Below are 70,403 nucleotides of genomic sequence, written 5' to 3'. Positions count from 1 at the left end.
ATGTATTGGATTTCATAATTTCATGACCCTTGACCTTTAATGTGTTATTAGCTCCCACTATTTTTATCATGTATAGAAATCTTACCAAGTAAACTTATTTACTTGCCTTTGGAGCGTTATATACATAACTTTTATGTGTACTTACATATCATAAGTCGTTCATCATTGGTTATGTGATGAAATCCTCTCAACGATAAGTTCATGTGATTAATTGGGTTTGGAATGCTTTGTGATTCATCTCTTACGAATTCAATATGATAATCAATTGTTATTTAGTTCTAAGCAATCTTAATTTAGATATTTTATCTCCATAAGAATGCTCATGAACTAAATGTGTTCATAATCTTATTATGAATTCACTGAATTATGACTCAATTTTATCTAAGTCATCTCATTAATTTCTTTTTTGATTCATAATCAAAAGAAAATAATCTCACAATAATCTTATCATTATGACTTAGTATTGATTATCATATACAAAAGGTACTTAAGGATAAATAATTTAGAACAATTCTAAAATAAAACGAGATGTAATGTAAATATATAAATATATATAAGCTAAGCATCTCATACTAGCAAAATATAAATCTATATTTCCTAAACATAAAATAAAATATTCGACTATAGGCCCAAAACCAAAACATCTCATCTTCGCAATCATGCCATGAAACATTTAATGTTCTAAAAATTATTTATTGTTCCACAATCTAATCTAGGTCGACAAGTTTAATCACCATCAATTGAGGTTGTCACCTTTATTGTCCTATTCTTTATTGCTCCTTATCATTAGTTCCTACAATATGTCATACATATTAAAACCATTAATAAAGAGTAAGATATCATATACCAAGTAATGAAAAATAAATATTCATATGACTCATACCTAATGTGGAAACTTCCTTTTGTTTCTTTCTTTTAATGGATTCAATATAATCCTTGCAATTACGCCTCTAATGCCCTAGTTTGCTGCAAAAATGGCATTTGTCATTGTCTTTGTTCTTTTTATCCTCTAATAGGCTTTATACCTTTTGAAGTTAATGCCTTTTAACCCTTGTTTTTCTTAGAAATATTCTTTTTTTATTTTCATTTTTCTTAGAAGAAACAAGATGAACTGAACACTTTCCCTTCGCAATGCTATTCTTAGCCTATGTAAGCATATTTAATAAGCTTGATAAGGTTACCTCAATCTTCTTCATATTGAAATTCAACACAAACTAATAAGGTTACTCTATTTGGTAGCAAAGAGAGTACAAGGTCTATGTTCAAATAATGATCCATAATCCAACCCAACTGCTCAAATCGAGTGACATATCCTATCATCTTAAGCACATGAGGCCTTACTTGGCTTTCTTCAAACATCTTACATCGGAACAATTCTCTTGAAATGTTGAATCTCTCCATGCGACTTTCCTTATCGAGCATTTCTCTAAGGTCTAGGATAATATCTAGGGCATTCATAGCTTCATGTTGTTTTTGAAGGTCTGAAGTCATACTAACCAACAACACACATATGACTTGATCGAGATCATCCATATAAACTTTATATACCTTATTTTCCTCATTTGTAGCATTTGGTCTCCTCTAGACCTATAAAAGTGAAATCAAAGTATATTATTCCCCATACAAGATGACTTGGTGTTTTAAGTCCGAGGACTAGTTGCACGACTATCACATGAGAACATATTCTATAGATAATTTAGTGAAATACCAAATAGAGTTCTCATAGCATGTCATGTTTAGTGAACTTGTTTTTTAACAAGCACCCACATGTTATCTTTAAGTATCTCCTATACTTCAATCTATAAGATTGATTGTTTCCTAAGTAAATAGGCTTAACATGTAGCAGTCTTTGAGCATTGTCAATGCCCTGTCTTGATAGTACAATGACCAAGAACAATTTTAGGAGCATGGCTTTGATGCATAGTAATCTCATAATTATAACAACTTTACAATTCTCTTACAAAGCCTATATATTCCATGAGCTTCTTTCAATTAGTACTTAGTAACTTTTTATTATTGCACTAACATAAAGAAAGACCTCTATCACATATAGTTATGTGATTAAATATGCATTAAACAACAATATATATTCTTTGACCAATCCAATTGGGTCAAGGGCATTTACCAACAGTTGCACATTCCATTAAATATTGTGATGCTTTCAAACATCAGTGCAAATATTAATAGAGTCAAAGTGGTTTGATTTTATGAAAAAGATGTTTAGACGATAGAAGAACTAGCTTTAGTAAGAGTTTTTTCTTTTCAATAGAGCTTTTTGAAAAATAAGATTTTAGGACGTTGAATGTTTAATCATGACAACCTTTAATTTCTTTTGAATTTTGTACATATTCTAAAAAGATAATCTTATGTTTTGTGAACAATTATGCATCTTAAGTTTAAATGATAACACTTTAAAAGTTAAAAAGTGTCATCATGTGTTAAATTGAGCCTACAAAATTGAATGATTGAATTATACTTTGAAAACATCTTTCAATCCTTGTCTCTTTTGTGATAAAAGTTTCTAAATATATTCATTTATATATGTTGCATTTAAATGTGATGCGTCCACATGACATGCAATTTTAGCAATTTTACTAATTATTTGTGAATAATTAACAAATATTAATTAATTATTATTGACTATTGTTCTGATATTTCTTAATTGAATAATTGAAAAATGTTTGAGATATGATATAAATTTAAATTTAATTTGTTTAAATTTAAATTTATCATGTTTGGGATATGATATATATTTAAATTTAATTTGTTTAAATTTAAATTTATCATGTTTGGGATATGATATATATTTAAATTTAATTTATTTAAATTTAAATAAAGATTATCTATGTAATAATCCATTATATTTAAAATTAATTTGTTTAAATTTAAATAAAAATTAATTTTATTTAAATTTAATTTGTTTAAATTTAAATAAAAATTAATTTTATTTAAATTTAATTTGTTAAAATTTTAAAAAAATATTTATCTCTATATCCTTAACACATTTATAAATAGAAAACAGGCATATTGGTTTTTTCACACAATTAAGAGTGAATGTAAGTTGATCTGTGAGTAAAAAAAAAAACCAAAAACTTTTTTTTCTCTTTTTCTCTTCATTCTTGAGGCATCATCAAAGCTAGAGGGTTTTGAAACGTGTAATTTCTTATGAAGGACTCTGGTAGCTGTTTTATAACAATGAGAGCAAAGAGATCATTGTCTGCATGAAAGAGGATTCATAAGGCTTCTTCGACCATATAGGGAGTGGAATATTCATTTGAAAAGGTAGGCTCACCCCCTAACAGTGGTATCAGAGCAGGTTTTGACTTACTTTCATCTTTTTAAATTGTGTATATTTTAAAAGCATGCTTTAATCATAATTTTGTTTAATTTAAATTACCAATATATGATTTATTATGCATAAATCTATAATAGATATGTTTTTTTTAATTAGCTTTCTAACAATATATTATATGTATTTTTATATATATCATAAAAAAATAATATTGCAAATTTATTTTGCTAAAATTGATATGAGGAAGGGGTAGGCTTTAATCTAGTACAAACAGATGCATTGGTCTAAGGTCATGTGGCGCCTTATGGATGGCAACAAAAAAAATTGGAAAAGAAAATGCAACTAGCAAGATTCAAACCTATATTATATGTATTTTTATATTTATAATAAAAAAGTAATATTACAAATTTGTTTTGCTAAAACTGATATGAAGAACGAGTAGGTTTTAATCCAATATAAACAAATGCATTGGTCTAGGATCATATGGCTCTTTATGAATGACAGAAAAAAAATGAAAAAGAAAATGTAATTGGTAAGATTCGAACCTGCACTAACAAAGTTATTAAGACTTTTAAAAAACATCTTTCAACCATTACACCAAAGAAACATTCTTGAAATAAAAGTGTAGATAGTAAAAACCAAAATGGTCTAAACATAACCATATGTGGCAACCACATCACGTCAATGAATATATTTTCAAAATTATATTTTTACCCCACAAGTTTCTATTTTTACAAAATGACTTTAAAATTTTTTGGTATTTGACAACAAATTTAGAATATTATTTATGATTTTGGCATGTTAATATTTTATTAAATTCACATACATTATAAATATAGTAAATTAATATGTTAATTAACCACATTTTTTTACGTATATGTTATATAATAGAAATTATTTTTCTTCTAAAACATATATATGGTTTAAGTGAATTTAACAAATGTTTGTTAAATTAATTATTTTACATATATGTAAAATGCTATATGCCATATGAGTATATTTTGTATGATTGCAATATTTTACTTATTTGTTAAGTAAAATTTATAAAATGCATGGTGTAATTATTTTACTTATTTGTTAAGTAAAATTGTATGCAAAAAGACTGTACGATGATTATATGTCTCGATAATTTTATCAAAGGAGACTGAGTTTTAAAAAAGACCATTTGTGACTTGTCCATCCTTTCTTGGAAATTACTACGACAGAAAGATGCTTTGTCGAAAAGACTATTGTAGTCTTTCCTGGAAGCATTTGAAAATTGTGATCTATTTAGTGTTATTTTTGTGTGCATAATATTTATATGAAAGATTTTGATCATCTAAAATAATAAATATGTACAAGTAAGCGTGACATCCCTATTTTTGTAGATTAAAGTAATAGGTTCCTTATAATGTAATTTATTGTAGATTTGTATTAATTATTTATTGAGGCCATGTAAAGGGATGTAATTTCATACTTACTTTACGCATAATATTATTTTGGATATGGGCACCTATAAATATCAATAGGGTTTCATATTTAAGGATAGTGGGAGTTGTTTCCAAAATCCAAGGTTAAATTAGATTAGATATTTTAATTGATACTTATGCTATTGTTGATTATTACTAGCATGCATGCAAAATTTTTGAATTAGTAATATAGGTAAAAATTAAATATGTCTAATTTTAGTTGATTAAAAATTATATATGTGCCTAATTAAATCTTATGCAATGATGTAGTGATATGGCTTCAAAACAAATTATTGTTGATTTGACCAAAGGTGCCAAACTTGATGGCAAAAATTATGATATCTGGCATAAAAAGGTTTAGTATGTTCTCAATGAGCAAGAGTTGCTCGATCATCTAACCAAAGAGATGAACTCACTTGAAGTTGGAAACACTACTCAACATCGCTGTGACCATGAGGCTTATGACACTCAGTATAAGAGAGATCATAGTGTTCTCTTTACCATGTTAAATTGCATGCATTATGATCTCATTTGGGAGTTTGAGAACTTCTTAACTGCCAAACAATTGTGGGAACAACTTAAATTCAAGTATGGGTGGAACCATAGCTACGAGGTTTCATGCCTTGACACTTACATTCAATCAATATATGATTGACTCTAAGCACATTATGGCTGAGCACCTAAGGGCTATGTCAGCCATGATAAGAGAGAAGAAAGCAGCTAGCTATGATCTCACAGATGAGCAGCAGGTCTTAGCTATCATCAGGTCATTCCTTGAGTCTTCATAGGGACATGTTAAGCTTGTATTAAAACACAATAAAGGGATAAAGACTTTTGATGACATTTCTCGCCATCTCGAGCTTAAGGCAAAGCGTAAAGAAGCAATCCACACCACTGTCTTGATAACTCAAGCTAGAAATCACAAAAAGGTATGTTCCCCAATGAAAAAGACAACAAAAAAGGGAAAAACTAGAAATCTAAGACCCAAAAATGATAGAGTCACCAAGTGCCAAAGAGGCAAATGTGGTGGGAAAAAAGATAAGTCTAAGTTAAAATGCTTTAATTGTGGTAAGAAATGACATTTTGCTCAAGAGTGCATTGAGCCTAAGAAGGTTTGCCCTCTAAACTGATTTAGAACTTATGTATGTTCTCATGTGTTTATAGCTCATCATTTCCTTGGTTGGATTGTAGATACAAAAGCAACTAAGCACATAACCTGTAACCGTACAAGATATGTAGATTACCATCGTACAACAGGTAGACACTTTGTCATGAAGGGAAACAGAGCATAGGAAGAACTCTTAGAAGTAGGAACTTACCAACTCACATTGCACAATGGGCCAAAATGGCTCCTACATGATGTGCTTCATACTCCGTCTATACGATGTAATCTACTTCAATTTTAGCATTGATGGATTTAAGATTTAATTTTACTTTCGAGAATTATAGTTTGTCTATTTTTCTTAGAGACATGTTTTTTGGTCATGATTATATTAAAGACGATTTGATTATGTTAGATTTGGATTCTAATAATGATGTTGCTTTTGTTTCAAATTTTTCTTCTAATGTTATAAATGATTCTGTGAAATGGCATGCCAAATTAGAACATATTGGGCAAAATAAAATGTCCAAATTGGTTAGAAAAGGGCTATTGGGCTCATTTGCCAAAGTTAAACTACCTACATATGAATCATGCCTTGTTGATAAGTCTAGAAGAAAGCTTTTTGGGAAGGCTAAAAAGGCCACCCATCTTCTAGAACTTGTCCATTCAAACATTTGTAGACCTATGAATGTAAAAGCACGCAATGGTACATTTTATTTCATTACATTCATAGATGATTACTCATAATATGGATTGATATTTCTGTTGTCTTAGTGTTCTAAAACTTTGAATTGTTTCAAACGCTTTATGGTCGAGGTTGAGAATAAAAAAGAAAGGAAATTTAAGGTTTTTCACACTGATAGAGGTCATGAATACCTATCTGATCTGTTCAAAGAATTATATGAGGAAAAAGGAATACGTCCACAGTTAACGATACCTAAAACTCTACAACAAAATAGTGTTGCAAAGAAAAGGAATCGTACCTTGTTAGAAATGGTTAAGTTGATAATGGCACAAGCCAACCTTCCAATAAGTTTTTGGGGGGATGCCCTTTTGACCACAACATGTATCCTTAATCGTGTGCCCTCAAAATTTGTTCCCATAACTCTATATAAGTTATGGAATGAGAATAAGCCGAATTTAGAGAGTTTACTTCCTTAAAGATTAGCAAGGTACGTACATCACTCATCTCATAAGTAAGGGAAACTTGGTCCTAAAGCTAATAAATGTGTATTTATTAGATACTCAAAACATTCTAAGGGCTACTTGATGTATGGGGAACACCTTGATTAAGGCCTAACTGAGATGAAATCTCATGATGTTGACTTTTATGAAAATGACTTCTCAAGCATAGGTGAAGTTAAAAAAAGCCTTGACCTTTATGAGATAGAGGAGCCTCAAGAAAGTGTATCCCAACATAAGAAAATGGATGTGGAAACACATCCTATTCAAGAGACTATTAAGGCTAGTGGGAGTACACCACTTAATCTCCACCAAGATTCATAGTTGCGAAAAAGTGAATGTGGGCAAATACCCTGTAAACAATTCGAGATAGAAGGTCAATCTTTCTTAGGTATTTCTGTGGATGTTGATGAACCATCTTTCTACGAGGAAGCTTTAAACCCACCATCATCAGATAAATGGTTTGCTACTATGGAAGAAGAAATGAAATCCATGACTAAAACCAAGTATGGGAGTTAATTGACATTCCACCTAGGCGTAAGGCCATTGGAAACAAATGGGTTCTAAAGGTAAAATGCAAAACGAATGGATTAATTAACAAATATAAGGCTCGTTTAGTAGTAAAAGGCTATACCTAAAAAAAAAGTGTGATTATGAAGAGACGTTTTCTCTTGTGGTAAGATTTATGTCAATTCGCCTTACCATGGTTATAGTGGCACATCTAGATTTGGAATTGTTCTAAATAGATGTGAAAACTACACTTCTCAATGGAGAAATCAATGAAGAGATTTACATAAATCAATCAACAAGCCAAAGGAAAAGAACACGAGGTGTGTCACTTGAAACGTTTTATCTATGGCTTGAAACAATCATCCTAACAATGGTATCTTTGTTTTCATCAAGCCATCATTTCCATAGGCATTATGATGATTGAAGAGGATCATTGTGTATATGTAAAGATATTACGGAATAAGTTCTTTATTTTTTCATTATATGTGGATGATATCCTATTAGCCGAGAATAATAAGGAGTTAATTATCACTACTCAAAAGTGGTTGTCTTTCACTTTTGAGATGAAGAACATGGGATAAGGCGAATACATCCTTAGGGTTAAGATCTTGAGAAATTGTTCTAAGAAGTTCTTGAGTTTTCTTAAGAAAATTATATTCAATGGGTCTTAGAATAATTTCGTATGTAGAATTCAAGCCAAAGGAAAATAACACGAGGTGTGTTGCTTGAAACGTTCTATCTATGGCTTGAACAATAATCCCGACAATGGTATCTTTGTTTTCATCAAACCATTATTTTCGTAGATGATTGAAGAGGATCATTGTGTATATGTAAAGATATTACGAAATAAGTTCTTTATTCTTTCATTATATGTGGATGATATCCTATTAGCCGAGAATGACATGGAGTTAATTGTCACTACTTAAAAATGGTTGTCTTTCACTTTTGAGATGAAGGACATGGGAGAAGCTGAATACATCATTGGGGTTAAAATCTCAAGAAATCGTTCTAAGAAGTTTTTTAGTTTTTCTCAAGAAAATTACATTCAAAGGGTCTTAGAACGATTTCGCATGTAGAACTCCAAGCCTATTAACATTCCAATGGAGAAAGGCCTATATCTTAGCATAGAATAATGTCTTAAAACTAAAAGAAACAAATGACAAATGTACCATCGCAAGTGCTGTTGAAAGTTTGATGTACGCTATGATGTGTACTCGACTAGACCTATGCTTTGTGGTTGGTATGGTCAATAGATACTAAAGCAATCTTTGGATTGCCCATTAAGCTACAGTTAAAAGAATACTAAGGTATTTAAGAGGAACCACTAATTTGGCTTTGTGCTATCAAGGTGGAAATCTAAAATTGGTCGGATATAGTGATGCTAATCATGTCGATGATAAAGATGATCGAAAGTCTACTTCAAGATATGTTTTTATACTTAGAGGCAGAGTTATCTCTTAGAGTAGCAAGAAGCAGTTTTGTACTGCTCTATATTCTATGGAAGCAAAGTATGTAGCATGTTGAGTTGTATAATAGGAGATGGTTTGGTTAAAGAGATTCTTGCAAAGCGTGAACATTACAAGGCATCTTAGTAAAGTTGTTGTACTTTATTGCGACAACACAACTGCCATAACTTATGCAAAGGATCCTAAATACAATGGAAAATTCCAACATATTGATACTCGCAATCACTACATTCATGACATCATTACACAAAATCTTGTTGTGTTGAAGTACATTTCCATAACTAATATGTTAGCAGACCCATTTACTAAACTTGTTGCTAAAAATGCTTTTCAAAAGCATATTAAGGTTTTAAGGTTATTACGCATATAATATTCATGTACTATTATTTTTGAACGATTAATAAATTAAGTCTATGTTGACTTATTTGATCAAATGTTGTTAATTAATTAAGGCGCCTATCAGAGATGATTCCTCTTACGCTAGATAATCACTTCAATGCTGCAATAGCATATGGGATGAGACTTAAACAATCATAAGGTACCAAGCGTTTTGTGATTTCTTTGTCACGTGATTTGTGAGCAAGGATTCTAGTAATGTCACCTTGACTTAGAATCAAGATGAGGCTCGTAAGAGTCGAACATGGAGATTATCCACACTCCATGGAACCAGTGATAGTTGGATTTGAATCTTAGGTTATTCAAGTCAATCCCTTTTGTAGGGATTGGACCAAGACCCGTATGGTGGTTTTGACGTGACAAACCTTAAATGGAAAATCCACCATAACATACATTTCATACTATATGTGCTATCAATCGATCGATGAAAGGGAGTGATTAAATAGATCTTTGCTACATCATTGTGTGAGCCCTAAGGACTTATGTAGTCTAAATCTTATACCCATTGGGACTTTGATATATAATATGAAGTTGAGATTTGGTGTTGCTACTTTAGCATGATTTTTAAGGGTAAAAAATGATATGATCTAGCAAAACATGACTAGAAAAACAGTTAGATCCTAATGGATTAGCATGAGTATCTAAAGAAGAGTCATTATCCATCTCACATACATGGTCTATAACTTATTGTTTGGGCGGTTGTAAAACATTAGTTGTTAGATATAACCATGAGCTTAGACACATAAAGAGATAATGCATAGCTCTTACATGCAAGAGGTATTGGAGATGCAAAATCTTGTGTGATTAAAATGATTTGAGATATGATGAGAATTTGAGCGACGTTATGTTAGTAAGATGGTAACTTAATATCTCACTGCTTACAGTACCTTTAATTTCTTATTGGTTGCACGTTCTATTTTCCTTTTATGACAATGAATGGAGAATAACTTAAATTGAGAATGGTATAAGTTGATGCCAATGTGTACGAGTGGGAGATGTTGCATTTAAATGTGATGCGTCCATATGGCATGCAACTTTGTTAATTATTTGTGAATAATTAATAAATATTTAATTAATTAATGTTTGATATTGTTTTGATATTTTTTAATTGAATAATTAAAAAGTGTTTGGGATAGGATATAAATTTAAATTTAAATAAAGATTATCTATGTAATAATCTAATATATTAATTTAATTTGTTTAAATTTAAATAAATATTAATAACATTTAAATTTAATTTGCTTAAATTTGAAAGAAATAGCATATCTTTATATGTCTAACACGTCTATATCTAGTGAACAAGCATACTAGTTTTTTCACATAACCAAGAGTGAACATGAGTTATTCTATAAATTAGAAAAAACCAAAAACTCTTTTCTCTCTTTTTCTCTTCATTCTTGAGGCATCATCAAGGCCAGAGGGTTTTGGAATGTGTAATTTCTTGTGGAAAACTATAGTAACCGTTCCATAACAACGAGAACGAAGAGATCATTGTGTGCATAAAGGAGGATTCGTAAGGCAAGCTTCTTCAATCAGATAAGGAGTGAAATATTCATCTGAAAAGGTAGGCCCACCTCCCAATAATTTAATTAATCCTCAATTCTATGTAATTCATCAACGAATTCACTTACCCATACATTCTTTCATTTCACGACCTTCCATCCATTTGTGCATGACAAATGCTCTATCAATTTTAATGATGGAGAAGTTAATATTGTTATTAATAATTATTTATCTCTAGAGGTACATAATTCTCCCTAACCCCTTCAAGAGAGTATCATGATCATCGATTCGGATGATCTTTGGTAAAGCTCAAGTTGTTCTTCGAATGAATTTTTTTCACTTTCTTTTTAAGCTAATGTGAATAGTGAAAAAATAAAAAAAACATGTGGCTCATGTGGACAAAATGAAACGAGCATAAAGAGAAATAAATGATTAGATATCCAAATTGATGGATATAATAATGAGCTTGAGTAAAGAGGAAGGAGTTATAAATAGACTTGCCACACAAAACGACAACCAATTCCAAAACGATGATACCTAGGTCCCACCACTTTATTCTATTAAATCATTCTATGAGGCATCAACATTTTTAAGATCAATTGATGCAATCTTAAAGAGAGAGTCATCTAAACTTGATCATTGTCTCAAATTGTGCTAAATCAAAAGAACTAATAAAGGTGGAGAAATGTTAGTTAAACTTGAAAGAAAATTCAAGTATTTAGTAAAAATATGAACTCATAAGAGAAAAGATTTGAGCTATTAAAGATATGGACAATTGTCATGTTCAATTCTTAGTAGGACGTTGATTGGGGTGTCTCATCCCACATTAGGCAAGTAAAGGGATTTTGAGACACTAATAAATGTGAGTACTATACATTTTGTCAAGTTAACCATTTAAAAAGAGAATAATGATCTTATGATAAGATAGTATTAAAGTAGAGCTAACTCATGCCAAGTACTTCTTGAGAAAAGCAGGAAAGGTTGCTAATAACTACAAATTGAGTGAGTATCATGCCAAGTTCTTCACACGGACCATCTAGTGCAATATGTGAGTTTATTTGGCATGCTTTCTTGGAGCCTATTTGGGTTAGCCTTTTTTTAGTTTAAAAGCTATTATGAAGCTCTTATGAAAAATAATAGTTTTTAAAATTAAGTTAAAGCTATTTAGAAAAATAAATTATATAAGTTCTAATTGTAGTTAAAATTACTATAAATGGTATTCATATCATCTTCAATCACTTAATATATTAAAATGGAACAAATATGTTTCAAGTTTATATACGATTTCATATGTTAAATCAAACAAATTTATAAAGAAGCAGAACAACTCTCAAACTTATATAGTAGTAATAGTCTTAGATTTTTGATGATATAACAAGCAATCGAACCATGATACTTTAATTCTCCATAAAAAAGAGAAAGAGAAAACGATGTAATTAACATCAAAATCCTTTGGTGAAGAAGAGAGAAAACCTTTAAACAGTATATGAATGTAACTCTAAATTTTGAGTTTTTTTTCCCCTTAATCTTTGTAAGAATAAAAAAATCTTAGGTTTTGCTTGTTGGGTTTTTTCTTTTTCTTTTTTGAGACAATTTTTTTAACCCTTAAAGATAGAGTATTTTAAAAAATAACCTTCATTTTAATTTCAACTATTTTTAGCCTAAAGAAAAGATTTTTTGACAAAATTACTCTTAATGAACCTCTTCATGTTTGAGTGCTCCTAAGTTTTCTCTCCCACCATTCGTCTGCTTTGCTCCCTATTTTGCTGTGCTCTTTATTTTTCTTTCTCGTCATTCAATTTTCTCTAATTTTACCACCATCACTATCTCTCTATCTATCTCTCGTCATCTTGTCATATGATCAAAAAGCATAACATGGAAGGTAACAACATATTCTTGGGTTTATTGGTTTATATTCACAAAACCCTATCTCTGTTTATCTCTCGCCATCTCATTGTCGATCTACATACCAAAAAGCATGACATGGTAAGTAACAACAAGCTCTTGGGTCTATGGGTGTTAAGTTTTTTTAGTGATTCAAGTTTGGTAGAACATGCCTTAGCATATAACAAAGTGATTCATGTTTTGGCATGTGACACTAGTAAGAAGAAGGAAGCTTTGCTGTGCAATATATGGTGTTGAAGCTTTGACCTTAGCATGTAACACCTAGTATTGAAGCTTTGACTTTGACATGCAACATCTAATGCTAAATTTTTTTTATGATTATAGGAAATGTAACAAATAAAATAACCTAAAAGCTAATTATTCAAATTTGAGGATGCTGGAGAGTATCTTTTCGTCCAAATTTATTTCATCCCAACCATTTCACCCCAGTAGTAATGTTGACGCTGAATAATTTTTCAATACATCTTCATTTCCATGTCAAATTCTTTTTTGATTTAAACTTTATCTCTATCGTGAAGGTGTTTAACTCCAAGAATTTATATCATATTGAAATACAAAAGTAAAGACCAAATTACATTTAAAAAGTGTTATTATACGTCAAGTTCAAAAAAATGTTGTTATAATTGAAAAAAAAATTTGTTACATGTTTTAACTCCAAGAGTTTATATTATAGTGAAATACAAAAAAGTTACATGTTTAAAACATGTTATTGTTAAACGTCATGTTCAAAAAAATTAAGCAACACCAAAACTTCAACACCAAATTTACATGCCAAGTCCAAAGTTTCAGCATCAAATGTTACATGCCAAGGTCAAAGCTTCACCACCAGATATTACACGCCAAAGCTTCTTTTTTTTTTACTAATGTTATATGCTAGGGCATAAATCATTTTATTACATGCTAAGGCATATTCTACTAGACTTGAATTACTAAAAAAAACTTAACACCCATAAACTGAAGAACTCGTTTTTACTCATCATGTCATGCTTTTTGATCTATAGATCGACAATGAAATAGCGAGAGATAAACACAAATAGGGTTTTGTGAATGTAAACCAATAAACCCAATAATATGTTGTTACCTTCCATGTTATGCTCTTTGATCATATGACGAGATGACGAGAGATAGATAGAGAGATAGTGATGGTGGTAAAATTAGAGAAAGTTGGATAACAAGAGAGTAAAATGGAGAGCACAGCAGAATGGGGAACAAAGCAAACGAATTGCAGAAGAGAAAATTTGGGAACATTTAATTTGTTTGAAATGGTTTTAAGGGTATTTTTGTCATCTTATGGATAAAATTGGTTAAAAATAATTAACTTTATATTGAAGGCTATTTTTGAAATGGGCTTATGACTAAGGTTGTTTCTTATAATTTTTTTTTTCTAGTAGTCTTTGTAGACAAAGGTAAAGGAGAGAGAGATCACAATTTGCATTAGAGAAAGGTGATTTGCAAAAGGAGTGAGAGAAGAGGGAGGTTGATTGAGAGAGGGGATATTTTTTGAAAAGTTGATGTATTTTTAAAAGAAGAAAAAAGAAAGCTCTTATCTAGAGTTTTTTTTAATCTCTTGTTTTTTAAAATTTTGTTCTTTAAAAAAAGTTACTTTTTTTAAGAGATTCTCAAAAGTTCTGTTTGTCTAAACTTCTATTTTTAAGAAATAAATAAATTGAAAAAAAAAACCAAACCAAACATGCACTTAGTTTCATACTTTTTACTTTCTAATCTCTATTTTCTTTTTTTTTGGTGTTATTTTGCCATTTTCTTCATGCTCATCCACCCAATTATTTATTTTCAATTACTGATTCAATTCTTCATCGTTCAAAGTGTGTGTTTTGTATAATTTAAAACTTTGGATCTTTATTTGGTTCTCATAGACAACACTCGGATAAGTTATTTGCCCATATTTTGTATTAAATAAAAAAAACTATATATAGATTTGATAACCAATCCTAGCATTATAGAGTGGGTGTTTTTCTAGTACGAGTGAATTTTCATATTTTTAAACCATGAAAATCTAATTAATTTAATAAAAAGTAAAATGGTGAAGATAAAAAAATTAAATGAAAACTCTCAAAATCATGTTATCCATTATACTTTTAAATTTCAACTCTTTTCTTTACTTTTTCATATCTTATATAAGTTATAACTTATTAGTTATACAAAAGAAGAAATTGTTTCATTTTTTATTTTTTTTCTTTTAAAAACTACTACTAACCTTTGATATTTCTCGATATTAAAATTATCTGAAAAAAAAAAAAAAAAACCTTCTAAATTCGAATGGCGGTACCAGTCTAGAAGAGCTAACATCGCGGAGACAGCCGCCCAGTATCTATTACCCCAGGAGACCCATGCTCTCCCTCTCAAAGCGACTCCACACTCTAACCCAATGCCTCCGTTCCACCACCCACCAACTCCGCTTCGCTAGAACCGACGGCGCTTCCTCCAAGCGGCGGTCCAAGGCCCCAGGATTCGCGTTCAAGAAAACGGAAGATAAATCCGAGTGGTGGATCGTGGACGGCGAGATGCACGAGATTGGTGATCACGTTCCCCCGCGTGAGCGCTTCGTCATCCCCAGAGATAACATTCCAAACAAGCGTCGAAAGCAGCTCAGGGAACAGTTCATGCGCCGCACTCGCCTCGTTATTAAGGAATCGGTTAGCTCTAATAAAAACAATTCTTATTATGCATAATAAACTGCAAAAATGCAGCAAATAATATTTATTTTCTTGGTTTTACTGAAGGAGCATGAGCCATGGTGCAAAAGGTACATGGAATTGTATAATGAACTTAGAGAGAACTGGGAGAGGTTGTATTGGGATGAGGGTTACTCAAAAAAAATTGCTAAAGATCATGCCAATTACGACTCTGCCGAGGATGATGATCAAGATTTTAATCCTTACAGGTTTCTCCTTGCTGGTTTCTTCATCATGCTGTGTTTATTAATCGTGAAAAAGAAGATCCTTAGACAAATCATTAGAGTGTTTCATTGGCATTGTAAATGTAGGATTTCTTGGTTAAGGATTATTCGTTTGGTGTCACAAGTTATGACCAAAATGAACACCAATAAAGAGCCTCACCAAATCTTGAAAGTTTTATGTTTAGTAATTCTTTTTTGTTTTCTTTCATCGCCTGTTCAGCATTATTTTGTCTGACTAAAGATGCCAATTAGAAATGGCTAAGCATACACCCTTTTGCTTTGTTTTATAGGAGCAGGCGACCCCGTGCTGATCTGATGAAGGTATCACTTTTTTCATATCTTAATAGAATGACTTGTTGGTGGCATAATTTATGAAATAAAACTCAATCTCAAGAAATCTTGGCCATCCCATGTTACGTTTTGGAAATTTCTCTTTTTATTTCTTTTTTGTAATATCTTCCTGATTGATATGACTGTGCGCTATGTAATCTGACTGCAGGACCAAGGCCTTGGGAGGAATAGGCAAGGTGATACCTTGGAGAAGGTTAATCAAATTCGGGATAAGTTTGAATATGACAGAGAGAAAAGAATGAGAGAGAAAGGTATGTTTGACTCTTTCAAGCTAATTTCCATTGTATACAAAAAAAAAAATTCTATTTTCTGCTCTTGCTTCTATTGGATAGATCTAGAGGTGGCAAGAGCTGAATTGACCCAATCAACATACCCAATCTATGTGAATGAACCTGAATTTAATAGGGAAGGGAATTACCTGAAAATCTGGCCCCGACCTGAAACTTGAAATGGTTTGAACCCCAATCAGATGATTGTATGCTGTAGAGTAAAATGCAGCAAAAATTGATCCAAACTCAGAAGACCTATCTTACCATCTACAAGCGAACTTGAATTTACTTAAAAAGCTAGCAACCAAAACCTGACCCTGACCAGAAACAACTTGCCCAATTACTACCTCTAAATAGATCCCTTGGTCTCAATTTTCAGAAAGGCGTCCATGTTGGTTGAAGAAAGCAACTAAAAATATATTCAATAGTTGTTTGAGCTATTTTGTATCTTGGCTTGTTAATGAGGTGGCTAAAGCTTAGCCCAAGTTCTTAACTAGCTAAATGAACTAAGCTTGAGTATCTCATAACTTAGCTCTGGTAGGCTTGTAAATGTATTTGATTTCATTTCACTTAAAAACAAGTTTAATTATGGGTCCTTGACTTCGTTGGCATGTTAAAGAAATTATCATACTAAAGAGGTTTTTGGGAATTGTTCATTTGTTAAATGTGAATTTGTGTTGCCAATATGCTGATATACAGCTGATAAGCTTTAGGTTTTTAGATTTTGAAATTTTAACTGATCAAAAGTCAATTCCTTTTTTCCCCTAAAACTACTTGCCAGTTCTGAGTCTCTTTAGCAAATGTTTGAAGAGATTGGTTGAAGCATTGTACTCAGCTGAGCTGAGCTGAGTATTAACTCTTCCTATAATGATGCCAACATTGAATGGTCAAATGGTCAACCTATTTTAAACTGATATAATTCTAGGTTTTTGCAATCTACGGTTTTATGGTTTTCTCAATTCAATTTTAAATGTCAATCTGATATTTGAAATTTTTACTTCATTAAATTTACCACACTCTGCAAATTTTTACCCCTTTCCTGCTCTATAAGCTTTGGGAGATAAGGTCTTTTACAGGAGTTTTTAGTCCTGTCAAGGTCAAGGTTTGGACTGCTGTGACTCTTAACTGATAAAAATGCATTAAACTCTTTGCCAATTGTTTGATATAGAGTGATATGCTAAAGCTAATTTTCTTGCTATGACTGCACATTACTGATCATGATGATGGAAAGGCCTTTCATCAATGTGCACAATGTGATTTACGAATATTTTCACTCACCGTGTGAAATTATATCTTTAATATGCTGAAATTTTGGATCCTTTCATTGTATTTTCTGCAATGTTAGAATGCTTAGCCATACATTACAAGGTTGTCATAGAAAAGTTGATGTCATTACTGCATAAACTGGTGCCTATAATATCCATGAAATTCACATATTCACTGAAATCATCTGTAACTTTGCAGAAGCTTAACTTTCAGTCAAGGTTAAAGAGAATAATAAATTTTCAAAGCATGTCAATGTAAAATGCTTGAGAATTTAAGTTATGCATGACATGCAAATGTTATTTGAGATGGATTGTTTTCTGCCTACTTTTCTTTTTTTTTAATAGCTTAAAATATGTGAAAGGATCATGTTACCTTTGGTGGAGTCCTGATGTACATGTATTTTGCAGCATTTGCACCAATGAATGGCGGAACATCCTTGAACAGCTATGATACAAACTCCAGGAGCCAGCCATTTGACACTCAGAGATACTTTTCTGATAATGATTAACAGTATTATGAAATAAATAGAAACAGAGGAACTAACACGAGAGCATTTTAAGCATTTTGCAAAGAAAAGAATCTTTTTTATTTCACTATGCCCCATTTACCATTGTTGTCAACAATGTTATGGTGCTTCAAATCCTGGCTATCCTCTGAGCAGTCCTTGCTTGTCAAACGAGGATGCAAAGGGTTTCAAATGCATTTATATAGGAAGGTAAGCAATATGGATGTTAGCTCATAATTTTGTATGAGATTTTCTCCTTGGACAAATTGTACATGTGATGTAGTTCTTTCATTCGATGGGCTGAAATCTCACTTTTATGATGCTGAGATGATCCACCAGAAAGATTGTAAATCGAGTGCCAAATTGAGACTTCGATTTGATTATGTATTGCAATATGTATTTGAAGAGGCTTAATTCCAACAAATGGGCCGGGCCAATATGTCTAGATCTCACTTTCCCCCTGTATTTGTACTCTTATTTGAGCTGTTACTGTTGATTCAACCAGCAAATGTTCATGCCAGGAGGAAGAGAGGTGAAAAGGAAAGGATATGGGAGGCGATAATTGAATTGATTTTACTTTTTATGACTTTGAATTTGTAACCAGCTCATCATGCAATTACAAATAACAGGGCTATGCAAGGGTTTTAGTCACTTGGGGAAAACTGATTTAGTTATCTCATGTACCAAAAAGTGAACATAAAACCAAAAAAAAAAAAAAATCGATGTTGATTAAGTATTTTGGAATTGACCCATTAATCATTTTCAAGACAAATGAGTTTCACATATGATAAAAATACAGCCGGTAGAATATTCATTAATTGGTTTTCCGTATAAGAATTACAGCGGGTAGCATATTCCTTAATTTTGAAATATTCAAATTTGAATTGTATTAAAATGTTAATTATTTATATCTTAATCATGATAACGGGTAAGCTATTCGTTAATCTTAAATCCAAATTTGATTAATATTCAAGTACTCATATTTTATTCAAATTTGTTTTAAAAAAAAAAGCAGTATATAATACTCAAACTTGATCATTAATATTATAAAAAAAATTTTGAAATTTATCAAATTTTATGTATGTTATTAATATAAATAAAATTTAACTCATAAAAAATAAATTACAATTTAAAAACATTTTTAAAACAATTAACAAAATTTGGTATAGATTTTAAATTTTAATATTTAAAACTATTATTTGTAATTGCATTTGGTTTGGATAATGGATATTTTATGATTATTAGTTGGAAATGATGATAGCTAGTAGTGTTACTTCATAATAAAATATTTTAATTTTACTAATTGAATCAAATGATATACATAAGATAAGAGAGTCGAACATAAAGATGCGGTGCAGTTGTGGCCTTGGAGATGGTTTAGGTGAAGTCGAGTCTTAACGACTCAGCAATCATGGCACTCAGAATTCAAGAATAAGTTTGGTTTCACAACGGGAAAGGTAACAAGATAGAGTAAAAGCACAAACAAAGGGTGGGGCTCCCCTCTGGAAAACAAAAGAAATTGGTTACTTATTTGCTACTTCTACTTGTGTTTAGATTAGATATCTCCGCAAACAATACTCACATTTTTCTTCATTTTTATTTATTTATTTCAATCAGGCCGGCGCCCAAAATAAGCCTTCGTCACCTCTCTCTCAATTTTCACATAAAGAGTTCAAACGGAAAGCAAAAGTTTTTGAAATGATGGGAAGGATCTGAGCAACTGAAAATGAGTGGGGCGAGACTCTGCGCATTGCTAGGGGAATTGGGCTACGAAGCTGCAGGGAAATTGGATCCCGATAGCTTTGAGTGGCCTTTCCAGTACGACGACGCACGCTCCATCCTCGATTGGATCTGCTCCTCCCTCCGTCCCTCCAACGTCCTCTCCCTCTCCGAGCTCTCCCAGTCCGTTCCCTCCCTCTCTCTCTCTCTCCATATCTTTTTTGCATAGAAAAATGCGGGGAAAAAAATGTCCAAAGATTAAACCCTCAATTTAGGTTGCCATTGATGGGATCAATTTAAATGTGTGCAGGTATGAGCAATTTGTACAAGAAGGGAAGCTATTGGAGGTAAAATTTTTTCATTATTTTGTGTTCTTCGGCTGCAAATTTTGGGATAGGGCGTTAATGTTAGTGTTTTGTTTGTATAATTAAATAGGGGGAAGACTTGGACTTTGCTTATGATAGCATTTCAGCCTTTTCGTCCAGGAGGGACAACCAGGAGGCAGTTTTCGGAGCTGAAGAAGGATTGAAAGATATTAGGTATTCTTATTGTAACCCAGCATTGTATTTTACATACTTGAAATTGCGTGATATTTGGTGTTTCTTTAACATTTTTCTGCTATTTGAAGATGTTAATCATTTTAAGCTTGATAACATTGAAAATATTTAACTAGGGGACTGTGTTGGATTGATACTTTTAGGTAGCTTGAATGTATTTTTCTTGATAGAACTTCTTCAGAGAGGGTTCTACTATGTGCTTGTGCACTCCCAGATGCTAATATTTTGTTCCCTTTACATTTCTCGGTGTTTATTTCAAAATTCTTTTGACTAGTGATAATGCACCCCAGCTTGATGCTTCCGGTACTGATAGATATCTTTTTGTCTTTATTTAGGGATGCAACCGTAGCATACAAAGCTGAAGCTCTAGAGTTGCAGAAACAACTTAGGCATTTGCAGTCTCAATTTGATATGCTTACAGGCCAGGCTTCAGCTTTGATCCAAGGCAGACGCGCAAGAGTTGCTGCAACATCTACTGTCAATGGACACCTTACAACCATAGATGACAGCCTCTCAGGAAGGAACTTGCAGGTATGTAAATTTAAGCAATCTCTAATTACTTTAATTGCTATAATATTTGAAACATTTTATGTTGAAACTTGATCAAGCTAAGGTGGAATGATAATATATTCTGAGTTGTGTTTATGCTGTACGACATGATTCCGCTGCACAGTATAAATATATCAATGAAACTAGAATTTAATGTTAAAAGCTATTCCTTTCTTTAATTTTTTTAATTGATTCCTTTCTTCTAAGAGAAAGTGTTCATCTGTTTGAACATTGAAGAAGTACTTGGCATTTTTGTTGTGATTTAGATGAATGCAGTTCTTGGAAGGATAGCATCTACAGCACAAGAGCTGGCACATTATCATTCTGGAGATGGTACTGGTTTACTTTCTCATGCTTGTTCCTTTCCGTCAAAGATGTTAAATTCTATAGTGCTATGCTCTTTTGACAATGATGCATTTGTTTAAATCCATTTGTCTGAGAGGGTAATCATGGTTTGGGTTTAACTTAGGCTAATGAAGACTGACCTGACAACCTTAGTATTATCCCCTTCCCTTTCCTTTTTCCTCAATTTAGATGCCTCTCAGTTGACATATTTTATCTGTAGTGTAATTGGCCTGGTGCATTACTTGCTATTTGGCTCTGTAAGTTTTGGTTTGTATGTGGTTATTTTCCTGGTGATACATGAATGTTTCTGCTGGACTTATTGTTGGTTCTCAAAATCCATGTCAAATAACAAATAAATAGAGGAGCTTGAGATAATGCATGCCTAGCATTAGGGGTAAGGAAGAGTGGAAGGAAACTTTTCTTTGTTGCATGCTCCTTTCTGATAAGCTTTAATTCATTTTTTATACATGCAGAGGAGGGCATCTACTTAGCTTACTCTGACTTCCATCCTTACTTGGTTGGAGATTCATCTTGCATAAAGGAGTTAAATCAGTGGTTTGCCAAGCAACTAGACACGGTATGATCTGGAACTGCCCCGTTTGTATCTCATGTCTTTGTGTTGCATAGTCTTCAATAATTCTACATTGACCTTTAAGAGTGTTCTGTTAAGCACCATTTTACACCCAAAAGTGTAAAACGAAAGGAAAGAAAAATTCAATGAAAATGGTTCAGGAGAGATAATGTAAGAGTACGAGGAAGAAAAAAAATCCTCCTAAAGGAGAGGAACAATATCTAGCTGTTTAATCTAAGCAGATGGTATATCATGTAACTACCAGAGTATTTAGATTATATCCAATCATTTTGTGAAACAGTTCACTTTACTATGAGCATACACATGGAAATTATGCCATGTGGATACTGATTATCCATGAGTGTTCTCACGTTCCAAAGGATCATGTTAATTTTATTCCTCTAAAGCATACACATGTACACAACTCTATATAGTGTTTAGTTCAGAAACAGAACACATGCATATACATTACCATCAGTCTCTTACCTCCATAAGGCAATAGAAGTTCTACCTATTTCAGACTGTAGGTTTGCTGGCACCTGAATTTCTTTTCAAACCTTTGGTCATTTCTGTTGTGGGGTTTAAATTTCTTTCAAACTGTTGGTCATGTTCCAGAGTGATATTTATGAAATATCATCGCATTCTTGGTATTTATCATCTGTATCTTTATATGTTTTTTATGTAACAAAGTAGATTTAAATTTTGCATGCTATGTTTAATTTTCCAGCTATTTGGGTTATAAGTGAAAAATGTGGCTAGCCAAGTGTTTTTGTCTTGAACTGTTTCTCCTTTCTTTAATTCATATTAAGACTTCTCTGTTTTTATTCTGTTACCTTTGTTGATTCAATATGTAATTACACTCAGGTTCCTTTTCGATTAGTTGCTGAAGAGGGAAAATCCAAATGTTCATGGGTGAGTCTTGATGATGTCTCAAACATCTTAGTAAGAGGTATTCCACTCTATTCTCTTAGAGTAAAACTCTTTCGTTTCCTTTTAGCAATGCTGTACTTTAATTGCAAGGCATAAATATTTCCTTTGCTTATAGTATGATTCTGTTGGCTTCTATATGACAATTTTTTGATTCGATGAATATTCATTAAAACCTTTTTCCATATAACCTTTCTACTGGAAAGGGGAAAGTCCATCTTTATCCTGTCTTGTTGTGCCTTTTTACTCTCTAAACTTATTTCTTTTTGTCCTTAATCTTCTTGCTTCTTTCATCTTTACCCATCTCAATAAAGGAGCCTTTTTTTTTCCTTAGTATTTATTAGAAATGATGAAAGTATATTATTTTACTATTAGTAAAAATTTAAAATAAATAATGTTTATAATGAGCTTCAACTGCTGCTTTTATAAAGCTTCTTTGAGTGTTAAATGAATAAATGTAGCTCATTATACAAAACAAGAAAAATGCAACGGCTAAACAATAGCAACTGGCTTTGTGCAATGACTTGCTTCTATCCGAAAGAAAGGTGGATTAAATATGTAAAATTGTAAATTAAGGTCCTACCTTCTTAAATGGTGCCTTAAGTTATTTGCCACTTGAAAATCTTTTAACTTTTATTTCTTATCGCAGGATATATGAATTATTGAGTGCAATTATCTCTGTTAATTTCCAATATCTGGTTTGTTTGTCATAAATTATTCTGTATGCCACTCATCTAATGTTATTATTTGGAAATCTTTTTTTCTCATTTTTCTTACTCACGGTTCTTTACAAAAACTAAATGAAAAAGGAAGAATATGATAATCTTCTATTATGTGCTTTGAAAGTCATGCCAATTGCACTAGTTTCTACATTTTTTTATTCTTATATTAGGTTTTGAAGATGTGTCTGTATTGGCTCATCTGCTAATAATGTACTTGCAAAGGTTTGAAGAAAATGATGTGATGCACATTCTATATGCCAAAAATAGCAGCATGCTGACTTAATATAGCTGGATCTTCTGAGCAATCACAGCAAGTGATACTACCACAGCTTTACATTTATCTTGATAGTTTTGCCAGATTACATTTTGTTAGTTTGTAACAGCATATGCACTGGTGATCTTACATTCTTGTGGTGGCAAAAATATTTGCATTTTTCTTTTCTTTTTTAAATGCAGCAGATATAGAAAAGTCCCATCATCAACGTGTATCTGAATTGCAGCGGCTTCGCTCCATGTATGTTCTTTTTTTATATATAACTTTCTAAATATACTTTTTTATTGTGATTTTTAACTAGCTATTGTTCAATTAATTGATTTATCTTTTTATTTTGAAAAGCAATTAATTGATTTATTTGAATGACTTTGGTGCTTGGAGGAAGTTTTGATTTTGTGGGAGATAGGAGAAAAACGGTTTTCTTGGCATATTACATCTTTCCTTATTGCAATAAAAGTAAATGATTATCACTACAATTATTCTCTTTCACTTGCATTAAGTAAAAGTTACACGGGGGTTAAACAAATAAAGAGATAGAAACTAGTTTTGTTGGAACATTCGAGATTAGCTCTACAATAGCATGTTATGTTGCTGTGACAGTGAGGTCTAATTTGGTTCTCTTTATATGGATTATTGTCCATTTTGATTCTTGAAAGCAATATTTTTGCTCCTAGTTGAAATAATCTCAATCTTATATATTGTGACACCATGAGTACTTGTCAGCTTATTATTTATTGTAGACTGTACAGAATGTTGTTTGATACGTCTAGAACTTTGGGAGGGGGGGGGGGGGGGGGGGGGGGGGTGAGGTGTTGCTTTATACTTTTTAAAAAATAAATTTATTGATCATGATTTGACAGATTTGGAACAAGTGAAAGACAATGGGTAGAAGCTCAGGTTGAGAATGCCAAGCAGCAAGCCATTCTCATGGCACTTAAATCTCAAATATCATTAGATGAAGCTCATATCCATCTTGATCTTCATTCCCTGAGGTAAGCTTTTACATTTGTAGAAGTTCAGTGTCTAAATTTTTGCATTCTCAGTTACCATATTTTGCATGATTCATATTACTGAGGTCAGGTGATATGGTTTGAAACTTAATGCAATCATTTCGGTTTTTGCCACTATACTAGCCATTTAAAATTCAAATTTGTCCTATATGCATTCCTTGATTAATGCATTCATCTGGCTGTGTGACTGACCCTGTAAATGCCTTTGTCGTTTTCAACTGGAACTGTCATGTATTGGAACAATGCCTTTGATCTTCTTTAAGGAAATGCAGATGCTGGTCTTATCAATATTTACGATGAAAAACATGGTAAAGAAGAAAAAGTAAATCCATTCAAAAGATTCTAATCTAAAATATCCACCCCACCATAATATTATAATCAAATTAGACTTAATTATGACTTTATTATCATAATACTACGAAATATTCTAAGCTTGTAAATTAGCACATGAAAGGGCATTAAATTCTTAGACAATGGGCATCATTACAAGGAATAACTATATAAATGTTCCTACTTGTTATGATTGTAACATATTAATACATCATGTTGATTATAAATTTGTAGAAGAAAGCATGCTGAATTGGTGGGAGAACTTTCAAACCTTTATCACAAAGAAGAGAAATTGTTATCCGAGGTTTGTTTGTGTATTTCTATTTCCAGTTTTTTCAAATTCTTATGTGACCTAAATCTTTTGCATAAATAGTTGTTCCATGCCAGAGCTGTATTCCCAGTTAATAATATAAGCTTTTTCTACCTTCATAAGGTCAGAACAATTTTGCTTGAAATTTCCACTCTCAAGTAAGCTTTATTTCAATTTGAAAATATAAATTCCCGCTTAATTATTTTTTGTGATGCTGATACCATTACGTATGACCTGTATTGTCTTAGTTGATTTAGGAATTTGTTAAGGCATTTATTAGTGGTTTCCTCGAACATCTTTTTGTGGGATTGCTTATTCCTGCTGCTTTCCTAGAAACACAGAAGATTTCAAATGTGTGATTTAGTGTCATACACAAAAGGTTTGTCCAATCTATTTTCAAAATATAAAATTTCCTTCGCTATCAAAAAAACTTGTACGGATGAAGATTTAAATTTACTTGGTCTTTCTTTTTCTTGATGTAGTTTATGCTTATTAAACATAACTGATTTGGAGATTTCCTTGTAGAGGCATAATACTAGGTTAAAGGATTTTTTTTTTCTCTTTTCCTTTTAGTTGCCTATGGATATTAGGATTATGGCAATGTCCATTGCAGACCACAGTAATCAGAATTGAGAGGCTTGGCTGTCATGGAAAAAAAGTTAATGGTTGGTTTCATTGTTCTTGGAGTTGGTGAATGATTGTGAGGAAAAATGTAAAGGCCCCATTAGGAGAGGTGCTATCGTTTATATGGCTTTATTGTTTGTGTGTTGAATGATTAGATGGTTTTCTGTTTTGGCTTATGGTAAAATTATGATTTTCTGTAAGGCTGTTAGAATGAGAGTAGCCTTTAGGGCTGATGGAATGACAAGTTATGAAATCTAGGACATTAATGATGCATCTGGCAGAGATGATGGTTAATCTGCCAGTAAGTGTTTTTTGACTGATTGGATAGAAACAGGGTGTTGCTGTTTAAAGGTAAGGCTGACTGGTTGGATGGATTTCAAGATCAGTGGTGTTTTTGGTGTTATGTGGCAGTGGCATTCAACGTAAAGGATGTCGATAGATGTTAAGTGGTGTTATCCCTTATCAGTCAAGTTTAGGGCTGCCTTTATATTCAAGTTTTGCCTCTCTATTTGTTTCCTGTTGCTATTCATTTGATGCTTAACGATAGACTGGATTTTTGTGATATTGGTGTCCTATTCGGGATGTGCCAGAAAGTGACTTTAAATATTATGGTGTATGGTGAATAGGTCCCTCAGGTGGAAAGTTATGGTAAAGGAGATTTGATTGTGGATGAACTCAATGCAATTAATCTTGCTTTGTTGGATATATTTACATGGCTGGGCTTTCATTCATGAATAGTTTTTGTCCCTAGACTGCAAATTATTATTCTTATTCGAAATTGGATTGAATTTTAATGTTATAAATCATTATGTTAATATATGTATTAGTGTTTTTGTCTGAGTGCTTTTCAGGGATTTTACTTCAGCTGACTCTTATCTCTTTATTCTTCATTGCTGCCTCCCTTTTCCAGACTATTCCAGATCTTTGCTGGGAGTTGGCGCAACTCCAGGACACATACATTTTGCAAGGTACAGTGGTTGTTTTTCTTTTTCAGAATTACAAGCAGAAGGTAAACAGTAAAGTTATGTTATGGTTTTGTTAGTTTATCGATTAAGTTGATGTTGTTGTAAATTTATTTTTTTTAGGTGATTATGATCTAAAGGTTATGCGCCAAGAGTTCTATATTAGCAGACAAAAAGCGGTATGGTTGGCTACCCTTCACTGGTGTTTATTTACTTATATCTTATTGGGATTATATGTCAGAAAAGGAATTAATATCCAAATAACATAAACAATGAAGAATTGGAAATTTTTTATTTCAAATTTTTTGTGGTGATGGAGCTCTTGCTTCTTACTTTATCAGATGGTATTAAAGGTTTACATAGATTTAATGCATTTGGGTAAGATGAGTAAGTAAGAACAGGCATGTGGAATAACCACCATTTTACTTTCCCTGTCAACATAAGACACTGTTCTCTGGCATGTCAGTGGCATTCAACCATGTCTACTATCAGTCAGACTTGCTGCTTCTTTGTAGAAACCATGATATTTGGTGAAAATATTGAAAATGGAAAACTTTTCGAGTTAAAACATTATGTTTCAGAATACACTCTGATTAAACATGTTGAAATATGTTTGATGTGTTATTGTGATCAAAGACAACAGTAAAGGTTGAGTTGTTACTAGCAACAACCATAAAGTTGGCCCATCTTTTTCCTCTTTTACTAGCATGCCCTTACCACCGATGTTGTTAATTTCTTTGGCCTGTACAAATCAGTTTCTGATAAATTTGAGACTCTTAAGCTTCCTATTTCGTTCTGCTATTTGTGCCAGCCAATACAAGGCTGTCTTAGTTGTACTGGCCTGTTTCGGTCGTTTCAGACAAACTGGCCAGTGCATTAACTGTATAATAAAATCCATTTTTTTCAGATATTTATTGTTGAAGGAGGGAATTAAACTAAGGATCAAAGAGATCTTTTGTTTTTAGCAACCAAAGAGGAGAATGTGCCTATTGTTGCTGATGCCAAATATTTCTAAATTACACACACAAAGAGGAGAAAAAGAGATTGTGTGAGCATGGAAGTATTGGATTCAAAAGATAAAGAGAATCTTGCAGATCTGCCATTTGGGTAAAGAATGAGAACACTAGAAGAGATAAGATGAGAGAAACAGAGGGAGAAGATAGGTCTGCGGACTTTGGAATCTTCCTTACCTATACCTTCATTTGCATCTAAGACTGATATGGGCTGGTTGCTTGCTTATTTTTGGGTCCAAACAGCATTGGATTAAATATCATTTCTCTTTGTTTTTTTATTTTTTTTTTCAAGGTAAAATACCATTTATATTTTGATAAAGAAAGTACATTTACTAATTTTTTTAATCTTCGAATGAAAATAGGAGACCCTATATATATAAAGATACACATATTTTATATTTATATATCTATCCATCTCTCTCTCTCTCTCTCTCTCTCTCTATATATATATATATATATATATGTGTGTGTGTGTGTGTGTGTGTGTGTGTGTAGAACAAACTGAAAACCCTGAAACGGTACCAAAACAACCTATACCAGTACATACCATGGCATTTTGCAAAAGCCGAAATGCTGTCTGGTATGATACTAACAACCGTGCTTACCACATGAAGTCAAAAAATGTACGAACTCTAAATTCATTTGCAAATGTTTGACATTCTCAATTTCTTTTTGCAGTTTATTAATCATCTGATCAATCAGCTTGCAAGGCATCAGCTCTTAAAAATAGCTTGTCAATTGGAAAAGAAGAATATGCTTGGAGCATATTCGTTGCTTAAAGTTATTGAGTCAGAGCTTCAGGGGTACCTGTCAGCAACCAAAGGCCGAGTGGTATGTTGGATTTGATGGTCTGGTTGTGTATTCTTGTGTGCATCCTTATGTTTTACAAATGTTTTCTTTATGATGTCCACAGGGACATTAGTACATCTATTACATCTAGCCTGCCACTTACCACTCTCCCTTGTTAAAATTCTACTCATTGCTGCTGTATACATTTCTGTTACAGCTTGTTTGTGATGCATTCCATGTTAAAATGTCTCTAGCTTGAATATTAGAGATCAAATTGTAATGTCCTTTTGTCGGTTCATACTCGGTTGATGATCTACAGGCAGGGTTAGTTAATTTTCCTGTGCTCCACAAATTTTGAGAACTAGTACTGTTGTACAAAAGAACAAGGTGAAGAGCACTATTGAATCTGAACTTTTTAGCACAGTTGTAAAAATGGAATTTAAAAAAATATGTTTCATCAGAAGTACCAGATGGTCCTTAACTTCTGGGTGAATGAAATCTGTCTCTTTTTCCCCTCTTTCTTTTTTGTATGTGGAAGGGTGGACGTTCGCCTTGAGTACACTACAAGTAGTCGCTACCAAAAAGGCTAATGCTCAGCCACTTGTTAAAAGGATCTTTGATATTGACTGCTTTCATAAGTTCTATTTGTATTCTTCTCCTTAATTCCTGGTTCAATACTACATGAGATAGTATTGTTTCCCTGATATTGTTTCAGTTTTCCTTGGAAATCCTCCTATGGGTTTTTTCCTGACAGTAGAAAGCTGTTTCTTATCATTTAGGGGCATTGCTTGGCACTAATTCAAGCTGCATCTGATGTCCAAGAGCAAGGTGCAGTGGATGACCGAGACACTTTTCTGCATGGTGTTAGAGACCTTCTAAGTATCCATTCAAGTAATGTCGCCATTGCTATAAATTAAGACCTGATTATTGTTTCATACTGTAACTACTAGAGATTTGTGTTTATTAGAAGGATTTTAATTTGTGGTTGCTTTTGGCATAACTTTTAGATGCACAGGCTGGTCTATCAACATATGTATCTGCTCCAGGCATTGTTCAGCAGATATCTGGTCTACATTCAGACTTGATGGCTCTTCAGTCTGATCTGGAGAATTCCCTTCCAGAGGACAGAAATAGACGTATCAATGAGCTGTGAGTTACTTTCAATGTATCCTTGAATATGACCTTGAATTTATCTTTGACATCACTATCGAACACATTCCAATGTATTGCATGTTACCTGTATAGTTGCCAAGTTCAACATTAAGAGAGAATACTAATGGCATATAGCACTAATTTACGTCCTCTTTTTTCTTCTGAAAATGTACAGCTATGCAATAGAAAAATCCTCCTAAGAGATGATCCTACTGCACGTATTTTATAAAACCTGTCTGTTGAAGAACTGTCGGGGGAATTTTCCTTGACCAGATTGTCTGTTTCAGTATTTGTCATTTCTTGAGTACTATTGTTGCCAGCATCACCACTTTATCATGCCTTGCTTATAGTATGTGTTGTTAGCTATATCATAAACACATGTTCGAATTGTCTGCTCTGGTTCCCTAGATCAGCAACTTTAGTATTCATGAATGCCAGTTTGAGATACATGGATTATATACAGTAGTTTTTTGGTAGCCCATATGAATGCTAGTATGATAGTCTCATCTGAAGCTTAAAGAACCTACTATGTAAGGTGATATCCTTTTGCCAAGGCTGAAGTAATGTTGCTTGCAACTGCACTGACCAAAATCCAGTAACAGAAGAATAAGGATACAGTCAAAACCTTCCTAAATGATTTAAAAAATTGTCTTGCTGAGGTTGTTGATTTATAGTCAAGCTTGTTTCTTCTCCATTCTTGAGTACCTTGGATTGTGATTATTTATCTTAGGATCTCATTATCCAAGCGTATGATACAATAATTATGTGCAAGGTACTGTGCCTTGGGTTACAGAGTGTCATTTTTAGGTATGCTTATCTGCAATAGAGTGCTTATTTTTCCAAAATCTTCTTGGCTAGGAGAATTTGCTTTAAAAGCACTTATTTTTTCTTCAAAACAGCACTTGTCACTGGCATTGACAATAACCTGCAGGATAGCAAGTAAACCTGTAACTTTGGAACATGTGAATTTGTCCAAATATTGGATGAAGTTGTGCCCCTATCATGTTTTGCATATTTTACCTCCTGCAAAAGCCAACATAAGTCCACCTTCTTTAAACAACACTGCCTGGTCCCCTTTTTTCCCGAGGCATAGGCCCAGAGGATAAGGCAGTAGAAATTAGTATTGGTTTATCTATCTGCCAGTCCAAACTAATCTGAACTATCACCCTATCTATTTCACTTCTCTTGTCTGTAATTTGAAGGCTGCCCTAAATTGGCAGTTGAAGAAGAGAGAGAAACTTCTGGCATGATTATGAGATGCTTGGGAGAGGAAACAAATTATTCTTGCTATATGACATTGTAAACCAGCAGACTTTCTTTGAGTTTTGTATAAAGAATTTCACTATGTTTCACCTAAGGAAAATTGCAAGTATTACCTTTAAACACATTTTGAATGAGAGTAGATTTGTGTTTGATGGATTTTTGGTTCCCTTGTAAGTTATATATCTTTTCTGTATTGTGCCAGGTGCACTCTGATTCAAAGTCTACAGCAATTATTATTTGCATCTTCGACGACTGCACAACCAATATTGACACCACGGGTATGTTCTTCAACAATTCATACAAGCCATGTTGATTGCTAGAAGCATGATCCTGCCTTTATTATTGCCTTGTTAGTTGTTATTGGTCTTACCTTTCGGATGATAAATTGATGTGCTATGCTGTGACATTTTGATGCCCCTTTCAGCCTTTAATGAAAGAGCTGGATGAAATGGAAAAGATCAATGCAAAACTCTCTGCTGCAGTTGAGGAGGTGACGCTTGAGCATTGCAAGAAGAATGAGGTAATTGGAGTTAAACCTTTTCACCATGTCATGGATGAATTCATGCTTATCACTGCATATTATTACCACATCTGAACCATTTTCCATTTCCACCAGTGAATCCAGTATATTTAAGAAGATATAATATAATTATTCTGCCGATGGTGTCTGAAACATTTGCCAGAGTTTCTTATTTGTGGTCTCTATGAATCAATCAATTTTAGGAGTAGACTTTACTTGATGTGAGAGAACCTTTTGAGAAGTCCCCTTATCGGGTCACTGTAATTAAGCTCATGTTAAGAATCTAATGGAAGTACACTTTTGATTATGTAACCGCATTGCATATGCAAATGAGTGAAAAAACTAAGGTGGTTACTATAATCTATTGTATGCAGCTGGGTGAAAGTTGTGCTATCATATGCATGCTCCTGGTATAACTTTCTAATATCCAGCTTGACATATGCATTCTTTGTTGTGGCATGCAGATTGTAAAACATCATTCCCAAGAGGTTGGTCTGCAAAGGCGGGTTTTTGTCGACTTCTTCTGTAATCCTGAGCGATTGAGGAGCCAAGTTAGGGAATTGACTGCTCGTGTCCGTGCTTTGCAAGTTTCCTAGTCCTGTACTCGGGAACAGTTTTACAATAGAACATCTTGAAAAACCCTTGTCTTTCTGTTGGTTTGTATTATTATGTAAGTATCAAAAGGTTAAGAAAAGTTTTAATTTGTTCCCACTGAATTTCATTTAGTTTTTCTCAATTTAAATTTGATTATTATTCATATTACATAACTAGCAAAGCTTTAAAAAAGTTTCTACTTTCTTCTACAATTTAAAATGTAATTTTTTTATAATAAAAATAAATTTTATCCGGTGGAAGTGCATTACCCGAAACAAAACTCAACCTCTAACACTGGATAACGCCTCCAAGTGCATGTCCTTTGAGTTTTGTTACTCTTTCTGCTCATAGGCTGGATTCCACTAATACAATCTATCGGCAGTAGAGATAAAACAAATATAGCAAAACAGGAGTTTTAGTTACTTCACGCATTGATTTCCCGAATCCCGATCACACTTTTTATTATGGAAGCAAACCAAAATGAGCTCCAAATCAATGTCCTTCCTGCAAGTAACTTTTTCCTCAAAGCCAAACAGCAACCGTACTCTCGTGCCGCACAAGTCAAATTTGTAAGAGCCAGCAGTCATTTATTAGGTGTTCCCCACAGGGACTCAATGATTTGATAGTTCTGGAAGAGGTGCGCCTATCGACTCGGACAACACCATGTACCTTTTTTCTGTTATGTGCAAAGGACGCAATGGGCTTAAACTGTTGTCCTGAAACGCTCACAGTTTTCGCCCCTCTTGATGTTCAATTCAGGGAAATTCGTGACACTTAAAGGAGTTAGACTAGTTTTCTGACTACAATTGTCCCCACTCTTTGAATAAAAAGCAGCGGGAAACTAAAAGACGGTGTAAAATTTATGCCATTTACAACCTGGAATGATGCTGACCAGAGAGCAGAGGGATTGTTATTGGCCTGGCAGACTGCTTTCAGGGACGGGTTTCAGTTTCAGAGAAGAAGCCCTACCAAACCTGGAGAGAACAGGCTGACCACCCGCACCCTTTAACTTATTGCTAGAGTTTGCCGTTGAGCAGCAGGATGAGTTCTGAGTCGCTGCAGTAGCTCGATGAAGGTGGCACCTGAAGGAACCGGCGTGGCTTGTTGGAGAGCAGATGCAACTCTTCTTGGATTCCAGACTGGCTTTGGTCGCCATCACATTCTTCTTTGCCTTCATCAATTCTTCTCCCCCATTTGGTGGACACTTGATTAGAGTGGGCCTGGACAAAGTAATAAATCAACACCCAAGAGAAAGAGATACACTGTATTTATTGCAGATGTGATATGTGCATTAGCAGTCAGGCTCTCCCTCTGAATTTCGTATTAACTACACCATCACACTAAGAACTTAATGCACAACTAAGCATTCACGGGCCATTGTTCTCAACAAAACTTGATATCTGGGCTAGTTTTTTATTTATTGATGAATGCAGTAACTGTTTCTTTTCTTGTCAAAGAGATTGAGAAACTCAATGACAAGGTACACAAGGAATAACACATCTCTTGACTTTTTCCCATCTCAATTTAGCACAATAATTGCAGCCAAAAGATATAATATATATGCCAATTCCATTATAATTTATAAGTTTCTCAACTGATTCTCCAATGACCCAAACCGAAATCCAAACAATAATTAACAATTTATAACTACAAAGTTAATTTACAAGTTCAGTAAAATTTTTTTGTTTGGATTCGAATATCTTTTACAAATATTCTCAACTATACATAAATTCTCCGCTGAAAAACTAATTTCATTCATTTTTTTTTCTCTTAATATTAAATTTGATTTTCATTTACACCAGCAAAAATCAACCACAATATCTCCCTCTGCCGACAGAACAAAAGAAGTACAGGCCACAAAATAAATGAATTTTTTTTTTAAAAAAGTAAAAATAGAACTCAATTAATTAATATACTTTAAGAAATAGAGTTATATCTATGAGATACTAGTAGTATATGGTCAAGAATAACACACTGAAGCCCTCTTTGTTTGTTTGTTTTGCAGGAAAAGGAAAGATGAATTGCATACCAGGCAGCCATGGGGATCGGCTCCGACTTCTCTGACTTGAGTGACTCAGCTGGCATTTTTAACCAAAAAAAAGGAAAGGAGACTTAGCAGAAGAATAAAGAAGACAACAAACAGTAGATAGAATATGTGTGAGAGAGAGGATTAGCGTAGGAAACGTTCAATTATCAACACAGAGAAGGATGCTTTTTATTAGGAGAAAATTAAGGGATAAATACTCAGAATTGGAGATTGGAAAGAGAGAGAGAGAGAGAGAGAGAGGGCCATTTTTGACGTGTCCAAAGGCGCATGCATGCAATCTAACGTTCCTTAACACTTGGCTATCGCATGCATACATGCACCATAGCCTAAATTATTCTTGAGTTTTTTTTTTTTTTTTCTAGTAAATATAATATATCTTAATTAAAATTCACCCATTAATTAATTAAGAAGCCTGCATGCCTCACCTCCATATCTTTCAATCTCTCTACCATTTTAATTGTTCCTTTTGTTTGTGAGAGAAGATTAAAGCCTTATCGATTAGTAAATCGCCTCCTCCAGCTCATGGCATAGAACCCAACTGGCTTGAGGTCTGGGATTTCTGTACAATTGCCACCTGAAACCGCTCAGCTCACCCCCAAATTACAAGAGCCAAAGGAAAACCCTCCCAGCCTCAACCACTTACAACAAAAAAAACTCAACAATCACCCAAACACAGCAAATCACAAGAGGACAATTTGATTATCAAATAAGCCCATTTAACTCTTTAAGAATTCAAATAAGTCCTTGATATTTATTGTAGTCAATTAAATTTTTATATTTTTATTTGGAGTCAAAAAGGATATATCATAATGAATGGTGTTATGATATGATTACGTGACCACATGATAATATAAAATGACAAGACGTATTTTAATTAATGACAATTAATCAATTATTAAGATCTATTTGAATTATAATAAAAATAGACATTTTAAAAAATAGCCCTAAAAAATAAGATGTTTTCAAAAATAATTTTTGTTATAATTTTAACTATATTTAACCCAAATCGGATAAAATTACTCTTAATGAAGTGCACATGATGTTACATGTTATATACAAAAACATATTACACGCTATATATTAAACCTCTTTATATTAAGTACACATGATGTTACACGCCGTGCAATGATATTATACATCATGGTGAAAAAAAAATTCACGCTATGTACAAAACATGTTGCATACCATGGTTAAAAAAATATTATTATACATCATGTTGAAAAAATATTGTTACATGCCATATTGAAAAAATATTATTGTTACACACCATGTTTAAAAAATTTTGTTATACTTTAACACTCGAAATATTTTATTACTTCTGAGTCAAAACTTCAAATCCTTTCAACTTTCTTCATTTCTTTTTGTTTTTCTTTTAAGATTTGACATCGATTAAAATGTTTCTAACATGTTTTCATAAATCAAAACATAATTTTTCTTACTTAAAATACCTATTTCAACTAAAAAAAAAAAAAAAACTCCCTTTGAAATCCTAGGTTTATAAATTTTAAATTCTTAAATTTATTGATGTCTAGGATCTGAATTGATTTAGTTAAAAGTTATTTCAAACATCTGTAATCATTTCTATCATTTTAGTTTCATCCAAAACATCTAAAAATCAAATTCCCAAATAGTCATCCACCCAAGCACATCAAAACCATCTCTCGGCGTCCTGAAAGCACGAAAGAGAAAAATCGAGAGCACAGTAGATGGATGTTGAAGAGAAAAATCGATAAAATTAGAGAGAGCTGGATGGTGAGAGAGAAATCGAAAATAGAGATGAAAATGGAGAGAAATTTATTTGAAATGATTTCAAGGATATTTTTATCAAGTCATAACTAAATATGGTTAAAAACAGTTAATTTCATTTAGATGGCTATTTTTTAAATCAAGTTATGAACATGGCCATTTTTCACAATTTTCTCAAATAAGGGGGCAACATAAGGACTTTGATAAATGCAATGAAATAAAATTTTTTAATTTTTTTAAATAGTTCAAGAGACCTTTTAAAACATTATCCCAAAGTTTCAAATTATTTCAAAATGGTATACACTTGATCTATGTAATAAGATTTTTTAATTAATTGATTTAGATTTCTAAATTTAACGTTTACTTGATCGTTTAAAAAAAATCTCAGGAATTTGACTTAAGAAACCTTACCTACGATCTGGCCTTGGACTCATTCAACCATTAGTCCAGAAGTTATAATTAATTACTGCTACCTTTTTATTAGCCAATTCTAGAAGGAAGAAAAAGAAGTTAAGATTCATTTTCAAATTTGTTTTCCCATTGATAACTAGAGATACTGAAATTTTCAATTAACAACCCAAGGTGATATAATAATCCTCTATTCCCTTCTGCCATTCTGATTTCTCACTTTTGTTCTCGAAAATGAACTTTGGACATCTGACTTTCGATGACTTGATGAGGGAGAATGGAACTGTCCCGAGGAGGAGGGACAAGCACCAAACATATGAATGCAAATTAATTACGCATGCATATGCATTCAATTTCCAACCGAGAGGAAAAGGGCAATGAGCAATGTGTAGTAATTAAGCTTAATGTGGTGAACAAAATCTTCTTCATTCCCAAAGTAACTTGTCGTGCTTGTATGATCGATTTAAGAGGAAGAGGAAATCCGAATCTTGGACTTAATTTGTCACTAAGAACAGATGATGACTATCATTAATCCAAATCCAAATCTTAGCTGTGAATGATAACTAGATATAGGGTTATACTATCTACGCGTGATAAATTAATTTTATACACTTATTACAAGGTAAGGGAGCAGTTTAATCATGTAAATGCCTTAGCTACACTTGTTTCAGCACTATCTTTGCAGTCGAAAAAAACCTTAAGTCGACAAAAACCACACACCTTTCCATGTGATTTTAATCATGAGCCAAACCCAAACTCACCCTCAAGGATATGTACTTATTAAGCATTATGTTTGGTACGCGTGAATGTACTAATTAAGTACATGGTAGATTTATCGTTCTTTGTAATGCCAAGTACCCTATACGTACCTTTCTCCTTTCAATAGTATGAAAAAACAAAGAGGGGGAGAGTGGTGTAAACTTCACAATTTGACCACTACTAGATACTTTGGATTGGACATGGCACACAAACAGCTGATAATAGAGTTGGCGTCTATGAATCAACAAGAAAAGACTTAAGGCACATCATCTTCCATCCATCACTATTCTAGTAAAATTGGATTGTATCACTAATTGAGTATCTTTAAGTGCAGATTGCATTAAGTCTAAGGGAAAAAGAAAAATCCTTTGGAAAAGAAGTTGGGCTTCCGAGGTGATCTAGCCCATGTGGTACAGTGGCAATGGCCCCAGTGGCACTCCTGATTTCAAGAAAAGAAGTGTGCATGGCCTACACATAAAAGGATCCATTTTGATGCGGTTTATCTTTAATTTCTTTGTGGACTATCACTTTTTTGGTATATCCCCTTCTCTTTTCTTTTAGTTATCCTCTTTTTATATTTTTCCTCCTCCTTTTTTCTCTCTCTGAAGTCTAAACTTTAAAGCAAAGACTCTTCTTTATAGTATGTATATATTTTCTTGCTTGCACGTATGCTTTGTTTAAGCCCCCATTGCTTTTCCCTTAATGCCCTATCTTAGTCCTAGTGGAAGAAGAGAAAAAGGATGCAGTGAATTGAGTGATGATACAGATTCAGGCGTAGCCCGTGACGTTTGCAACAACCCAAAAAGAGAAAGGTTTTCAAGTTCCAACCACCGTCAAGTCGAAAACTGTTGTTTCTTCCTCCTTTTCCTTCCCTTGTAAAACCTGTTAAAAGGGTTTGCCCCATTCCTCCAAAAGTAATCCATGGAAGGGTTCCAAAATGAAATATAAACCCCATGAAAATGGTTCCCAGAACATGCATTTAACAATCAAAAGAATCACGTGATCTCTCTCTCATGATGTATGTGGTGGTCTATGTTAACATCTGCTCTCAATCTCATAGTCATAGATTTGATTTCAAGTGCTAAAAAAGGGTAGTACAATATGCAGAGAACTGTTTTTACATCATAGGAATTCAAAGGAAATATACAAATCTTGAGAAACCAGCATTCTTCTCTTTTCACTATACTTTTTCATTCCGAATATGGTCAACCAAGATTCCCAATTTTCCATTGTAAGAGCCTCCAAAAGATTGAGCCATACAAACATAAAAACAGGAGGAAAGGGTTTAAAAGAAAAAACCTTCTCCTTGACAACAAGATTCTGCTCCTCACATGATAATAATGATGATAATAGTAATAATCAATATAACAATTCTCTTCTTAACCCAATAATCCCCCCTAATATACAAAGGGAAGGGAAAGAAGTCCATCCCAAGGCATATCCATTAACTCGTCTCAACTCCTATATTTACGTGATCCTATATATATATATAAGCTTTAATTTAGCACTTGGGAATGGCAGCTTCACAATGCACAAGTTGGCACCAAGCAGCTTGAAAAGAAACCCAATCCTCTCTTCTGCATCAAATAAAAAAAACAAAAGGATCAGAACTTTAACTTGACTGTACACAATATTAACTTAAGCAGGATTGGTAACATGGATTAATGATTATAAAGCTTAAGATAAGATAATGGGAGAGTGGAGCCTACCTTTTTGGGCTTTGCGTAAAGGAGCTCAGGGGAGATTTTGTAGAGGTCTTCATCAACGGGTTTGGGCGTTGGCCTGGGCAGAGGAGTGGGGCTTGCTGGTTCCTTCACGTCACTGACCTCCCAGTTTTGCTTTTTCCCTTCTTTAACATGCGACTGACGTACTTTTGTCTGTAAATTTCAAACGTTATTTACCAAAACACCCATTTACTATCATTTGGATGAGACATGGCAATGCATGTTTATCAACTCAGCATCATCATTCCATCACCATCCCATTTCTGTTGATAATAGAGTAAAGATAGTGGACAAGATTTCTTGTTTCTTTTTCAAAACAAAATATTAAAACAAAGTCACATTAATTTGACTTTAGAAACCAAAAAAGCCTTTGGTCCCCACCGGCATTGGAAAGCATTTTGGTATGTTTTAGCTAATAAGCTGAAATTGCATTTCCTCCTTCACATGGGTGCTGCTATGCCTCTCATTTTGAGCATAGCAGTTTCTGTTTCTCACATTGTTTGGTGAGCTTCTTTCTGTATTAAATTAACACAAAGTGAGCTTCTTTTGTGAAATTTTCTTTTTCCTTTTCGACATTTTGGATCCCTTCTTGTAACCAGGAACTCCTTTTCACAAAACCACGCATGAAGAATTCAGTTCTTTCCAAGAAATCATAGCCTTTCACACGCATGAAAAGAATAAACATAAAATCCGAAGGAAAAAAAAGTACCAAGTATCTCAATGCACATGCACAGGTGAAAAGAAAAGAATAAAACTCTACTACCAAGAAAAATCAGCTTCAATATGGAAAGGAAAACTGGAAAAAGAAAACAAGGAACATGAGAAAAATTAAGGCTTAAGCTTCTTCTTCTTCCTCTTCTTAGCGCTTAGTACTTACCCTTCTGCGAGGAACAACAATCATGGCAGGAGTAACGACGTCATTCTCATAAAGATCACCAGCAACATACAAATCGCGATCCTCGGAGTAGCTGTAACGAAGCAACCCAGCTTGTCTAGCTGATTCAAAACACTGAGTAAAAGGGAGGTCATTGTTCCAATCCCAGCTGCCAAAAGCTGGAACATGGCTCCTTCTATAAAAATCCTAAAACAAAACAAAAGTTATCTCATCAGCAACAACAATGCAAGTACAAAACCAAAGAGAAAAAAAACACATACACACGTTAACCAAAAGAAGAATAAAATTGAAACTTTATTCGAAGCGTAGTGATGGACAGGGGAAAAAGGGCAGGCTCTAATACTTACATCCATATTGTGACAGAGAGAGAGAGAGAGAGAGAGAAAGAAGTGGTGGAATATCTTGGAGATTGACCTGACTTTCGAGATCAAGAGGCCCTTTGAAAGAGAGGAGACTTGGACTGGAGAGTTTCCAATTTGTGTTCTCTTTCTCTTGTTTCTTTCTTGGATGGGCGTGGGAATTCTGGCAAATTTAAAATGGGGGAGGGGGACGCTATGAGAGAGAGGAAGCATAGGGTAAAGTAGGGGAGTAGGGGCATGGGGGATCCAAAGCAATAAAACTTCTGTTAGGTAAAAAGAAAGTAACCCAGATAACGAAGTTTCACAGTAGCAGACAGAAGGACAAAGAGGTAAGGTAAGGTAAAGAAAAAAGGTTAAAGGCGGAGAGAGAGAGAGAAGTAACAAGGTTAGGTTGCTTTTGATTTGGGCTTTTAAAATATTCCATCTTTAACTTTTTCACAGGGGTAGGGTTATTTGCGTTGCCTAGTCTGCCGCTGATCAAACGTATGAACGTATATTCCAAGGCTTTGATTTCTCTTTTGTTTTGTTTTCTTTTTGGTTTGATTTGTGGATTTCTCAAATCTCCAAGCAAGCAAAGGCTATGCTTTGGCCTTTTTTAACGCCACACGCGTAGCCCAGTAAAACTTGGTGCTTTGTGCACAAGAGAGTGGCTGAGATTGAAAAAGTTGAAATATAATAATACATATACCTATCTATCTTTTAATTGGTTAATGACGATGAAGTCAGTAAGAGGTCAACACTCAACAGTGCAACTGGGTATAAATGGTACTGGGAAGGTAACAGTCTTTTAAAGTTGAAACTTGCAGGAGACAAAGCTCCAGTTAAATAGAATATATTATCTTTGCAGTTTATTTGGAGAAGGACATGTGCACACCAGCTCTGCCCTTTGCTCCTTTCAGCTTTTCATTAACTCCTTACTTAAACCCTTTCCCTTTGGGCTGTGCCCTTTCATCAGTTGATAGTTTTCTTAGCCTACCCAAATTGATGATAATGTTTTCATTTATGCAAGAAATCAGTACCATTCCTATTTCTTTCTTCATTTTCTTCCATTCCATCCAAAGCCTTAATTGTTTATACACATTCTAACAGTTTTCACTCTCAAGTTTACCTATGCTTTGCTTACATCGCAAGGGGATGAAAGGAAAAGGAAAGCATCTATATATGTACACGGCAAAGAAGTGATAGAGTAGGTTTAGGCCAATGACCCAATTGCAGAATTTTCTTCTTGTTGACAAAAGGAAATAGTTTAACAAATAACAAGCTTGCTCTTAATGAGTCTTAGCCCCTTAGCTTAACATTCCTCTCCATAAAACTCAAGGGATCAAAATTTGTACGACTATGTATGATGTAAGCTACTCCTTTTCTCTTTTTGATGCAATATTTGATGTAAGCTACTTTTATTTTGTCTTAATGCAATTTCCTCTTTCACCCCCCAAAAATCAAAAACGCAGTTTACATTTTAAACAGTATGTTGCCCCGAGGCGCAAGTAATGGGATTCAGATTCACTCGCATTTATTAGCATGAAAACCCCAAAAAGAGAGAGAAAGAAGGAAAAGGAATAGCACTCTCTCGTCAATTGTCATGGAGATTCTAGCCATACCGTTAGTTTCAACTTTCAAAACCGAGAGGCTAGTAGCCAAAGAAATGGAAGAAGTTGAAGAAAAAGATAAGAGGAAAGGTTACAAGCGGAGGGCCCTGTTTCTGCTGTAGCACTGGTAAACATGAATTCCTTCTTTATTGCTTATCTTTTGTCTGCTATCGTATGCATGAATCTTTTTTTTTTTTTTTCAAGAATGCTTTGCATGAATTGCAACTATCACCACCTTTGCATTTTTCAAAGACTTTATCATTATGTCTACTATTTTTCTCACAAATTCTTCATGAATTTTGTCAAAATTTGGTTTCGAATTGTCTAATGCTCTGGTCAACTGAGAAAATTTGAGCCATTTGATACTCGAACAATACATCGGACCTCACCATTAACCTATTGGGTCATTAGTTGGAGCATTTTCAGCCAGGCAGGAACGTAGGAAAAGCATTGCTTAAAATGCCAGCAACTGCTGTGCTTTTTCATCGAAGATTGCACGTTTGAACTCATTATTTTTACCACAAAAACCTTGACATCATTCACGATTTGACGTGAATTAACCTTTTCCGAAGAACCTTGTTCTGTTTCATACCTCGGAACAGTGCATGCCCCAGATTCGGAAGTATCTATTTTTTATCCAAATTTAGTGTTTTTTTTCTTTTGGCCTTCAGAAGTCAAACTGGATTTTATTAAGATTTTATTACAAGCGCAAACAGACAAAACATGACAATGCCCGAAACTTTCTTCTTCTTTATCTTCTTCCCATACACTAATTCGTACACCATATATGCTCTGGTTAACAACTTTGCTAATACAACTTAAGGATCGAAATTCATGAGACTGTTTCTCTATTACCAAACAAAGAAGGTTTCCCCAAAGTTACAAGTCATGAAACTAACTCACTCTGAATAAAAAATGGGGAAAAAAGAAGGGACAAAGGATAAACAAAGAAATGATTCACTCACTCTCTTGTCAATTGTCATGGAGAATCCAGACATCATGTAGTTTGAAAACCCATCTTCAAGAAAATGAAAAGGGCGTCAAAGAAAGAAATAAAACGCAAGGTTCTATACAGCTATGGCACTACAATACATGAATTTCTTCTTTATTCCTTGTTGTTTGTCCTGTATTGTTTGAATGAACTTTCCTTTTTCTCTGAGAAGAGAGGTTTGCAACTTTGCGTGAATTGAACCATCAACCATCATCTAACGTTTACCATATCTTTCCAGGGTCGGTATATACTGCTATGACTTTTTCTACCTCTAGGCAGCTGGACTACTTGTCTCATTTGCCAAATTTTTACCCCGGTTGTTCCCTCCACTGGGTCAAGCTGGTCAGTTTTTTTTTTTTTTTTGGGGGGGGGGGGGGGGGGGGGGGGGGTAATTAAAGAAAATAAATCAACCAATAAATACAATATAAGGATATTAACTCATACACAATATGCCTGTGTAATCATATAGTAATAATATACCTTTTATCTTGAGAAAGTTCAGATTATGGATTTAAATTTCAATGCACAAGCAACCACATGTACATGAATAAGAAAAAGACATTATCTGTCAATTGTATTACCAAGCTAACGATAGTGCTACTTACTAATTAAAGTTTGCTGTAAATGTCATTTGGAGGTTATTTAAGATTAAATCCAGCTTCCTTATTATACATAGGGCTAATTAAGCAACAAAATAAAAAACCGGTTTAATTAGTAAATATTTGGTTTAGTTTGGGTCTTTATTGTATTTGATTCGCAATTCAGATATTAATTATATGAATTTAATTCGGTTCAAATTTTTATTCATAAATTATCAATTGAATCCGAACCAAATTAAATAGTAATTTTTTATGTTATTTTTAATTTTTTTAAAAAAATAAAACAAAACATCAACCAAAAATGGAACGAAAATTGTATGCAGCCCTAATTAGTTAAATGGCGAACGGTTTACAAGCAAAAAGGGGGAAACGGAAGCAAAGAAAGAAGACCAACCCTCAGATGAGATGGGCTTGTAGAGAGAAAGCATCTAATTATCAGTCAGAACCATTGGGCCTATTGATATTGGTTGACTATAAAAAACAAATAGCTCAATAATTGTGGTCTGAATATAGAAAAAGTTGTGCTGAATGAGAGGAGCTTTAGTAGCGGGTGTAATCGTTGTTCGGAGAGAAAAGCAAGGGGGCCCTCTGCAATCATTAATTGGCACTCATTATTGATTTTTACCCTCCAATTCTATTACTTTATCCGATGCACCAATAATTAATATACTAATTATATATGTGGTCATTGATTTTTGTCGCTTCTAATTAACTTGGCATCATGTGTTGTGGCTCTATATATATATATATATTTAACATTTTAATTCATTGAATTAGATACTTCAGACAGCTAGTTGTTAGCATATATATTAGGAAGTAGAAACTTCTTATAAGTGTTGCCTAGTTAATTAGTCATAAAAATATTTTAATGAATATTCTTTTATTATTTTGAGTCAATGATAAGTATTTGTATTATATTTTTTTAAAAAAAAATTAAAAATCTCTCTTTTCCTTAAATAAAAAAAAAATGAGGTTGAGATCCAAATAATGTATGAAAATCAACTTTTAGATTTTATTCGAACTTGAGAAACATTACAAGTTGTGCTCACATGGCATTTTGGATCTCCATGGGGAGGATGTCATAAATAAAGCACAAGCTCATTGAATCTCACATCAAATTGAATATATATTAGAATGTTAATTATTCATTAATGAAATATATATAGAAAAAAAATATGTGTAGATTATGTTGCTTCATCAAAATTTGCACAAAACCAATTGAATTCCATCAAAAATTTTATAGTTGAGAGAAAAGATTTTATAGAAGAAATTATCCTTATCTCTAAGGAAGGAAGACAAGTAGTAGGAGTTGCTTGGCATTGGTTTGTTAAGCTCTAGCTATGTAGATGGTGTTTGTTTGGGCTTCAAAAAATAAAAGTAAAGAAAATAGAAATAAATAAATAAATAAATATATATATATAGTGAAATTTGGTGGTTCACATGATCGCATGATAATTGTTAGACGCCAGTGATTAGTGGCTGGAATGTTTGCAAGCTCGAAAGCTCTTTCTTCCACGTGGTTTTGCACGAATAGAGTGTTTAGGCTGGGATTATTTTAAACTCGAGAAGAAATGGTTTCAAGTACACTGGATATATCATTCCCATAGCATCCTGAACTAGTTTATACTTTCCATGTACATATCCCAGCCAGCAAAAGAACAAACTGCAGCTATTGCTTTCCATAGCCTGAAAACAAGACATGAGTCCTCAACGTCTCCATGGCCATGGGCAATAATTTATACACCCTCTTACCTCTTAAAATTCCTTTATAACCTGAAAGTACTCTCTTCGCTTCCATGCACACTATGAAGACTTGATTGCAAATTCAAGTAAAGCTAAAAACATGTATTCAAAATCAATGACACATCACATAATATTCGTCAAGTCTGTGTACTTACAAAAATCCATCAAAATCTTTCTGTCTTTATGTGGCGGTTATAGAACCCACCTACACTCAAAGCATCTTAATTCTTAAACAAAGCCAATGGGCAGTGGACGATGCAAAACAGAGATAAAAGAAAAAGCAGTGGGCCGAGAACCACCCGTGACCCTCGAGTCCGGACAATTCTCCATCACGGGTCCAAAACTCGTGGTGCTCAACTCATCTTGTCATCAGTATATATGAAGGCCCCAAAATTTTTGAGACACAGGCTCACCATTGTTTTCTTGAGGCTTGAGCTTGTAGTAAAACGAAAAAGCAATGGCTACAGGGAAGTTGGTTGCTTCAATGTTGATAATGGTTGCATTAATGTTTGAGGGGTCAAGGGCAATGACCTTGTGTGACATAGACGATAAAGGTCTGGCGGACTGCAAGCCATCTGTGACCCAGCCGAACCCAGTCGACCCTTCACCTGACTGTTGCGAGGCGCTTAAAGGGGCCGACCTGGCATGCTTGTGTTCTTATAAGAATTCAATGTGGCTGCCGTCTTTTGGGATTGATCCGATGCTTGCCTTGAGTCTACCTCCCAAGTGCAATCTCCAAATGCCTACTAATTGCTAAGATAGCCGTCTCTCTCCTTTTGTTTACAAAGCAATCACTAGCAAAGTGGTACGTGCTCTTTTAAAAATTCATTCTTCATAATCAATAAGTTTAACAACCCTTTGCTCCAAATTAATATTCTAAGATGTCGCATTAATCCAGAAGCCCCAACACATCCTTCCATCACCTCTCCTTGTATTTCTATGGTCATATCATTACTAAATTTTCTGTTTCTAGTACTATGATATGATTACTAATGTTTTTGATGTGCCATTCCATCCACCATGAAAGGAAAATAATGTCTCCTTAATAATTTGGTTTCACGTCAACGTAGTGGAGAATATTTCATGTCAGTTTTGACGGTGCCATATGTCATATTCAGTGCCTATCCGAGGACAACCATGAGCATGAGGAATCAAATCATGAATGTGACATACTGACCTGTGCCCCGGACAATTGACCTCCATCCTTTCAAATTCCCAGAGCTAGGGAGGAGGAGACAAGGGGCATCAAATTTTGGTCCTATAAGCACTTGGTTACTTCACGTACTCTTTGACCCTGAAACTATATCTCCCGCCCGCCCCATAGCCCCAATCCACCATTCTTGTAGCCCAATTGTCATGCTCTCAATTCACCACACGGTTTGCCCACAAGTCAGTTGTCACATTCAGGATTTTGGTCCTATGAACACTTGGTGGCTTCACGCAACCTTTGACCCAGAAACTATATCTCCCGCCCGGCCCACAGCCCCAATCCACCATTCTTGTAGGCCCAATTGTCTTGCTCTCAATTCACCGCATGGTTTGCCCCCCCTCACCCTAAAAAAAAAGAAACCAAGAAAAGTCAGGTAGCTAAGCAATTAGGATCTCCCGCCAGACTACTACCCCAAATGCCAATTATTAGTTATTAGCGACCATTTCCATCTTTTATTTATGTATCTTTGAGAAATGTTATTTATATTTTGTTTCAGGTTTCCGGAGGAGAAAGAAGATGCTTTCATGTTTGTCAGCCTTTCAAAAGGTTTTCTATGTTGGTGTGGAAGATGTTTGCAAATCTTGTATCTGTGTGTATTATGTGTTTACTTGAAGTTTGTAAGGACAAGTGGGCTTCTGCTCTTTTGAATTCTAACTCAGGATCTTGAAGTTTACTAGATTTGAAGCAATTGGCTCATTTTCTCCTTGTTCTTTCAATGGAAAAAACCAAAAGAAAGAGGCAAAAAATTTATAAATTTCAATGTTCTTAAAAATGGGAAAGGAGCGAGAGAGATTGGCTTTAAGATCACAGTTGAACCCAAAAGTTTAGTCATGGATTCAACATTTCTTTTAATGAGGCCGCCATGCATCCGAGACAGATGTGTGCTCTAGGTAGCCCTTTGTTATGGCGTGACTCTTCACCTCTTATTTGTGATGATTCGTGACTCTCACTTGAGATTAGATCTTTTTGAGGCTCAGACCCCACCCAGTAAAGGCCCAAATATATGACTTCCAAAGTTAAAGCTATCCAATAGTGAATCCTCCATTTTATGCAAGTCTCATTACTGTAGTAGTTACCACGTTGAGCGTTGGATTAACTTAAAGGCCCACGAAAAGGATGCTATCCTTGACACATCTATTGAACAAAAACGTTTGATCATGAGTTCTCTTCGTGGGCCTTGTCCATTTTCAACCCCACCCAGAGCCACTATCTCGTTTTTTGGTTGGTAGAATGCCAGACCCCACTCTCTTGGCCATAGCAGCGACTAGCAATCCTCACAGAAAAAAAAAACAAGATATGGAGAAAAATGCATTGCCGAATCCATCCTTGAAGGCCCAAGGGGCACAAAGCCCACGAGAGAGCGAAACCAGTTCATGACGTCACATGCATTAACAACAAAAAGAGACAGGAGAAAATAATAATAATAAAAGAGAACAACAACAACAACAAAGGGCTTCGAAGCAGATCAAGTTTTAACTCTGTAGGATTGGATTAAACAAAAATTATGTTTTTTAATAAAAAAATACACGTAAAAAAAGAAGACAGGCACAATAATAATACAAAGTAACCATCCTAAAGTAACGTGAGGAATTACTTTAGACCCCCCCTCGTCATATGTAGCTCTCGTCTTTTTGCCTCGCGGCCTGGGTTAAAGCGGTGCTAGTTAGCTACAAGTTAGCATACCAATGACATGCTCCCCAAAATGTACTCCTTTAAACTTAAAAAGGGGCAATGACCACCATCTGCATAAAAAAAAAGGGATACTGACCGCAAAGTGAATATTATATCTACGTGTTTTCCTTTCCATTAATTTGTGAAGACAATCATCTGCTAAAACAATTTTTTGAGTCCTCAATTTAAGGAGGCATGACAAATTCACCCACATTTCACATTTCCATCACGAGTTCACGAGAACCCCTCCCCACCCTTGTTGGGACCACTAGAGACCTTATCCATTCACCACGACCTTGCACATTTCAAAAGTCTCATCGGACACAGCCTTACACCCAATGGACGCGTGTCCACAACTTACTCGCTACCGTACTTATGCGTCAAAGCCAATTTTCTACTTTATTCTCGCATCCCCCTGCCCAAGGACCTTCTCTTTCGTCCACGTCTCGAAGCAATTTATATTTTAGTCACCATAAAGACAATCACGATCACGCTTGCACTTATGCTTATTTACAGTAAAATAAGACATAGCCATTAATTAACAATTAAGGTAAAGAATAGATCCTACGCTCATTGTCTAATGCTAATATCGTTGACCCCGCCACCAACCATAAACCACCACTGCAAAACGGACACAGAACCCTATCCAAAACAACGATATTGAAAAGTCATTCTTACCCTTACAGCATATTATCGGGCAACTCGACGTAACATGAAATAAACTTGCTGTGAAATACTACTACATCTACAAACAGAAAAATGTATATAAAAACGGTAAACATAGTGAAATTTAATTAACAGCAACTGACAGCCGTCGGTTAAAAGAGATCCCAAAGTCTCTACTTCCCTTCAAAATTACCAAAGGTTCATACTGAGCAGTATCAAAATATCCAATACCACAGCCTAAACCCTATTGATCACCTAATCCTACCGGCTAGAAACCCTTTTCTCCTGATACGGGGTCCCACCCATAACAGATAAATTAAAGGAAAGTTAGAAAAAAGTAGATCAAAGATCGACAGCATCTAAGCTTCCACGTCAACGCACTTCTTGGCGGGGGTGCAGATGAGCCAAACGTATCCATAGGGATCCTTGACTTTGCCCACGCGACCACCACAGCACGCGCCTTCACCCTCAGTAACCTCACCTTCGGCAACGGCTCCAGCGCTCACGGCCTTGGCAATAGCTGCTTCCACGTCCTCGGTCTCGAGGCAGAGCACACATCCATTCCCCTCAGTTTTCACCCTGCTCAATTGAAACACGCAAAAAGCAAAGGACTCAAATATGGGACTCGAAAGGAGTAACAAGACAATCGGAAAAAAATGAGTAAACCATAGATGCGAAACTCAGACAAATAACGGCTTCAGATACTGGTACAAAAACTTTATAACGAGCTTTAATAACGCAGAACATTGTGATAACCTCGGTTAAATTATTTCAGTAAAAAGCAAACAGGTAAAGCAGTGAAAACCAAACAGGATGCGATTATATAAAAATCAATCGTTGACGGAATACTCAGGAATTGCATGTTTGAGAAAGAAAATATAAAAAAAAAAGGCATACATAATCTTCAGTCATACAGATCTAAAGAAACTGGAGCTTTAAACAACGAAACCGTAAAATCAGGAGTTAACGGTGTTCATTTAACTACCAAAAATTAGAAAAAAGATAAGTGCAAAAAAAAGTTTCCTAGCCAAACGAAAACAATATCACAGCAGGCTCTCATATAACATGTACGCCAAACAAGCAACTCAACAAACAACCGGCTAGAAAAAATAGTGAACAAAAGCAGAAGCTAAATTTTGAAGCATCACACCATCATAAGAGCAAACAAACTGCACAATCAGCTATAACAACGAAAATACTAGCAGAGAAAAGAGCTGGAGGATGGGTGGAGCTTACGGAGCCGAGTCTTCGGCGATGTCAGATACGAGAATGGTAGAGCCAGCAAGCTCCAGCTGAGCGGAGAGGATGTGAGGGAGCTCCTGCTCAGCCTTGCGCTTAGGGTAAACAGTACGGCCTGCCTCAACAGCGCCAAACGCGGTCTTGTAGAACTGCACTGCATCGACTGCCTTCGGTGCCTCCACCATCAGCTGTGGCTTCATGGCCGTGAACTTCACCGCGACTGCCTTCTCCACTCCTCCGTTTTGCACCTCCTGCTGCGCCATTGATGAAACCAAGCAGAAGCTTTTTGCTGAGAGAAAAAGAACAAGACCGTAACAGACCCACCCAACCCTAAGAAAGAGAAAACGAGAGATATTAAACAAATAGAGAGCAATGACAAAGGGGAGGAAGTGAGGTTGGGGTGTACTTATAGAAGCGGGGAAGCGGAACCGTTCAGGGATAAGATTGGGATTTTAAACAAATTTTGTGATTCCGATTTTGTCCTCTGCTTGTTTGTATCACGAATCGTCGTGTCTGTTTACTACATCGGTAGCCATCTTCAAAGACCAAAAATGCCCTTGGCGTGTGATGCACTCAAGCTTACTGGTGAGTGGTGACTAATCAGAGTCAGCGTTGTTGCTCTCCAGTGCCGCTGCTACAGTTCGTCCATTTAGAAATAAATATCGTTCTGGAGTGGCCGCTTAAGTATGAAAGCCCAGGCTCCACTTGGATCGGGCTTAGACGCTTCTCCGCAACCCGAGTTCAGCAACCCGATTGACTTTTTTATTGCCAAAAGATATTTCAATTAATTGATAAAGGTAAAATTATGCAAAAAGAAAGATAAAGACCTTGTTAATTTGCTTTCGTCATAATCTTCTTTGCTTTCTTTTTCTCTTTTAGCAAGTGAAATTGTGTAGAGTTTGTAGTGGTGCTAGAGCTTAACACAAAATTTCTTACGATATTGTTAGTTGTACCTCTATTTTTTTTAATATTTTTTCATCCTCCGAAAAGTAATAACGTGGTACATATAAATTTTTTATCAAGTTTTTTTAATTTTGATAATTATAATTTATAGCTCAAAAATATAATTATAAATTTATAAATTAAAACTTAAAACTCATACATGTAACACCCATTCATATAATTTTTTTTTTTGTAATTTAATTGTAAATAATATATAAAAGTATTTTAGGGTATTGTTTGAAAAAAAAATCTTAAACTACTTAAGAAAATTCAAAAAAAATCATTATTCTTTTATTGTGATACATAAAGCTTATGTATTTATATTTTAATTCAAATAAGCTCTTATAATTAATGGTTTACTAATTGTCATTATTCAAAATATCATTTGTCATTTTATATTCATAGGATATTAATGCGGAACATGAAAAATATCACATGATCTCATCATCATGTCATATCAACATGTTATGTTATCATCTATAATGATATGTGAACATGTCATATCAACGTTACGTGTTATACAATGATAAGTTATATTTTTATTAATAATCATTAATCATTCATTAATTATAAAACTTTATTTGACTCAAAATGAAAATATAAAAATTTGATTGAATATAATAAAATAATAAAATTTTATTTGAATACTCTTAAGTAGTTTAAATTTTTTTTTAAGTATTATGTCAAGGGTTTTTTTTTCAACGAAGATGTTATATCTAAAGAAGTTCTTAAACTATGTTAAAAAAGTCAATTCAATCTTTATCTTTTTATTACATTTAAAAAATCTCTCAAACTTTTATTTCGGATCAAATAAACCTCTCTCCTTAACCATTGATCAATGATACATATGACACTTTTATACCATGCTATCTACCATGTGGCAATTTGATGTAGCATTTTGATGATATCATTATCACGTGGCAGATGACATGACATTAAAAGTTATTGATTAAAATTTGTGTGTTTACTTTTTACGTAAATGCATGTTTAAAAATAATTGGTTTAAGAATTTAAAACAAATAAAAAAAGCCTAAGTACTTTTTCCCATAATTTGACAAAAGACAAACCTTTTGTGTTTAACAAAATAAATTATCTAATTTAGGTTTAGACCCAAAATTTACTCAATTATTGTAAAGACAAAAAAAAAAATTCTTTCTAGCTAATTGAACCCATTCTATTCGAAAAAACAAAGATAAAACAGAGAGGAAACCTTCAAATTTCGTTAAAAATGATAGAAACAAGTAACTCTCTATGACAAATCCACTAATCAAATCTTGCTTTACAATCTCTTTTTCATTCTGTAGACCCTATTTCTCAAAATTCAAACCCCAATAACCCAATTCTTTTAAGTTTTACAGCAGAGAGTTGTATCATGGAAAGAGGCTCAAGATTGGAAGGGGAAGTATCTAAAAATTGAAAGGGGATTGACAAGGAAGAGACGAAGCTTCGATTGCATCCAAAGTCATGATCTTTTTCTCTTTGTGTTTCAAATTTTTGCATTTTTGTTGACCAACTCGAAATCTTTAATCTAAACTTTAACTTAAAAGTTAAGAAGTCGAAAGTTGAAAAAGTCTTAAATTATTTTGAATTCAATTTATTCTTATTTTAGTTTTTCTTAAACTCTAAATAAGATGATTTAGTTTGTTTAGAAACATAATGTTGCTTCAACAAAGTAGGAAGAATGTAATTATGTTTTTTTTTTAAATTTTTAATCGGTCATTTTTGGATATATGTTTGAACAAAAAAATAAATATACAAATCTTAATTAACAACTTTTAATGTCGCATCATTTGCCATGTGACAACAATGTCATCAAAATGCCAAGTCAAACTGTCACGTGATAAATGGCATGATATAAAAGTATTACGTGTATCTTTAATTAACGAAAATTAATCAATGATTGAAAAGATAAGCTTATTTGACTCGAAATAAAAGTTACAAAATAAAAGAATAGAGATTGAATTGACCTTTTTAATATAACTCAAAAACTTGATTAAGTATTTAGCCTAAAAAATATGAATGGAGCGCAAACAAATAGCTAAACCCGTTTAGGCACGGATCACATGTACCGTGGACCAGGATCCAAAAACCAACACTTTTGATTTAAAATTGCATGTCAACAATAAATACCAAGATTGAAGCACATGAAACGAAAGTCCTTTTTTGAACCTAAGGATTTCAAAGTTGATAGAGGGGTCATCAATTCTGTGCACATTTAATTTCTTGTAGGAAAGTTGTTGCAAAAATTAATGCAACTCTCATATCCACTTTCCAGATCAAACCACTGCTTTGCAAAAATTAACATCTTTTTAATTTTTCTTTCATTGAATATATAGTTGATCAACTTAGCAAGTTTTAAATATCTTTTTTAACTTATTATTTTATACATCAATAATGAAAATGTGAAACTTCACAAGTTTTCTACTAATATCTCACTACAAACTACAAATCTATTTATAGCCAAGCCGTCCAAGTAGTGCCGTCTTAGCTCAGCCGGTAGAGCGCATGGCTTTTAACCATGTGGTCGTGGGTTCGATTCCCACAGACGGCGGTTTTAAGGATTATCCGTTAATATTATCATTTTTCATATTTTATATTCCTTTATATTTTATTTTTGTCCCATCTTCTATTCTCCAAAACCCAAAACCCCACAAAACAAATGTTGCGGAGCAGTGTGTTCTTCTTCTTCCCTGCTTGTTCAACTCCAAATCTCCCGTCACTCTTCTTCACCTCATCAATCCCCTCTTACTTGCCCCATCCCCACTATCACTTGCAACTAAAACACCTCAAGAGGAAGAAGCAATTCTTGGGCAGCGTGTCATCCAGCTATGAAGTTGGTGGAGGCTACCCTCATGAAGAATTTGATACAGTTTATAAAACCCAAAACCAACAAGTTCAAGACACCCAAAACTTAGATTCTGCACAGTATGAAGCTTTACTCAAAGGAGGAGACCAAGTCACTTCTGTTCTTCAAGAAATTATTACCCTTGTAAGCTCCCCATTCTTTTCTTACTACTACTACTACTACTTCTATTGTTATTATTATTTAAGAATCTATCATTTTTAGGACACTTTAATTTAATTGTGATTTGGATCTGCTTAGGTCTCATAAGAATAGGATACTTGTTTTCTTGGCATGAATATCCAGAAATTTCCAGTGCTTCTTTGCTTGCTTAGTCTTCTACCTTTAGACTTTTCAAGGTATAGTAAAATAGACAATACGTGCTGAGGACCTTGGAAATAGAAGTCCAAAGCAGAAATGCTATGTTCTTTATGAGAAAATTCAAGTCCTGTGATGCCATCAACACATTGATGGCTACACTACATAGGACACTGTGTGATGTTGGTAGTAAACAGTTTCATTACATATTAGCATCACCTGTATTTTGGGTTCACAATGACTAGCTTGCTTTGCTGGTTCGTAGGCATGGGGGTTTTATGTAAGAAGTGGCATAGACCTTAAACAAACATGCGCAGAAGCAGCAGTAGTGGCAGCAGCCAAACACAATTGGCCTGAATCTGGTGTGCAATGTGGAGTCTCTGAAATGATATGCTGGTCTGAACTTTGATCAGTGCAGATTTTCTAGAGAATTGTTGCTGGACTTTTATTTTCAAAAGCTGAAGGGTATAGGCAAGTCCAGACACCTAATCAATCTTAGAAATAAGAATCCTAATAATTGTATCTTCCGCAATATTATATTGCAAATCTTCTAAGAGGACTTTTAATATGTTTATGCACACATTTCAGCGGCCCTTCATTCCAGTTTATGTGCTGATATGTCCAAAGAGCCCATAATTAAGCTGCAACAATGGTTGAAATGTGGCTTAGACTTTAGTTGTCTATATGTACCAGGCAGTACCTAGTAGCTTTCTGAATTCTATTTGTATTGTTTGCTTCCTATTATAAATCAAATTTTCTTTTGAGGCTTTTGACTAGGAAAAAATTTGTCAAATAGCACATAACCTTTGAATTTTGAATCCCTCTTCTCCAATCCTCACAAGCCCAGTAGTGAATTGCATCCATATGTTGACTATATGATGTGTAATGTGGGTACAGCTTGAAGATATGAACATTGATGAGGCATCTGAGGAGGTGGCTGTTGAATTAGCTGCACAAGGAGTAATTGGGAAAAGGGTGGACGAAATGGAATCAGGGTTCATGATGGCCTTAGATTACATGATCCAACTCGCTGAGAGGGACCAAGATGATAAGGTAGTACAACTTTAATTGTGCATTTTCCAGACTTGCTACAGATCATTCTTCGTTGTAGACCAGTTCTTTTCAGCAAAACATGTAGAAAGCTTCAGAAGGCAATTATTAAGCTTTTGAATTTGTTCACATGGATGATCAATAAAACTGCATCTTAATTTTAATTTGACTTTTGTTATAAATAAACCATGCTTCAAAAGCAAGCTTTTTCATATACAAATATCGATTTTTTCCAACTGTAAAATATTTTATCACGCCTCCTAGATGCTTGTTTGAAGATTAAAGATGACTGGAAAGGGTTTTCACTTGGTACTTCAATTTTCAAACTTTATTGAGAATAGGAACTTTAGCATGACATTCTAAAACTGGAATTGAAGAATCATTGATACTTGATGATCACTTGTTTTGTGAAGTGCTCTTCCATCGGCCTGATCTCATTTGTACCCAAGACCAACTATAAGATGTAGTGCTTGCAATGTTGTCAACTTATCATCTGTTTGCGGGATTATGTAGTATGAGAAGTCATTGTGGTTATTTGCCTCTTTTTACAGGGATTTGTAACATCCTTAGAAATTACTTGAAGGTGCCTCTCTTTCTATGTGCCTTTTTCTCCTCTTTTCCTGACATAGGACTGAGGAAGTACTAGTAGTTTAGGACTGCTTGTAGGAAACTCCATGTTAGTTTTCTGCATGTATATTGTTGTCAGTTTGGGCTCTGGCATGGTTTGAAATTTCTGCCTCTGTTATGCTTAGGAAAAAATTGGCAGGCTTGGAGCTGGTCATTTTGTCTTCAGTCATTGTTTGATCTCTTTATCGGTTGATGCTTTTGTCTCATATTAAAAAATTCAGAATGGACTAAAAATGCTTTTGGTTGTTTTTGGATTCAGCGAAAGTCACTGCTTGAGGTGATTAAGGAGACCGTGCTATCACATCTCACAAAAAAATGTCCCCCACATGTAAGGAAGTCCCTTGAGGCCCAATACCTGATTCAACTTTAGTTCAAAATTAGTCCATGTACTAGCATGAACTAAATACTGAGTTATTTTCTCTTGTTTTTCCTTGCTCCCAAGGTTCAAGTGATTGGGCTTCTCTGTAGAACACCCCAAAAAGAAAGCAGACATGAACTGCTACGGCGAGTGGCTGCTGGTGGTGGTGCTTTCAAAAGTGCAAATGGCACCAAAGTTCATATTCCTGGAGCAAATCTAAATGATATAGCAAACCAGGCTGATGATCTACTAGAGGTATTTATTTGAAGGTCTTATCATAAATCATACTTTCTAATCATTCTTGAAGTCGATTGGCTGACTGCATATAACTCTTCTCTTATACCTGTTAAGTTTTGTGTTGAACAACGTGAAATTCTTTAAGTTGATAGATGCTTGAGCATCAAGGTGATTATTTGCATCTTAATAAGTATTTCTCGATATTGATTGAGAGCATGTTAATATTTTGTAAATGAAGTTGTTTCAGTTGATTATTTGCCTAAGAGACGCCTAAGCACCCAGATAGGTCAGCTTCTATTCAGGCTAACTAACAGACAACATTTGTTAATGCATTTTTAATATAAAATCATTATTAGATACTTTGTGATGTATTATTTTCCAAAGGATTCATTCATTGTTAAAACTTTAACTTATTGGATATATATGCACAATATGTTGTATGTAACTTCATACATGACACAATAAATAAAATTAAAAAAGAAGCCCCTTGAATTATATCTGTTATCACACAATAAATTCGACATTTTCAACCTGAAATTTGTTTAATTGCACTATTTATGAATTGTAATTGTTGCTTTTGAGATGCAAATTTCCAAGTTTAGTTTTGTTTTAATTGTTTTTGGGTAGACAATCCAACTTAACCTAGGTGACTGCCTCAGCATTGCGCTCTCACCTAGGTGAAGCTGCATATCAAGTTGACAACTGTGAAGGGAATATGTCAATAACTTCAGCATGCAGAATTATATTGCTGTTTCCCTAAGAGAAATTGTTATTAACAAATGGAAGGCAGGATGCCTTTTTGACTAATACTTTGTTTTGATATAATAAAGAAATGGAAAAAGTGATAATATATCAAATTTTAGGTGGAGAAAAAAAAATAATATTCTGCTTTATAGCTACAAACATGGAATTATTCCTTTCGAAGCCTTTCGATTTCCTTTACATGACTTTATTATATAGACTATATTGTATGAAAGCATATTATTTCTCTTGCTACCTTTTAATTAGCTTGCTTTGGGGAGACTAGAACTGGGTGGATTTTATTTCTGTTAGTTTTGGTTCACATTTGGCGGTGTTCTCTAAGTTTCTTAGCAGTTAAACTTATTTTGCTTTATTAATGTTTTTAGACAATGGAAACTCGGCCGGTTGTCCCAGATCGAAAACTACTTGCAAGGCTTGTTTTGATCAGAGAGGAAGCTCGAAATATGATGGGAGGTGGAATATTGGATGAAAGAAATGACCGTGGTTTTAGTACTCTTCCTGAATCAGAGGTGTGCATGATTGCATTTACGAAATCTAAAACTGATTAAGATAGGTGGCTAATCCCTATGCTAAGCATCAAATCTAAAAGCAATTGCCATTGGTTGGAGAGAGGCCCAACCTGTATATAGTGCAACAACAGATGTCACGCCAAAGCAATGTGGGATAACCCCATTTAGCACTCCCCTTCATGTGGAGGCTCGATGGAATAGCTGAGAACACATGCCTGGTTGAGACAGTGAAAACAGGGCAATAAACAATAAACAGTAAACAACCTATGTCTCGATACAATGTTAATATTTTTAATAAAAAACCAATTACTAACTATGGTTTTGATATCATGTTAAGCATATAGCAGAAAACTCATTGGCAATAAGGAGAGAGGCCTAACCTAGATGTAAGGCTCAAATAGACATCAAAACAAACCCATGCAGGATAATACCATTTAATACTTTATTTCTAAAAATATCTAAAATTTATATGATAAATTATTTATGATCCTCTAATCTTATTGATGCAGGTGAACTTCTTAACGAAACTTGTAGCTCTGAAACCTGGGAAAACTGTCCAGGAAATGATAAAATATGTGATGCTAGGAAAGGATGAAGGTGCAGACTACTCTGACACCGATGAAGAAGCTAATGCTGGTAGAATGAAATCCAGCGGAATTGCAGGAAGGGTCAGTTTTAGATTCATTTATACACTATTTTCTGTGTTCATTAATAATAAAAGACCTCTGGATTTTTGGCTAGACGTGTTACATGCCGAATCATGGAAATTCTAGTGTATTGACTCACTTCTTGTCATGATAACCAGGGCAGTGTTACAGGGAGAAAACCGCTTCCTGTTCGCCCTGGCATGTTTCTTGAGACTGTCACAAAGGTATCCTTCACTTACTCTATTAGTCAACAGAGTTGTGACTTGATGTTTTGGACCTCATGGCATGCAAAGGTTCAATTGCCTTTTATTGCATGCCCTAGCTTATGTGCGCATGAACTCCTCAAATCACTTTTTTTCCGCATGCAATATGAACACTGATGGAACTTCCTTTCTTGGCATTCTTAGGTCTTGGGTGGTATATACAATGGAAATGTCTCTGGCATAACTGCACAACATCTAGAATGGGTAAATTATCTATTGCCTTGCATTCTTAGTAAATCTTGAAATTAACTATTGTCTCTGTCATAAGCATATTCTGTTGTCTTCTATTATAATCTTTTATTGTTTTTTTCACAGCTCCCATTGACAGGTTAAGTGTAGAGGATTCATGTGAATTTGATACTCTTACATACTATAAATTGTGCTGCACATATTTTATGGATCATCCTAATAGGGTTTTGATAATTGATTGAGAACTTTGAAGTAAAATGTGATGCATTGTTGTGGAATATATTTTCCAATATTTTCTAGAATTTGCTTCATCTCAATCGCAATGTGCAATTAAGCTTGTTGAACTGTTTTAACATTTGACTGGCCGTAATTCATTGCTGTTTGTCTGTGGTCTCATCTTTATCTATCATTTGTCCAGGTTCATCAGAAGACACTTCAAGTTCTTCAGGAAATTGCATTCTAATGTTTCTTTCAGTGGCATGTACCTGAAGTTTGATTACATCATATGCCCAATTTTTATCATTTCTCTAGGGAGAGTGATGATTTGGTAAGTAAAGTTTAGTTATTACTGCTCCAAACTCTGAAATATCTATGACAGTGGGTCGTTGAGAAATTGAGCAATGTTAGATGTATCATGTACATATGTTAGAATGAACTGTTATGCACTATTTTGGATTTTAGTAGTCTTGCCGGCCAAAAGTTGGGTTGGGATGATGTTCTCCTTACGAATGAATGTATCTAACATGAAGGCAAAAAACTGTCGGTTGATATACATACATTTGTTGCTTGCTTTATATTTTTCTTCCCTCATGGGCAATTCTTAGCATTGAACTAGAAGCAAAAAGCAATCCTCTGACAATCACTCAGAGAATCACAAACGGCTTTACCTTGTCAAACTCAACCACCCAACAGACTTGGATACATAGATCAAGGTGCATGTCATAGAAAGCATTTTCCAAGGGTTTGTCTACCCTTCTGATAACACTCCTCCCCTTCTCATATCTTTGCCTAATCTTTTAGGTGTTGCCATCCTTTTAGTCTTTATTTTCAGTGACAATGATGTGTTAACCACAGGAAATTTGGTTCAAGATCGATGGTGATATCCATAACCTAAGAACTTCCTTTCGTAGCCTAACTCGACCTGGGTCACAGAGAGGAGAGCTGCATTTTCCTTCTTTGTGAAATTCATTGTAAATTATCTTAAGTTGTTAATCAAATCTTCAATGATGGAACAAATCAAATCCTTGTGCAACCCAAATCATACATTTGCTGCATCCCGAATCAGCTAACAATGATGAAAATTCACAATCCAGTTAACAATGGTGGATTGCCATGTGGGGAAAGGTCCCACTTAATGGCCAATGTTATAACATGGGGATCCGCAAAGAACCTTGGTAATGATTTAAATGTTGTGAGAAGTAGAAGCAAAAACAGCAAGGATTGCTACATATTCCCTCAATAATTTACAAAGCCTTTTCCCCACTAACACCCCCCCACTCCCCTCGTGGCTTTAGTGTTTTTAGCCTTTGATGTAAAGCAAATATGTGAATGAAACAATCACCAAATAGGATTTGGCACCACATTGCCCTACCAGCCTACCTCTGCTCTCTTCTCATGCCACCCTTGTTTCTGTGTATCTTCTTCTTCTCCCCAAATCTTCTTTTCACGAACCAATTAAATAAAAATAAGAGTGGAATTACCCCATGTGAGCAGTCTCTTTCAAAATTTGTTGTCAAGTCTCATGGCGTGCTTGGAATGAACAACTTTTTTCTAGTCATCCAAGAGGGAGAAGTATGGCTTTTGGATTAAGGTGGATGCATTGTTTTGTTGTATTTCTATTGGAATAAACTCCACATTGGGTTTCACTTACTAGTGGATTATTTGTGTGTGATAAATCACATGCAGCAAATGATGTTTCTCACAACCTTGATAGGTTGATAAGTTCTTGCATGTCACTCTATATTTTCACTTTCCTCTCTTCTCTCTCTCTCTCTCTCTCCCCATCCATAGGGATAGGGGTGAACTGAAAGCAAATGGAATTCATCATCATCATCTTCTTTAATTTTGAGCTCACGCAGGTAGCATATATAATACTTGATCTGATCAATATCCTGTATTCAGAGGATCTGCTGATGGGTCCATCTAATGAGATTCACAATCAAACCAGATCATACGAATGTAACTTTGGCCCTGGATTAATAAATACTTATTAAAAGTTAAAAAAAAAAAAAAAAAACAACAACAACAAAATAATTAACAAATTCTGGATATAGAATTGAAAACATTAAAAATGAAAATGGGGTTGAATATGGATTCACTGCATACCATAAAAACCTCGCTTGGTGGGTTTGGTCCCCCCATCACACCACATCACATGGCTGTTTTTGAATGGAGAAAATGGTGAAATCGATAATGGAAATCAGCCGCCCTGCGTTTGCTATGGCAGGCCTCATTGCATCCATCATGTGCACGTATTGGCCTAATCTTTTGTCACTGTAAATCGATTCATTCCTTCCCTTTTCTGGGATTTATTCTTCTTAATTTCCTTTCTTCATACAATAGTAAAGAAGAAAACAATAACTGACTCTTAATCCTTAAAAGTTCTGGGTCTTTTAACACAAAATTATGTCCTTACTTGTCCAAAAATTTATTTTTTTTAAAGGAAAAAATTCAAAATTTGTTAATGGGTTGGAATTACTGAATTAACAATAATTATATTGAAGTTGGTCATGATTAATCCTTTACGTTGAAAATGACTTTAAGATATTTTACTTGGTCAAGCTCAAAGGAGAATCCGAACTTGTATGGCACTCCATGTGTTTTTAAGTTAAAGTCATCTAATGACCTATTCATCTTTCCCTCAAATTAAGCATTCTTTTATTTCAATTCTCTAACAATGTGATTAATAAAGTAATATTTCTTTTACTTTATTACTCCTCATATCACCTGCTTTTTGTATGCTATACTATATTATAGGATAAGATGTATTTTCCTCATGTAGATTAATGTCTGGGCAGTAATATCAAAATGCAATAGCATATCTAAAATGGATCAATTTATCTTTTTTACCATCGTTTTCTAACACATTCTTTTATTTATTTACAACATTTACTCTTTTTTTTTTTCTTATCATAGCAACTCCTTCATATCTTGTTATTGAACCAATTTTTAAGTAGTAAGAATAATCCAAAATGGAACAAAGGCTACAAAAGAAAGAATAGATTTAACCCTTGGGAGGGCCCAGATTTGTGCATGTGTTGTGTCTTAATAGCAAAGTGCAATGGTTGGGTAGCATGTCCAAAATGGACGAATATATCATTCGAAGCTGTCATTATATTTACTTTTCCCCAACATGGAAAAGGCAAGTTGGAGTCCCATATTAATTAATTAATTAATTCGGTTATAACTGTTAAGTCATTAAAGAGGTGTTCATATGAAAGCCAATGTATACTTGTTTGTCCAAGATGATCGATGAAAGGAGACCTTCATCTGTTTTCTTTGTAAAGGCTTAACACTTTAGTTAAACTTAGCTTTCCTAATGGGCTTTTACTAGTAAACGTCAAAACAAGAAAACCACCTCCTTTTGTTATCTGATAACCCTTCTTCTTTTTGAAGGAAATGACTGTTTATCATATCATCAAGGCCATGGGTGTCGGGGTTTCTTGGTCAATTTGCTTTCTGCAGTGATTCAACTGCCCTTCATTTACCCATTGCATTAATCATTAGAGTTTGCAGCTTGCATTATAATTCAAAAACTTTTCAATCTTGACCAACTTTTATTTACGACATTCATTCATGATTGGACATATTTTCTTCTAATGAACGAAAAGAGTTGGAATTTTATTGATCGAATGTGTGTTCAACACATTTTAATGTGTTGCAGTTTATAATTAAAGGACTCTGAAAATCATTACTTGTCTTTAAAACATGGATTAACCGAAAACATTATCAAGTTAAACGGTGGATTGGGTACTCATATCGTATGGCGGAACTTAACTCCAACAATTGAGAGAAAGAGAATCTTAAGTCCTTACTTACTGTTTTAGATGTCTCTTTTAATCATAGTTATTAATAATCAGACGGGGCCCCTGCTGTGAAGTTAAAAAACACAGAGCCTTAATCATACCCAAAAAAAGCAGTTGCTTTAACAGTTCAAAGCTGGAAAAATAAAATCACATTCAAACCACTTGTTTTAAATTGGAGGGACAAATTAGGCATAAACTTGAATTCTCCTTAAAACTGGCACAGTGGGACCCCATCTCCATCCCTTGAAGTGGGTTGAAGCTAAATGGGCCCAGAGGCCCACACTGCCTTCTCATTTTCAAAAAATATAAAAGAAATATAAAAAAATTATCGAGAGGACAAAATGGTCATAATTTGAATTCTCAAAAGAACAACTTTGAACTTGTGACAGCTCCAACCCGTCCCACCCCACTGTTCCCTTCTTCCCAGATTGATTTCTCAGCTCAAAACCAGAAAAACAGAGAGCTGAAGAAACCGGAGAGAACTAAAGCTTTATTTTTTTTAACATATTGACTGTAAGGAGATTTTGGTCAAGATAAAGAAATGTCAGGTTACGTTGGCATTTTGGTCTCAGATCCATGGCTGCAGAACCAGTTCACTCAAGTCGAGCTTCGCAGCTTAAAGACTCACGTAAGTGAAGAAATGATTCTTTTTTTTTTCTTTTTTCGATCTTTTTTTTCCAGTTATGAATCTGTTTTGGTCGTAAGTTCGTAACTAACATTTTTTTTTTTGGTTTCTGTATTTGTAGTTTATGAGTATGAGAAGAGAGAGCGGGAAGCTGACGGTGGGAGACTTAGCATCGAGAATGTCGAGGTTGAAAGTTGTAGGAGAGAATCTGAGTGAGCAAGAACGAGCTGATTTTATCGCTGATTTGTATCCTAACTTGAACGATGAAGTCGATTTCGAGTTCTTTTTGAAGGTCGGTTGATGTTCTTACTATTGGTTCCAATCCGTTTTTAGATTGTTAAGATCCTCTTCTTTTGGTTGTTTGATTCTATTTTTTTAGCTGAAAATTTTAGCTTATGAAAATTTGAATTTGCTTGCTCTGTTTTTTTTATCCTAGCAATATTTAAAATATAACTTTTCAGAAAAGTTCTTTTCTTTTTTTTTCTTCCATTTTTCTATTGTCCTGGAAAGTAGACAATCAGTCATTCCTTTCTTGTAATTTATTTTTACCTACATAACATATTTTTTTGATCTAAACAAAAAAAAAAAGGAATTTTTAAGATGCTTGGAGGATTAACTAATACTGGGAGGAGAAATGAAAGGGAGAGTTGAATTTCCCCATTTTTTTCTTCTGAAATAATTGGGATTTGGATTTTTGTGGATAGGTTTATTTGAAACTTCATGCACATGCAAGTGCAAGAACAGGAAGTCCAGCAAAGAACTCATCAGCATTCCTAAAAGCAGCTACAACTACTCTGCTTCACACCATAAGCGAATCTGAAAAGGCATCCTATGTTGCCCATATCAATAATTATCTTGCTCAAGATGGGTTCTTAAACAAATACTTACCCATTAATCCTTCCTCTAATGATCTCTTTGAGATTGTTAAAGATGGAGTTCTTCTTTGGTAAATTATTCTTTCAACTTTTAAAGCTTTTGAATTTGTTGTTTTTATGCTTATGGGATGTTGGAGTTTTGAAGCTTTTATACAACACGAATGCAGCAAGCTTATAAATGTAGCAGTTCCGGGTACGATTGATGAAAGGGCTATTAATACTAAGAGGGTGCTCAATCCATGGGAAAGAAACGAAAATCATACGCTATGTCTCAACTCTGCCAAGGCTATTGGTTGCACTGTAGTCAATATTGGGACACAAGATTTCATTGAAGGAAGGGTATGCATATACTATACTGTTGCATTATTGAAATAGTTTATTTGATGGTTGGCTTTTAACTTTTGAGTTTAGGAAAGACCTTTAGATATCAACAAATTTGTTTTAAAGCATGCGTTATTGCTTCTGTTGTATTTGCAATGCCCAGAGCTGTTGCCAATGTGTCAATCTTTAAAGCTATTTTTATGCTTCTAAGCTGTTACTCCATATGATATTGGAGTTGGAATGCTCATTGCTACTCTATTTGGCTTGGACTAGGTATAGGATTTCAGCTAGTATCCTATTTCTGAGCTCATTCATTAGTAGTTAACTTTTATTTTCTTTTAGCCCTTCATCCTTGGATGCCTTTTGGAGTAATCTATATGCAGCGGTCTTATAACTTATTCACATTCTATAAGGCTGAATTATGGGGTACAAGGACTTGTGGCTTGCCCAAACCAAACCGAATTTATCTGTTTATTAATTAAACCAAAATTCTGAGCTATTTCTTGTTCTTGCTACATCTACTCTTCCAATCTAAGTTCTTTTTTGTGTTCCAGAATATGTTGAGTTTAATGACTAATTAATTCAATTATTTAAGCTTATATTTTGCAAGTAATTGGTGCGAATGATATCATCTCTGACTCCTTTTACAGAGACATCTTGTGCTAGGATTGATTTCTCAAATTATTAAGGTAACTTGAGCTCTCAAATTATTGGCTATCCAAACTAATTAAATATTTGCAATCTCTGCTACTTATGAGAGCATTGGTTAATCTTGCTAATGGTAATGCTATTTTAGATACAACTGTTGGCGGACCTCAACTTGAAGAAAACACCTCAGTTGGTGGAGCTTGTTGATGATAGTAAGGTAAGATATTACTTCATCAGAATATCAGTTCAATTAGGCTATATTTGGTTTGTGGATTATTTTAAGGAAAACTAAAATGTGGAGGAAAATGAATAAATAAATATATAAAGTCCTTAATACTACATGTGATGAATCACGGTCTCTTCTTAATATGCCCACTATCTCTCAAATTTGTATTTTATTTTTACATTCCCCTCCATATTTTCAGCAAATCAGACAGAACTTTGGTGCTTTTCAGAGGTTTGATTAACTGCTTCTGAACATATTTGCCTGTTCTTAAACCAACAGGATGTGGAAGAATTGATGAGTTTACCACCAGAGAAGATCTTGCTGAGGTGGATGAATTTTCAACTGAGGAAATCATCATACAAGAAAATAGTCACAAATTTCTCTTCTGATGTAAAGGTAACTTCAGATTCGTTTTAGCATTTGTAAATTGCCATCAAATATCTTTCTCAGATGCTTATTTAATATGCGCATATGTTGCATATTTCCAACTCCTAAAAACTAGAATAAGCACTATAACTAGATGTTTGTTTAACCACCTTTTTTTCCCTGTTTACATCATTAGCTAGCATGTAATAAAAATTCAAACTTCTTAAAACCACCATGAAATATCTAGTCTTAAACTAAATGCTTGAAATTGGGACAAACCATACATAAGGCTTTTGCTTCCTCAATTTGTCTATACTAACAGTAAGTGAAACCTGTGATTTTGGTTTAGTGGCAAGCTACAATATGTGAAGACCTTTTCTTTTGAATCCACTTTTAATCATATTAATTCAACCTGCAGGACGCAGAGGCTTATGCGTACCTTTTAAATGTTCTTGCACCTGAGCATAGTAATCCCTCTACATTGGCCGTCAAAGATCCATTACAGAGAGCAAAGTTGGTCCTTGAACATGCAGATAGGATGGGATGCAAGAGATACTTAACTGCAAAGGATATTGTGGATGGTTCCCCAAATCTTAATCTTGCTTTCGTTGCACATATTTTCCAGCACAGGTGAGAGCACCCTTTTTCCAGTGATAATTTTTAATTTAAATATGAAAGTGAATACTTTATCTACTTTGAACATTTACAGTTCTATGCTAACTTTTGTCATCCTTTACATATATCATATGGTCAAGCAGCATAGGAAAGAATTATTAATTTCTTCCAAGACAATGTTTCTAATATAAGTTCTATGATCTGGAACTTTTCAATAATTTATACTATAGAATTTCAAGCCCATCAAAATTTTTATACAGCAGTTATAGATATGTCATATGGTATTGCCATACATGGGTATTCACAATTATAGGCAAGATTTATTATTTTACAGATGTTTGAATTCCTCATGATTACAGAGCTGGTTCTGTTCTCTATGCCTATGCATTTATCTTCATCCTCCATGTGCTTCAGGTAGAATATTTCAACTGTCATATCATACATTGATGGGAATATGAACTGTAACCTTTTGAATGTTTCACATATGCAAAAGAATACAAATTGATGGCTTATGATGTTTTTCTTCATGTCTATAACTGGTAATGAGTTCAAGATGTAAAAGCTAAATACTATATTGTACCTGCAGGAATGGCCTTTCAACTCAAACAAAACAGATATCTTTTCTTGAAACTCTACCAGATGATGCCCAAATTTCTAGAGAAGAAAGAGTATTTCGCTTCTGGATCAATAGTCTTGGAAATTCAACATACATTGACAATGTCTTTGAAGATCTCAGAAATGGGTAAGTATTATTCCAAGGATTATAATTAACAGTATGATTCTTATGATCATAAGTTTCATAAATCATTGTAATAATTACTATCATGATGTTTTATCCAGAGTTCTTGAAAAAAGTAAATAAGGTTCTACTCTACAGTGAAAAATTTGTACTATTGTTTCTGTTCCCAATTTGTTGTTGTTTAAATTCCAACAATTTAAGAAATGATCCGGAATATAGTTCTGCAAGATTGAAATAAGTTTTCTATATAAAAACATTATGATGGCTTACAGCCATGTTTGTCTCCTACATTTGAAATTAGTAATGCTTGTATATGTGTACATTTTCATTTTTATTTTGATGCTGAACTGATGAAGTGACTAATTTGTTCCTGTGAAGGTGGATTCTTCTAGAGACCCTTGACAAGGTGTCACCTGGGATTGTTAATTGGAAGGTTGCTAACAAGCCTCCTATTAAGTTGCCATTTAAGAAAGTAGAAAATTGTAACCAAGTGGTTAAAATAGGGAAACAGTTAAAGTTTTCCCTGGTTAATATCGCTGGAAATGACATTGTGCAAGGAAATAAAAAACTAATATTGGGTATGTTATCTGTCATGAGAATTTCCATTGTTAATATGATAGCAATTCAAAAATTTTGCGGCTTTCTTGAACTTGCTTCGAAATTAGTTTTGTCCTGTCTGAACAGAATGTTGATTTTTCTATTCAGCTTACTTATGGCAATTAATGAGATACAACATTCTCCAACTTCTGAAGAACCTAAGATTCCATTCCCATGGAAAAGAAATTACTGATGTTGATATTCTAAGGTGGGCTAACACCAAAGTAAGCAATTCCGGAAACCAGAGTCGCATGGATAGTTTCAAGGTATTGTTTCTGCCGCTGGCTTTAAATGGTTGTTGCTCCTAAATAGATCTGATTTTAACCTCAAGAGTTTAAATTCATGACCTACTGGTAAAATGAATCTATAGAGCGCACAGTTGATGCTTTTATTTAAGCCTTTGCTGGACATGAAATTTGGAATTGTTGTGTATTAAGAGCCAATGTCACAGCTCATATTAATGTAAACAGCTATTTTTGGATTTTCTCAGGGTTATTATTGTTCTCCAGAAAAAATAAAAAGACTTAGAAGGATCTTATCTGTTGGTAATGATTCAAAATGACTTAGTGAAAGATGCCCTTCTATTGGTAGCATTGCTTACAATCAAGTGGGGCATGAATGACTTAAGCAGGACTTAGTGAAGTGAAGGTTCTAGGATATAGCAACTTTCATGGTCAATGGCAGTTTAGTTTATAGATCATTGCTGTTTCCATTTTACAGGACAAAAGCTTGTCAGATGGCATATTTTTCCTTGAGCTTCTTAGTGCAGTGCAGCCTAGATCTGTAAACTGGAGTCTTGTTACAAAAGGAGTAACTGGTATGCCCTTGTTTGATCTAAAGTTTTGGTGCTTAAGGTTTTTCTTTCCCTGCTCTTTTCTCTTTTTGACATTTGAAAATTGTTCATTATTTAACATGGTGGTTTATTCAAATTTCTGCTACCATCTTAAAGCATAGTTTCTTCCTGAACTTTACAGCCTTTCATATTTTAGTTTACAAAATCAATCATACAAGATATGCCATTCTTCTATAACTGCTATTTGTTTTGATATATTCAACATCTAGCAAACTTCAGTTCAGCACTCAACAAAGTCTACAATTTCAGATTAGCTGAATGAACTTAGAGCTAAATTATAGAGGCCCATTGCCTCTTTAGAAGCATTCATTTTACCTTCTTGAACCATGAACATCCTGCACAAATTTTACTTATTCTTTCACATAACTTTGTAATTTTACTCATGTTTCCCCTACTTGGGAGCATTGCAGATGAGCAGAAAAAGATGAATGCCACCTACATCATTAGTATTGCGAGGAAGCTGGGGTGCTCAATTTTTTTGCTTCCTGAAGACATAACTGAGGTATCTTTTAACTGTAGATGCAACTTCTTCCTAATATTTTGCTAAAGCAAACACATATTTGGTAAGAGTCATGGGACTTGAATTTGTTTGTTTGAATAAACTTATTGGAATGCTGTGGAAATAAGGCACTGTCAGTTACAATACCCAAGGAACAGGTGATAAAGCCAGTTACTTGCATAGACAAATTGAATGCACACACACAAAAGCAGAATGATCCATGAGGAGTCAATGAAAGTTGACACTGTCAATGGATACATTAGGCTTTTGAATGTCCCCTTGAATATAGCTATTGAAAGTTTAGGTGAGAGGATTTTTGTCCCCATACCGGGACATAAAAACACGAACCAGTCATGACCTTCTCCAATAATGCAAAGCTGGAACTCCATTTTCCTTTTCAATTTTGTTTGTATCATATGCTTACATGGATTTTTAACATGGTGGGACATCATTTCAGGTGAATCAAAAAATGATCCTCACATTGACTGCAAGTATCATGTATTGGTTCTTGAAACAACCCGTTGAAGAGAAACCATCTGCAACTTCAGATAGCGAAAACGGAAGCCCACTGGAGACGATCTCTAATTCAACAATTGACGACTCAGCATCTGAATCATCACTAGAGTAGAAGAGGGATGTATAAGTAGGTGCTCAAACTCTATTTTCTTGGTTGTTTCTCTTCATTACACACTCCCGCTTTGGATTAAATTTGAGTTGCAAAGATTGTTTCATGGCATTACAGGAATCGGGGTGTGCAAGCAAATTTTGCAAACGCAAACGCATATGTGAATAGTCTTTCCGTTTCCATTTTTCTTCTTTCCGTTCTTCTAGCTACCTATCTGCATCTATTGGTCAACATTTCGATTCCGTTCTAAAGTGATTTGTATGGCATTGTCATCTCCGTCCTCTTTTCTTAATTCCTTGGCATAATGGAGATACAGTGATTTTGAAGGAAGGAAACCATTGATCTCAAAAATGGATCAATTCTAACTTGCATACAATCCGTCTTGAGTTGATAAAAAGTACAACGCCTAAGGCCTAATTACCCCTAAGAACAAATGTATAACATGATTATACCACTTTATACTCTGTGCAAGAACTAAAGAAAGGGGCCGGCCCCTGTCTAGCTGTAGCCCCGTCCATGAGAGGTCCTAGGAGGGTATCTTGCAACAACTACTGTCCCAATAATAAATTCAAAAGAAAAAAGATATTGTTGTCAATTTATATTGTTTAGACGGGAATCACCTGGTTAATATTTTCGAGTTTTTCAGAGATAATTTT

General features: G+C 34.2%; 7 protein-coding genes and 1 non-coding gene across 13 annotated transcripts; 6 read left to right on the top strand and 2 right to left on the bottom strand.

The window, feature by feature from the left end:
* The first annotated feature begins 15,041 nt into the window (after positions 1–15,041).
* Positions 15,042–18,536, top strand: LOC18612643 (uncharacterized). Its single transcript, XM_007049548.3, has 5 exons — positions 15,042–15,458; positions 15,546–15,706; positions 16,012–16,042; positions 16,221–16,323; positions 18,015–18,536. The coding sequence occupies exons 1-5, from the start codon at positions 15,153–15,155 to the stop codon at positions 18,113–18,115; spliced, it is 702 nt and encodes a 233-aa protein (XP_007049610.1). The 5' UTR covers positions 15,042–15,152; the 3' UTR covers positions 18,116–18,536.
* An 896-nt stretch (positions 18,537–19,432) lies between these two features.
* Positions 19,433–32,465, top strand: AUG3 (HAUS augmin-like complex subunit). 4 transcript variants are annotated; one of them, XM_007049545.3, is made up of 19 exons: positions 19,433–19,569; positions 19,730–20,014; positions 20,142–20,178; positions 20,267–20,370; positions 20,724–20,919; positions 21,204–21,270; positions 21,756–21,859; positions 22,718–22,802; positions 23,959–24,016; positions 24,637–24,768; positions 25,351–25,420; positions 26,961–27,018; positions 27,136–27,191; positions 28,704–28,856; positions 29,594–29,705; positions 29,822–29,963; positions 31,432–31,507; positions 31,654–31,749; positions 32,214–32,465. In XM_007049545.3, exons 2-19 carry the CDS (start codon positions 19,839–19,841, stop codon positions 32,343–32,345), a joined length of 1,854 nt encoding a protein of 617 aa, XP_007049607.2. In that variant the 5' UTR covers positions 19,433–19,569; positions 19,730–19,838; the 3' UTR covers positions 32,346–32,465. The 4 variants fall into 4 exon arrangements, with proteins under 4 accessions (XP_007049607.2, XP_017974162.1, XP_007049608.2 ...); XM_018118673.2 differs by lacking the exon at positions 19,433–19,569 and adding an exon at positions 19,582–19,601; XM_007049546.3 differs by lacking the exon at positions 19,433–19,569 and having other exon boundaries at positions 19,660–20,014; positions 23,962–24,016.
* A 5,873-nt stretch (positions 32,466–38,338) lies between these two features.
* On the bottom strand, positions 38,339–40,505 carry LOC18612640 (pathogenic type III effector avirulence factor Avr AvrRpt-cleavage: cleavage site protein). Its single transcript, XM_018118914.2, has 4 exons — positions 40,270–40,505; positions 39,905–40,108; positions 39,013–39,180; positions 38,339–38,880 (listed from the first exon to the last, which is right to left on the bottom strand). The coding sequence occupies exons 1-4, from the start codon at positions 40,492–40,494 to the stop codon at positions 38,827–38,829; spliced, it is 651 nt and encodes a 216-aa protein (XP_017974403.2). The 5' UTR covers positions 40,495–40,505; the 3' UTR covers positions 38,339–38,826.
* Positions 40,506–45,594: 5,089 nt separating this feature from the next.
* On the top strand, positions 45,595–47,101 carry LOC18612639 (putative lipid-transfer protein DIR1). The gene is made up of 2 exons (XM_007049542.3): positions 45,595–46,008; positions 46,910–47,101. The coding sequence occupies exon 1, from the start codon at positions 45,661–45,663 to the stop codon at positions 45,958–45,960; it is 300 nt and encodes a 99-aa protein (XP_007049604.3). The 5' UTR covers positions 45,595–45,660; the 3' UTR covers positions 45,961–46,008; positions 46,910–47,101.
* A 1,801-nt stretch (positions 47,102–48,902) lies between these two features.
* LOC18612638 (Lactoylglutathione lyase / glyoxalase I family protein) lies at positions 48,903–50,378 on the bottom strand. The gene is made up of 2 exons (XM_007049541.3): positions 49,987–50,378; positions 48,903–49,329 (listed from the first exon to the last, which is right to left on the bottom strand). The coding sequence occupies exons 1-2, from the start codon at positions 50,250–50,252 to the stop codon at positions 49,110–49,112; spliced, it is 486 nt and encodes a 161-aa protein (XP_007049603.3). The 5' UTR covers positions 50,253–50,378; the 3' UTR covers positions 48,903–49,109.
* A 3,031-nt stretch (positions 50,379–53,409) lies between these two features.
* On the top strand, positions 53,410–53,482 carry TRNAK-UUU (transfer RNA lysine (anticodon UUU)). The gene has a single exon. It is a non-coding gene; the product is annotated as a tRNA-Lys (tRNA).
* A 66-nt stretch (positions 53,483–53,548) lies between these two features.
* On the top strand, positions 53,549–59,527 carry LOC18612637 (protein PEP-RELATED DEVELOPMENT ARRESTED 1, chloroplastic). The gene is made up of 9 exons (XM_018118798.2): positions 53,549–53,920; positions 54,989–55,144; positions 56,028–56,096; positions 56,211–56,381; positions 57,491–57,634; positions 58,144–58,302; positions 58,440–58,505; positions 58,689–58,748; positions 59,152–59,527. The coding sequence occupies exons 1-9, from the start codon at positions 53,591–53,593 to the stop codon at positions 59,194–59,196; spliced, it is 1,200 nt and encodes a 399-aa protein (XP_017974287.2). The 5' UTR covers positions 53,549–53,590; the 3' UTR covers positions 59,197–59,527.
* Positions 59,528–63,138: 3,611 nt separating this feature from the next.
* Positions 63,139–70,098, top strand: LOC18612636 (Actin binding Calponin homology (CH) domain-containing protein). Of its 3 annotated transcripts, none has more exons than XM_007049537.3 (15): positions 63,139–63,386; positions 63,505–63,675; positions 64,088–64,329; positions 64,426–64,597; positions 65,230–65,268; positions 65,376–65,444; positions 65,733–65,849; positions 66,238–66,449; positions 67,021–67,176; positions 67,552–67,751; positions 67,879–68,036; positions 68,491–68,587; positions 69,034–69,125; positions 69,580–69,765; positions 69,865–70,098. In XM_007049537.3, exons 1-14 carry the CDS (start codon positions 63,300–63,302, stop codon positions 69,748–69,750), a joined length of 1,983 nt encoding a protein of 660 aa, XP_007049599.2. In that variant the 5' UTR covers positions 63,139–63,299; the 3' UTR covers positions 69,751–69,765; positions 69,865–70,098. The 3 variants fall into 3 exon arrangements, with proteins under 3 accessions (XP_007049599.2, XP_017974140.1, XP_017974132.1); XM_018118651.2 differs by having other exon boundaries at positions 69,845–70,098; XM_018118643.2 differs by having other exon boundaries at positions 69,580–70,098.
* Positions 70,099–70,403: the final 305 nt, after the last annotated feature.

The sequence above is a fragment of the Theobroma cacao genome, chromosome 1 (assembly GCF_053813885.1).
Source record: "Theobroma cacao isolate CCN51 chromosome 1, ASM5381388v1, whole genome shotgun sequence".
Lineage (NCBI taxonomy): Eukaryota > Viridiplantae > Streptophyta > Magnoliopsida > Malvales > Malvaceae > Theobroma > Theobroma cacao.
The sequence above is the reverse complement of the archived record's forward strand: the minus strand, read 5'-3'. Positions and strand labels throughout refer to the sequence as shown.

Excerpts from the sequence above, each read along its gene's own strand:
- LOC18612643 (XM_007049548.3), top strand. The coding sequence starts at position 15,153 with ATGCTCTCCCTCTCAAAGCGACTCCACACTCTAACCCAATGCCTCCGT. Across the intron at positions 15,459-15,545 it reads GCCTCGTTATTAAGGAATCG|GAGCATGAGCCATGGTGCAA; the intron begins GTTAGCTCTAAT and ends GTTTTACTGAAG. Across the intron at positions 16,043-16,220 it reads CCCGTGCTGATCTGATGAAG|GACCAAGGCCTTGGGAGGAA; the intron begins GTATCACTTTTT and ends ATCTGACTGCAG.
- AUG3 (XM_007049545.3), top strand. The coding sequence starts at position 19,839 with ATGAGTGGGGCGAGACTCTGCGCATTGCTAGGGGAATTGGGCTACGAA. Across the intron at positions 31,508-31,653 it reads AACCAATATTGACACCACGG|CCTTTAATGAAAGAGCTGGA; the intron begins GTATGTTCTTCA and ends TGCCCCTTTCAG. Across the intron at positions 31,750-32,213 it reads AGCATTGCAAGAAGAATGAG|ATTGTAAAACATCATTCCCA; the intron begins GTAATTGGAGTT and ends TGTGGCATGCAG.
- LOC18612640 (XM_018118914.2), bottom strand. The coding sequence starts at position 40,494 with ATGCTTCCTCTCTCTCATAGCGTCCCCCTCCCCCATTTTAAATTTGCC. Across the intron at positions 40,109-40,269 it reads CTCTCTGTCACAATATGGAT|GATTTTTATAGAAGGAGCCA; the intron begins GTAAGTATTAGA and ends GTTTTGTTTTAG. Across the intron at positions 39,181-39,904 it reads TTGTTGTTCCTCGCAGAAGG|ACAAAAGTACGTCAGTCGCA; the intron begins GTAAGTACTAAG and ends TGAAATTTACAG.
- LOC18612639 (XM_007049542.3), top strand. The coding sequence starts at position 45,661 with ATGGCTACAGGGAAGTTGGTTGCTTCAATGTTGATAATGGTTGCATTA.
- LOC18612638 (XM_007049541.3), bottom strand. The coding sequence starts at position 50,252 with ATGGCGCAGCAGGAGGTGCAAAACGGAGGAGTGGAGAAGGCAGTCGCG. Across the intron at positions 49,330-49,986 it reads ATCGCCGAAGACTCGGCTCC|GGTGAAAACTGAGGGGAATG; the intron begins GTAAGCTCCACC and ends TCAATTGAGCAG.
- LOC18612637 (XM_018118798.2), top strand. The coding sequence starts at position 53,591 with ATGTTGCGGAGCAGTGTGTTCTTCTTCTTCCCTGCTTGTTCAACTCCA. Across the intron at positions 57,635-58,143 it reads GTACTCTTCCTGAATCAGAG|GTGAACTTCTTAACGAAACT; the intron begins GTGTGCATGATT and ends TTATTGATGCAG. Across the intron at positions 58,303-58,439 it reads CCAGCGGAATTGCAGGAAGG|GGCAGTGTTACAGGGAGAAA; the intron begins GTCAGTTTTAGA and ends CATGATAACCAG.
- LOC18612636 (XM_007049537.3), top strand. The coding sequence starts at position 63,300 with ATGTCAGGTTACGTTGGCATTTTGGTCTCAGATCCATGGCTGCAGAAC. Across the intron at positions 65,269-65,375 it reads TGATTTCTCAAATTATTAAG|ATACAACTGTTGGCGGACCT; the intron begins GTAACTTGAGCT and ends ATGCTATTTTAG. Across the intron at positions 68,588-69,033 it reads TGTTACAAAAGGAGTAACTG|ATGAGCAGAAAAAGATGAAT; the intron begins GTATGCCCTTGT and ends GGAGCATTGCAG.